The 72,089-nt window shown below is 38.7% G+C and overlaps 1 protein-coding gene across 3 annotated transcripts; it reads right to left on the minus strand.

Annotated features, from left to right (window-relative positions):
• Positions 1-39,644: 39,644 nt before the first annotated feature.
• On the minus strand, positions 39,645-54,805 carry tmtc4 (transmembrane O-mannosyltransferase targeting cadherins 4). 3 transcript variants are annotated; one of them, XM_063006437.1, is made up of 19 exons: positions 54,732-54,805; positions 52,722-52,922; positions 52,005-52,120; positions 50,794-51,010; positions 49,763-49,847; positions 49,547-49,641; positions 48,853-48,945; positions 48,598-48,759; positions 48,114-48,316; positions 46,967-47,141; positions 46,687-46,818; positions 45,672-45,751; positions 45,203-45,310; positions 44,960-45,101; positions 44,748-44,862; positions 42,267-42,379; positions 42,064-42,133; positions 41,694-41,862; positions 39,645-40,141 (listed from the first exon to the last, which is right to left on the minus strand). In XM_063006437.1, the coding sequence occupies exons 2-18, from the start codon at positions 52,881-52,883 to the stop codon at positions 41,714-41,716; spliced, it is 2,217 nt and encodes a 738-aa protein (XP_062862507.1). In that variant the 5' UTR covers positions 52,884-52,922; positions 54,732-54,805; the 3' UTR covers positions 39,645-40,141; positions 41,694-41,713. The 3 variants fall into 3 exon arrangements, with proteins under 3 accessions (XP_062862507.1, XP_062862506.1, XP_062862505.1); XM_063006436.1 differs by having other exon boundaries at positions 39,645-40,167; XM_063006435.1 differs by lacking the exon at positions 39,645-40,141 and having other exon boundaries at positions 41,675-41,862.
• Positions 54,806-72,089: the final 17,284 nt, after the last annotated feature.

Here is a 72,089-nt window from a genome sequence, read left to right on the forward strand (position 1 = left end):
TTTACACAAAGAATATAAAGCTTTATATTCTTTGTGTAAATATCATGCCAAATTGATTTCTAAAAGCAAAACGTTGCTGTAGAAACAGGGTACAAACATGCATTCTTTATGAAGAATATGAATCTTTTAAGTGGAGTTTGTATGCTGGAGGTGGGAGGTTGTCCCTTTTGACCCTTGTATCAACTTTTATCCATTTTCATATGTACAGGTAAGTGAATTTTAAATGTCAAACCAACCCATCATTTAATGTCCGAATTTTTATTTTTATTTTATTTTTGGATCATTCCCAGCACTGCAGTGACACTGGCATGGTGGTGGTGTGTTAGTGTGTGTTGTGCTGGTATGAGTTGATCAGACATAGCAGCGCTGCTGGAGTTTTTGAAATACCGTGTCCACTCACTGTCCACTCTATTAGAAACTCCTACCTAGTTGGTCCACCTTGAAGATGTAAAGTCAGAGACGAGACAATCGCGCATCTACTGCTGCTGTTTGAGTTGGTCATCTTCTAGATCTTCATCAGTGGTCACAGAACGCTGCCCACAGGGCGCTGTTGGCTGAATATTTTTGGTTGGTTTACTATTCTCAGTCCAGCACTGACAGTGAGGTGTTTAAAAACTCCAGCAGCATTGCTGTGTCTTATCCACTCATACCAGCACAACACACACTAACACACTACCTAAATACTACCTACTCTGTGGTGGTCCTGGAAGAGTCCTGACCATTAAAGAACAGCATGAAAAGGGGCTAACAAAGCATGCAGACTAACAGATGGACTACAGTCAGTAATTGTCGAACTACAAAGTGTCTCTCCATTGTAAGTGGAGCTGATTAAATGGACAGTGAGTGTAGGAGGTGGTTTGAATGTTATGGCTGATCAGTGTGTATATTTTAAAAAATCAGTTTTCATGGCCAAATTAATACAGCCCAGTACCTGTGCCCCTTTATCCAGTTCCTTAATTGAAATGTTGCTAGCATATCTCAAAGTGCAGCTCAATAATACTTAACATTAAACTATCCTGTTGCTCTGTGGTCCTCTGGCAGAGTTTCCTTTAAAGACGTTACAAAGAGCATCATCTCTCATTTGGGATATGTCCATGTGCCAGGGTCGTTCTTTGTGTCACTGTTCAATCTCATGTAAGCATACAGCCTGCCTTCTCTCTACGTTCAACCCACCTTCTGAAGGGTGCACGTAGGCCATTGTTGAGCCTTGTGTGTAATTGCACACAGTTGCACCAACGGGGTGGTAAAAGTAGCACTTAGTTCAGTAAATTACCCTAGTGGGGTAATTACCTGCTTGTTAGGTGGCTTTGTGGTCACCTGTACAGAGGACCGCACTCCACCTGGACTATTGTCAGGAGCCCACGAGAGAACCTCGAACAGCCCATTTCCCCTCCCCTTCCCTCCCCTGCTTCTACCCATAATTACTTTTAACTTTGTCTTCTTATCCATGTCCATCTGAACTTGGGGGTTTTCTTTCCAATAATTGCCCCCAGCTTTCTAATTACAGGGCAAAGTCAGAGTGAATAAGGTAAATTTGTGTTTGTGGCGGCACAGTGCCCGCCACTCTCGAATCTGTTTCAAACAAACAGCTTTGTGTCAGATTGATCAATGATTCACCACTGTGGCTAGCTGCAAGCCAACGAGAAAGCCGTCGCCCATTATTCACGCCCAGCCAAACCGAAACCGACTGTGGACAGTGGGAGGAGAGGATGAGGAAGGGGAGCATTTGCATTATGAAATATGTTATATGAGCGTAATCTACTGGGTTTTGTGTGTGCTGTGGCGTGTGCCAAGCTCCTAGGTGGGCAATCTCAAAGACAGTAGGGAGGCCCAGTGTTATTTCTGGGCATATTTAGCATGGCCTACATGGGTGTTAGCCTCTCAAACTGGAACTGAAGCCATAAAAGATTCGAATTTGCTTTCAAGTTTGTGAAGCTGAATACATGTACGAACTGGTTTATATTTTACTGATGCTTAAATGCTTTTTCCCTTTAATTTATGTATTAATTTTACTTGTTCTTAGCAAATTACTTCAATTTACCATAGAAATTATTTTTATTAGAGGAGCAGAGCAGGTATTTTAAAAATCACACATTTGAACTGGAACAGGACTGGATACGAATCAGTTTTGAAGGCTGCATTACTCATTCACTGAGAAATTCAATAGCTGTGTCAAATCCTATTATATTGTTTTATGATTTTCATTTAGAAAGAGGAGAAGAAATCAGTTTGCTGTGGAACATTAACTGGGTGTCGTGCTCATTACTGTCGCCACACCGTGGTTCCAGAAGCTAGGCATGGTCTGTTCTCTGGCGGTTTTTTCCTTTTGCTTTTATCTACCATATATTTAAAAAAATCGTCTTTCATGGCCAAATTGAAACAGCCCAGTACCTTTATCCAGTTCCTCGTCTGTGTTGCAACATGTCTACTTCCAGTTAGATTTTCGGAAATGTCAGTTACAACACAATATCCCTGTGGTACTGATGGGAGTGGCAGGGGTTTGGTCTGAACTGTAGATGTGAGAATCAAGGTTGAGGGTGTTAAATTGGCCTCTAGTCAATGTGACCAGTGAACATGACCTCTGAGATACTCTGCTACAGGCCTACAGAATTAAACCTAAATGATTCTTAAGGTTTCCTCTGCTCTCTTGAGTGCAATCAGCTTTACAGGCTGATTCCTGGAAAAGTAAGGATGGCATCCAGGTAGAAATGTGGTCATAGAAACTGTTTAATATGCTTTACATGGATATAATCAAGCTATTGCTAATTTGATGCTGTGCACAAAAGCCCTAATCATGCTTAAATACTTAAATATGATAAAACTAGTCAGCCAAATAACTACTTGAATAAAATAAGATTAGGAAAGTGTGTTAAACAATCAACAAAATTTTAACATTATAATATGTATATTAGCATACATATTAGGATAATTAAGGTAACTTTTATTTGTTGAAGCATTGTTGGCTTTTACCCAGGGCATGTACAGTAGGTATGGCTAGCAAAAACGTTAAAAAAAACAACAACATTAATATCATTTTAAATATTAATAAAATGTGATATTAAATGTAAAAAAATAACATTAATATCATTTTAAATATTAATAAAATGTGATATTAAATGTAAAAAAATAACATTAATATCATTTTAAATATTAATAAAATGTGATATTAAATGTACAAAATAACATTAATATCATTTTAAATATTAATAAAATGTGATATTAAATGTAAAAAAAATAACATTAATATCATTTTAAATATTAATAAAATGTGATATTAAATGTACAAAATAACATTAATATCATTTTAAATATTAATAAAATGTGATATTAAATGTACAAAATAACATTAATATAATTTTAAATATTAATAAAATGTGATATTAAATGTAAAAATAACATTAATATCATTTTAAATATTAATAAAATGTGATATTAAATGTAAAAAAATAACATTAATATCATTTTAAATATTAATAAAATGTATATTAAATGTACAAAATAACATTAATATCATTTTAAATATTAATAAAATGTGATATTAAATTTACAAAAAATTACATTAATATCATTTAATATTAATAAAATGTGATATTAAATGTACAAAATAACATTAATATCATTTTAAATATTAATAAAATGTGATATTAAATGTACAAAATAACATTAATAACATTTTAAATATTAATAAAATGTGATATTAAATGTAAAAATAACATTAATATCATTTTAAATATTAATAAAATGTGATATTAAATGTAAAAAAATAAATGTAAAATATGAATTATAATTAATATCTGTGGGTATCCTCCGGGAGCTCCAGTTTCCTCCCACAGTCCAAAAACATGCAGTCAGGTTAATTGGAGACACTGAATTACCCTATAAGTGAATGAGTGTGTGTGTGTGTGTGTGTGTGTGTGTGTCTGCCCTGTGATGTACTGGCGCCTTGTCCAGGGTGCTACTGTGTCCCTTTGCGCCCAACCCAACCCCCACCCCCCTGCGACCCTGATTGGATAAGCGGAGTGAGATAAAGAAAGTGAGTGAGTCAAGTCAAGTCAAGTCAACTTTATTTATATAGCGCTTTTTACAATATACATTGTCTCAAAGCAACTTTACAAAATCCAGGACCAACAGATACAAAAACCCCTGTTGAGCAAGCCGAGGGCGACTGTGGCAAGGAAAAACTCCCTGAAAATTACAGGAAGAAACCTTGAGAGGAACCAGACTCAACAGGGCCCATCCTTCTTGGGTGGTCTGGAGGATACTTTAAATAAATACACGATTTACACAAATCATACAAACACAGAATTGAATGATCTAAAAGTCATACAGTGGTAATAAATAGATAAATAAACAATTAAATAATAATAGAGTTGTTATCCGCTCTAGTCTTCAATAAAGTCTGTAGTGATTTCTTGTCGTTGCAATTACTCCAGACCCGTCACATCTGACAGGAGCAGCATCGTTGTCCCGGCAGTCTCGACTTTAATCCTTAACCTCGGCGGGTAAACAGGTTTCCATCAGAATGCCCTCGGGGTAAAACAACAGAGAATGTAGTTAATAATGTACAATGCTAGTTGACAAACAGTTTTACAGAGAGTTTTAGACTCCGGCAGCCCTAATTATTACAGCATAACTAAAAGGGAGAGCGAGCAGGTAACAAGGTCATGAAGGCTTTCACAGGACATCAGCGCCCACCTCTCCTACCCAAACCAGAGTGATTGGACAAGAGAGGCAGAACGACAGCGACCCAACATCCCTGATCACCACAAGTTTCTATGACCAAGAACCCCCAAGCTCTGCGCCTTTGTCTATACTAATCAAAAGCCTGAGAAAATAAATATGTTTTCAGTTTAGACTTAAACATTGAGACTGTGTCCGAATACCGAACAGAGGCAGGAAGATTATTCCAGAGTTGTGGAGCTTTGTAAGAAAATGCTCTTCCACCAGCTTTGGTCTTTTTAATTTTAGGAACTATAAGTAACCCTGCATCTTGTGAACGAAGTGGACGTGCTGGGTTGTAGTAATTAATAAGCTCACTCAGATACTGTGGAGCCAGACCATGTAGCGCTTTATAGGTTAGTAAAAGTATTTTGTAATCAATGCGAAATTTAACTGGCAGCCAGTGTAGAGATGATAGAACAGGAGTGATATGATCAAATTTTTTAGTTCTAGTTAGCACTCGAGCTGCTGCATTTTGAACTAACTGGAGTTTGTTTAAGGATCTACCAGAGCATCCAGTTAGAAGAGCATTACAATAATCTAACCGAGAAGTTATAAACGCATGGATCAGTTTTTCGGCGTCATTAACAGATAGTATATTTCTTATTTTAGAGATATTACGCAAATGATAGAAAGCAACTCTAGTAATATTATTAATGTGTGTATCAAAGGAGAGATCTGAATCTATTGTGACACCTAAGTTTTTTACATCTGGGCTGGGAGTAACAGAGAACGTGTTTAAGTTTAGCACCAGGTTAGACAACTTGTCTCTTGCAGCTTTAGAGCCAACAAGTAAAACCTCAGTTTTATCTGAATTAAGTAAAAGAAAATTACACGACATCCAGTTTTTTATGTCGTTTACACAATCTTCTATCTTACTGATTGTGTCAGTATCATTTGGTTTGGCTGATATATACAGCTGTGTGTCATCTGCATAGCAGTGAAAGTTTATGCCATGTTTATGAATAATTTCACCTAGTGGAAGCATATAGAGTGTAAATAATAGCGGTCCAAGTACCGACCCCTGTGGAACACCACACTTTACTTTTGTAGTTTCTGAGCATTTATTATTTACATAAACGAATTGAGAGCGGTCAGTCAAATATGATTGAAACCAAGAGAGTGCGAGTCCTTTAACACCTACTGTATTTTCTAGCCTCTCCAGTAAAATGTTATGATCGACCGTATCAAACGCTGCACTAAGATCTAATAGAACAAGAAAAGAGACACATCCATTATCAGAAGACATTAACAACTCGTTAACTACTCTAATTAATGCGGTTTCGGTACTATGGTTGGGTCTAAATCCTGATTGAAATTTTTCATGAATACAATTTTCATTCAAATAAGAACATAGCTGTTTGGAAACGACTTTTTCTAATATCTTTGAGACAAAAGGAAGGTTTGAAATTGGCCTATAATTAGATAAAACATGTGGATCAAGATTAGGTTTTTTAATCAGGGGTTTAATAACAGCACTTTTAAACAATTTAGGTACATACCCAAGGCTAAGGGATGCATTGATTAATGTAAGCAGGGGCTCTACAATAGCTGGGAGTAAATCTTTAAGTAAACGAGTTGGAACAGGATCGAGTATACACGATGATGACTTCGATGATTTAATCAACACAGTTAGTTCATTTTGGGAGATTGGATTAAAGGAATTTAGTTGGATTAACTCGTTACTATTATCACCAATGCTGCTCGGAGTGAGTCCATACTTAACATTGGCAAGTGACACACTCTGACTCTGAAGTCGTATTTTTTCTATCTTGTCATTAAAGAATTTTAAAAAATCATCACTGGTACAGTCGGGCGGTATATTAGATTCAGTTTCATTGACGTTTTTAGTTAATTTGGACACTGTCTCAAAAAGGAATCTAGGATTGTTTTTATTTTTCTCTATTAGGGATGAATAATATAAAGATTTAGCTTTTATAAGTGCATGTTTATACTCAGTTAGAGCATCTTTCCAAGCAATCTTATACACCTCCAGTGTAGTGTGACGCCACTTACGTTCTAATTTCCGTGCTGCTTGTTTAAGTGCGCATGTGTGGTCATTGTACCAAGGAGCAAGTTTTTTCTCCCTAATCAGTTTAGTTTTGAGTGGGGCTACGTTATCTAAGGTTGTGCGCAGTACGGTCTCTAGGTTTTGAGTTGCCTGATCTAGTTCTTTAGGTTCTGATGCTGATATATTTGGTAATTCTGGTAGGCAGTTTATGAACGCTGCTGCAGTTGCAGATGTAATAGTGCGCTTACATTTAAAACGATTTGGTTGCTGTATATTATTGGACAGGGACACTTCATATATTAGTAGGGAGTGATCAGAGATTAAGTCATTCTGTGGTATAATTTCCAGGTTGTCTATGTTTATACCATAAGTAAGTATTAAATCTAAGGTATGTTTACAGCGGTGAGTGGGTCCTGTTACATTTTGGGTGATGCCTAAGGATTCTAAAATAGAATCAAACGCAATTTTGAGTGGATTACACTTATCCTCATAATGAATATTAAAGTCACCAACAATTAAAGCTTTCTTAGTTGATAAGACTAATTTAGAAAGAAAATCGGCAAATTCGTTAAGAAATTCTGAGTAAGGACCAGGGGGTCGATAAACAGTAACCAGTTTAAACATACTATTTTTATCAGATGAACATTTATTGGTTATGTCAGAGATAAGAACTTCAAACGAGTTTGTTATGGGAGATGATTTTACAGTAAGACCTATGTCTTTATCATAAATTGCGGCTATTCCTCCACCACGACCGCTAAGACGTGGCTTATGTTCATAACTGTAACCCGGAGGAGATGCTTCATTTAAACCTAGATACTCATCAGGTCTAGCCCAGGTCTCGGTTAAACACAGGGCACTAAGACAATTATCTGTAATTATTTCATTTACAATTACTGTTTTGCATGCAAGTGACCTGATGTTTAGAAGTCCTAACTTTAGTTTAACTTTACTAGGGTTTTCATGATGCTCATTTAGATTAATTTTAATTAAGTTATTATGACATACTTTTTGATTTTGTTTTGGCTTACACCTGCCACGGTAAACAGACACAGTCTCAATGGTTTGTGACCTAAGGATTCCGGGTGACGTCCGATGGCGACTCGCAGACAGTCGGTTAGGCCTGTTAGTCTGCTGCCTGGTCTTGGCTCTGGATAGTCATTTAACACTATCTGCCGCTACACTAACGCGGTGGTAAAGCCTGTCACCTATGCTGCAAGAAATGCGAGCAGCACCCTCCCACGTGGGGTGGACACCATCCCGCTTCAAAAGACCAGGCCTTCCCTCAAAGGTGGACCAGTTATCTACAAAATCGATGCAGTTTTCTGAGCACCATTTAGACATCCAGCGGTTCAGCGACAACAACCTGCTGTAGGTTTCGCCACTGGGTCGAATCGGTAAGGGGCCAGAGCACACTACTGCCTCAGACATCGACCTAGCTAACTCACACACCTCTTTAACATTACTCTTAGTAACCTCAGACTGCCGTAAACGAACATCATTAGTGCCGACGTGGATAACAATCTTCGAAAATCTACGATTAGCATTAGCCAGCACTTTCAGGTTTGCTCTGATGTCAGGCGCCCTGGCCCCCGGAATACAGGTGACTATGGTTGCTGGTGTCTCTATGGGGGTTGCAATACGCACGTGTCGGAGCTGAGAATCTCCTATAACCAGAGCACTTACATTAACAGGCTTCTCAGCGGGTGGCTCACTGAGTGGGGAAAACCTGTTGGACACGTGCAACTGAGATGGTCGGTGCTTTTCCCTACGACTATGTCGCCGAGACGTCACCCAGTCGCCCCGCTGTGAGGGCTCTAATGCCGGAGTCTGGGGTTCTGTACCTGAACTGCTGGCATTCGGGACTGCTACAGCTGAATCTAAGCCCTCACTAGTAGTAGTCTGTTCTAACGCCCGAATGCGCCCTTCTAACACTGAGATCTTCTCCGTTAGACTAACCACTAATCTACACTTATCACATGTAAAGTTATCACTAAACACGGAGAAGGAATAACTGAACATATTACACTCGGAACATGGATACAGCGCTCCTGCTGGGGCCATAACAACAAAGAAATATACTTAGCTTTACAAGATGAGTTGGAGATGATGTTTATGTTGGATTCACCGGCGCTTCTGCTGGTAGTCACAGAAGAACGGCTTTAATTCCGGATGAAACAGGCGATGATGAGCTGGAATACAAAAACCACCAACCAAACCAACACAAACGTGCTTCGTTCGGACAAAAGCGGCTGTAATTCTAAAGGAAAACGGTGTTATGCGCTGGTGTACAAAACAAATAAACGCGCTTCCTACGAACAGAAACGGTTATAACTCCTCACAAAACAGAGGTGTTTTAAGAGCTGAAATACAGAACACAACCAAACACAAACGCGCTTCGTGCGGACCGAAAACGGTTTTAATTCTGGATAATTATGATGTTTATGCGCTGAAGTACAAAAACAAACAAAACCGGGCTTCGTTCGGATGCCGGTAGCAGAAGTTTCCTAGTTTCCAACACAGCACGAATTTACGTTAGTAAACACAAGCGCTTTTTTACGATAAACAAAATAAAACTAAATCAACAACACACGGAAGATTAACGTATAAATTATATGTTTAAAACATACGTATATAAAAAGTTATTTAGCTAAAGGCTACAAACAAACTACTAGGCTAGCGTCTCAGCGTGCGTACCACCGGAAGTGAGTGATATATGTGTTCTTTTAAGCTATTACAACAGGCTTCTCACAAGACTGAAGTATGTCTGTCCAAATAGCATTTGTATGTCTGGGCACTGATGCTGGTCAAGAAAGCTTCAATTGATGTTCCAGTTTATTCCAAAACTGTTCAGTGGGACTGAGGTCAACAAGTTTCTTTAAACCAAACCCATTTTTCCATGTCTTCATAGACTTTGCTTTGTACACATGGGTACATTCATACTGGAACTGGACAAGTCCTTCCCAAAATTTTTCAAGTAAATTTGTATGCGTGTAATTTTTTATAAGTGATTTATTACACATTAGCAACTGCAATTAGAAGGGGTGTCCCAATACTTTTGTCCATGTACTGTGTCATTATCACATATAACACTTCCAGTGTGTCAAGATATTTAAAAAGAGAATGAGTATTGTTAGACCACATATATGTTTATGCAGCTGCTTCACTGTTCCGACTGGTAGTTATAAATCAATACAGTCATTTTCCTAGTCCTAAAAGTAACTTTCTGGGAGGTATGTTTTTTGGTGTTGCCCCTCAGGGTTGCTATAGTTTCAGGTGCACAATGGCTCTTCAAGGTCGTGACCATATATGACCTAGGTTCAAGAGGAGGGAGTTGAGCTTCCCAAAAAAAATACAAGGGAAATGTGCACTTCCCAGACCTTCCAGAGCCCCCCCACCAAATTCAGTGATTTATGGTCCCCAGTGTGGTGTTTCTCTAATTGGCTTTATGACTGCATTTCCACCTTCTCTTCTTCTAATTGTTATGGAATGTTCTGGACCCTAAATATAACCTATGGTGAGTGAAAAGGATGATGTAATATTTGCAAATGATGAAGTCAGTGAATGTTCAGCACGCAAAGGTCATGAGGTCCATCTAATTAAGGGCTAGGAAGTGTCTCCTTTCTTGCATGAGCAGACAGTGAGTTATGGACAGGGATCATAAGTCAATGACTTTCAAACACACACACACATACACACACACACATACAGAAATATACACAGACTCAAATGGAGCTATCCATGGGTCACTTACCACCGCCTGCCCCCCGCTGACTGCCCCCATCTGAGCTGCACCGTATGAGTAAGCATGTGTGTGTGTTGATGTTTGTGAGTGTGTGTGTGAGTAAGTGCGTATTTGTCACACCTTTAGAAAGCCATGCAAGTGCCCAGCTGCAGCAGCAGAGTGTGATTAGCATCTCCGCTGGCCTTCTGTGCTCAGGTAGCAGTCACCTCTGTGCGCTGCTGTGTGGAGCCACCGGTGTGCTGGCGCTGGTACAGAATCACTCTGAACCACTACCAGCTTGATTTCTCCTGAAAAAAATACCTGATAGATTTCCCACAATGCAGCAACATGGATTCATTTAGCCTACCCTTATGGGCCTTTCCCAATTCACAGAACCATGCTAAAAATGACCACCAAAATAACATCTGGTCAGCGGTGGTTGGGGTTACTTTTTGTTGATGGATAGGGTAGGAAGGGATGACAAAATGTAAAAAGCAACATATGGGATACAGTCAGTAATTGTATATCCACAAATTTAATATGTTTCTTGTGTGAAGCTCATAAGGGTTAATGAATGTCCATACAACATAAGTGAACCTGGAAATGTGGCCCAATATGACCAAAAGTATGTAAACACTTAACATCCTATTCCAGTTGCTAATAAACTGCCACCTTCTTGCTGCAATAACAGTCTCCATTCTATTGGAAAGTTTTTGTATGAGTTAGAGTAGCATTTGTTAGGTCAGGGGCTAAAGCTGGATGACAAGGTCTGACTTGCAGCTTGCATTCCAATTCATCCATGTTCAAACATGTTTACTGAGGTTGACATACTCGGACAGGAAAATGACCTTCCCTAAACTGTTTCCACAAAGCTTGAGGCATGTAATTTGTTTAATATTAACAAAATAGGGACTGGAAATAAAATCATTTTGGTCAGACTGGTAGTGGGCCCAGGGGTACCTTGAAACTCCCCCCACTCCCCACCTTTGCCAGGTTGCCACTGTTGGGCCCTTGAGCAAGGCCCTTAACCCTCAATTGCTTAGACAATATACTGCCACAGTGCTGTAAGTCGCTTTAGATAAAAGTGTCAGTTAAATGCAGAAAATGTAAATGTAATGTAAAATTTGATGGATGGGGTGACAGGAGGAGGCTCAGGACAGGGAAAGATGAAGACGAATGAGCTATGGTGACCCCAACCACTCACTCACTCACTTTCTTAACCGCTTATCCAATTAGGGTCGCGGGGGGGAGGGGGGGGCGGTGCTCGAACCCAGGACCTTCTTGCTGTGAGGCGACAGTGCTACCCACCAAGCCACTGTGCCGCCCACCTACTTGCTGTGAGGCGACAGTGCTACTGACCCCAAACAGGAACAGCCAAAACAAGAAGACCTTATATCAATTTAGAACAGCCAATCCTTCACATTTATGTTTTGGGGAGGTAGGATGAAATCAGAGAACCTGGAGGAAACCTAGGCGGACAAGGGGATAACATCAAACCTTCCAGGAGAAACCCCAGGACCCATGACGTTGTGCAGCACTCTACTATTAGTTGAAGCATGATGTTGCCAAGGTTTGGTATAGCAGTCATTAAAATTAAAACAACTGGATAAAATGTTATCCTAGGTGTACTGCACCATGCTAGTGATGCTCTTGCTTATACTATAATTGCGGTGGTTGCTACAGTTAATAAAAAAGTTCTGTAGGTTTCTGATTTCAAAAGTGCAGTAAAAAATCCATATAATTACAAAGAGACTGCCAGCAAGAAGCTAAACCTACAGCACAGATTTCATGACTTTTCGAATCTAGGTGTGAATCTGATATAGTAGCTTTAATAACAGACTAATTCTATTTTAACACATAGAAAGTCACATCGCACATCAGGACAGCTAGCAGCAGCTCTGGCACATCTCTGGCGGTAATTCACAGGGTCAAGAAATAAAAAAGGTTCTATTCCGAGAGCAGAGATGCTGTGAAGAAAAGCGCTAGGCGGACATGGTGAATGACTTTCCAATTTGAGGAGGAGGAGGTGCGGGGTCGGTGTTTAACAAAGCCTTAAATGATTATTAAGTCGCCTCCAAGTCCTCCAATCTGCTAATAGTTGGGCAAAGGTGGGCCAGGAACAGGCATGAAATATGTGCAGCCACCATGACAGAGGGAATAATGTGGGCCGTCCTGCGCCGCGGAGTTCACTGCCGGCCACGCCGGGGACACATGGCAGTCTGGGAGAGCTGTGTCACGGGAAGAATGATAGCGCATCATGTGTGATATGAACAAGGAACAAAAGAGTGTGTCATTTTCCTTCAGTTTGATTGAAAGCAAGCAGCAGTGCTTTCATAATTAGGCTCCCGTGGATTATGAGGAAAATGACTCGGGTACTCTCTGGATGGGGGGATTCTGACCATGCTTTTTCTGCTTTTTCAATGGGAGATTCAAATTTTGTCATGATGGTTTTTAATGGTCCTTTTGTGCTATATTCTGAACATTGAAGTCAATCACTGGCATGCTGCTTACAATGAGCAGTGTTAACATTTTAAATGTCAATTCTTGACGATGTTTAGAATTGTAGATATATTTAGCTATATTAGCTATTTTTAGATAGCAACAATAAACAAGACTCAACAAGACAGGCCTTCATAGATAGGTGTGTTTATAGAAATTGAATTGATGGTTATCATTATTATTCTTATTATTACTACTTTTGTGTATTTAATTAATGTTAAAAATTGTAATAAAATTGTATTAAAATAATGTTTTATTATTTATTCATTTATTCATTAATAGTATATTATTATTATTATTATTATTATTATTATTATTAATTTTGTGTATTTAATTATAAATGTTAACAATTGTAATAGAAGTTGCTAATCAATCCCCACCACTTTGCTGCAATAACAGTCTCTATTCTATTGGAAAGACTATGTACGATTGTGTGGAAATTAGTGCTCATTCAGTTAGAGTAGCATTTGTAAGATCAGGCACTGAAACTGGAGACTTTTAGTTTGCATTCCATTATTATTATTATTATTATTATTATTATTATTATTATTATTATTATTATTATTATTATTATTATTATTATTATTATTATTATTATTATTATTATTATTATTATTATTATTATTATTATTATTATTATTATTATTATTATTAATATTGTGTTTGGAGATTAAAGCTAGTATCTAAATTAAAAACTGTAAACAATTGTAATAAAATTGTAATAAAAAAAACAGGACTTAGGTCAGGACTTAATTAAAAGAAGCGGGCAAGAGTCTTCTGGTGTGAATGCTCAGTGAGGGGCCACAGCGATTCACTAAACACCCAATGTTATTATGATCATTTACGTGAGGGGAACAGCAAGTAGAGGGAAACAAAATAACCAATTAACACCAACGTGTTATAACATTTGGCCTAGATGCACAAAAACAATTTTTGGGTTAAAAAAATCTTTTTATTTAATTTTTACCAACAATTTATCCTGGTCAGGGTTGCGGTGGGTAAGACTTTTCTGGAATCACTGGCAAAATGCTGTGTTTGTAGTTCAATTTCCCAGCTGTGGTACTGGCCAGTAGGTGGGAAACGAGACTCACTGCATCCCTGATCAGAATGAAGCGGTTAATGAAAATCAAAAAAGGACAGCTTGAACAAGTAATCATTTAATTAACAACTCTCTTGCTCTTATTAATTTATATCAATATGCATGAACCTTCGTACAATGACATAGCCGGTAGCACAGAGGCCAGTAGATGGTAAAATATTATTTTTACTGGACCCACTGCAACCCTGACCAGCATAAAGTGGTGGTAAAACATAACATAAAATGAAAATGTATCCACTCAATTAGAATAGCCATTTGCTACAGTTTTTATTTTGTTGCTTTGACATCCTGTTGACTTAAATAATAGTGGACCTAGTACTATACCTAATACCTTGTAGTTTATTATGATAGCCAAACATCGCTGAGATCCGCGACTACACACACGTGATTGGCTATGTTTAAGGGGGGATGGGAATGGCCAAAGCCAGAGTTTTCTGGTTCAACCAGACCCACCACAATCCTGATCAGGATATATTTATGAATATCCATTTTATATTAATACTCTTGCTAAGGATCTCTTTATATTACTAAGCTATAATTTACTTTATAAATTGACTTTTAATAAAAATACAAATATGGCTCAGGTGGCACAGCGGTAAAATACGCTAGCACACCAGAGCTGGGATTTTGAATACATCATATGGAATTTCAGCTCTGCCATTCGGCTGGGCTGGGCGACTACATGAACAAAGATTGGCTGTTTTTCACAGTGTGGGATGAGCCGGACCAGGGTTCCTCATAACTTGTGCAATTACGACCTCTGCTGGCTGATTGATGGAGCCTGCGCAGAGGCTGCCTGCAAAGGCTGATCCGCATATGAACCCACCTTGTGAAGGTCAAAAGATGCAGTCGGTACTGCACACGTGTCAGAGGGGGCGTGTGTCAGTTGCAAAGCTCCTCAGTCAGCAGTGCAGGGTTGTATCGGTGCAGGTGAAGCTTAACGCAATCAGGGTAATTGGATACAACTAAATTAAAGGAGAAAATTGGGGGGGAATCAGAGAAAAAGAGAAAAAAATACAAATACAAATACAACTCTGAGATGACAGAAAAAGCAAACAAGCATTTCTTCTCATAAGAGGGCCTGGATTCAACTTCCTTTGTAGCAGGTGGCCAGTGGTGCCCCCTGGAGATGGCATAGACTTGAAACTGCATTTTACTGAGCCTGCTAATGCTTAGCCTTTAAAATGTATCTCCACTGCTCATGCTGAGTTGTCTGTCTTGTAGATCTGACTGCAATTTTTTCCTTCTCTCGCTGCCACTCTTCTTTCATGTTTGCATTGTTCTTCGGTATCCGTATTAGTGACATATTCCACCCGTAGTAGATAAGACGTGTACTGCATGGGGGGTTGCAGGTGCCACTACAGCTAGATTGTAAAAAAAAATCTGTCAGCATATCTGTCTATAAAAAGTCTTGAGTGCCCACATGCTGCAGCTGGATGGTACTTTTACACTACCTTTTTCAAAGGTGTTTCTGTGAAAATGGATTTTTTTTATTAAAATAAACTGTACTGGTGGCACAGAACATATCGGTGAAATGGTGCCAGGCATGCAAAATAGTTCAAAGTCGTGCCATCTCCATATGCTCTACCAGATAAGGCTTTATCTGCCATCTTTCCCTGCTCGCTTTTCTTCTGCCTTGCCCATGGCTACGTTTCAAACTCTGCATCAATTAGCACATGATTAATAGAACAAGCAAGCAGTTTAGAGGTAATGGCACACAATTAACATCTCATTCCACCATAAAGGGCTCCGTTAAATACCCTAGCCATAGCCGTTCTCTGCCTGGAATTAAAATAAGTGTTTGTCCTAATTCGTATGCGATCTAATGTGAAGTGGGCTCACTTTGTATGCAACGACACCATTAATCTAATTAGAGCAAGCTGCAAATGAAGCGGCGCCTCTCTCCGAAGAGGATAAACGCAGCAGCACTGCCACGTAACCGCCGGCGCACGCTCACGCTTCAAATGCCAGTCTTGAAAATGTACTGCCTTAAGCATAGGCTGGCATACTTGTTGCTGGCTTTTGTTCTCGCCCCTGTCTGTCTGTTTCTCTCTCTAATTACAAGCATGTTGCAAGCACAACTGTGCGCGGCGGTAAATAAAGCCGTAGCGCCGCTGTCATGGGCTTTGCCGAAGCAAAACCAAGCTCGGCTTAGATTAACTGAGGTGTTCTGATTGACAGCTACCTCGAGAGTGGGCTGATGGAGTTGTCAAGCCAGAATGCTAACAGGCTGCCACCGCTCTGGTGCAGATGCACTGTGCACTGGTGCATTACGTACGTACCTGCTCCCCTGTCTCGAGCACATGTTAGGAGACATGCACACATTTGAATCGAACTGCAGTGCACATGTCTACGTTAAGGGTTGAAGAAGCACCTGATCTAAGAGCAGCTTAAAGTTTTCTGAAACTTCAAAACACAAATTGTAAATTGTCATAACATATTAGGTGCTACTTTTAAATTCTACATAGTCTCAGGTCTCCTGACTGGATCCAGGCCAGCACAAGCAGCATCTTTATTTTTTCTGTGTAGTTAGATGGATCGAAGATATTGTATTACGCTCACACACACACACACACACACACTGAGAATTTTGAAACCAGTGTGAATATGGGCTTAACTTAAAGAGTGAAAGCAGCCTGTCTTTCGTTTCCCAGCTCCTGAATTGAGAAAAACACAGGGTCAAGTCCCAAGAAAAACCAGAGATTCTTCTAGAAAGCTCACTTTTTAGCTGCATGCTAAGGTCACGTACATTATAAACTCATTATATTATAAACATTATAAAAGTTATTGTGGTACATATGGCAAGAAATTGCTGAGAAATAATGTATATATATATATATATATATATATATATATATATATATATATTGTGACCAATACTGGAAGTTCCTCTGGTTTCTAGTGTGGAATAATACCAGCTAGGCTAATAAGCCATTAAATATGAGCATTTATGCAGTGCTAATACTAGCTATATTAATATTAATATTATTATTATTCACTTACTTTCTAAGCCGCTTTCAGCTTGCAATGGGCTCAAGGCACACAGAAACACCCAGTACACGGCACCAGTCTATCGCAGGGCATTATTATTATTATTATTATTATTATTATTATTATTATTATTATTATTATTATTATTATTATTATTATTATTATTATTATTATTATTATTATTATTATTATTATTATTATTATTATTATTATTATTATTATCGATTCAAATCCCAATGACAATAAGGATAGTGTTTCTCCAGAATATCCTGTCTTGTTTGGGTCTTGAGGCTTCTTAATGGCTTGTTTATTATCCCTCTAATTGTATTCATCCATCTTGTTGGTCATCCTCTTCCTTTTTTACCTTCAATTGTCTATTCCAATGCATTAGTTTTACTCATAATGTGTCCAAAATAAGAAAGCTTAACTGGTTAGGTAGAGGTTAGGGTTAGGTAGGTTTGATTTGATAGAGGATCCATTGGTTTGTCCTCTTTGCCAAGGTATTTTCAACACTTTGTCTGTTTCAAGTCTTTGTCAACACCAACATTCAAAGGTATTGATGTTCTTCCTGGCCTGCTTTCTTCTGTGAGAATCTTTACCAGTTTCTTTATTCTTTTTTGCCAAGTGCCTGTGTTGTATTTCCTGACTGCTGGATCCTTGCTGTTAATATTTGTTCCAAGTAACTATACCTTGTTTAGCTACTTTATGTTTAGCTACTGTCCAGTATATTGCTAATCTGAATAACAAAGTGAATGAAATTTGCTATAGTAAAAACTGATAGCAAAATCACACTTATATATAATTTAAGAGAGGAGAATAGAATGTCTTTATTTGTCATTAATACATATACACATGTACAGTACAATGAAATGCTTTCTCCACATATCCCAGCTTGTTTGGAGTGCAGAGTCAGCCATTATATGGCATTCCTGGAGCAGACAGTGTTAAGGGCTTTGCTCAAGGGCCCAACAGTAGCTGCATAGCAGAGCCTGGATTTGATTGACAGCCCAAAGCTCCACCTACTAGGCTACCAATGTCCCAAATTGTCATGCTAAGTGAGCTAGCTGCTATTTTAGATCCATCTTAAATAACATCCTTTGTACTATTATACCACATTAACAACATCATGAGCATTATATTAATTAGAGTTGTATGTGGTTTGGAACAGTCAAAATGTGGCTGTTGTGATTTAGCTTCAAGCATTTGCTATTATAGGATGAGGTGAGGACATGGACATTTTTTACTAATCTGCATATTCATAAGAATTTAAATAACCTGGGAATTTAATAATGATAAATAAAAACAGATGTTCCCAAAGTATTTGTATTATTTTCAAAGGTTTTAAAATTCCCAGGCCAGATTTAGAAAAAAATTAGTATAGCGACTCTATGACCTGAGCAACTTGAATCTCTGTGGGAATGTAGAGCGCTGATTCTGATATGCTGTAAGCGTGTGGTGCTTGGGGAGGATGATATTACTACAGAATGGATTTCAAACAAATTCCTCTAGATATTAATGTCCGGGTCCAAATCAATGTGAGGGATTTATTGCCATGTACAGTATATGAGAAAGACAGGAATGTGGAGCATGTATTTAATGTAATCGAAGTATTAAATAAATTGGGATTTTGATGTCACTGACTGGAGGTCACCTTCTATTCTCTCTTATAATAACTCTCATGAAGGATTTTGATACAGTGTGAATTCATGCTTATTTTACTGGAGTATGCAAAGGAGACTGGCTGGAAATGCAGAAGATACCTAAGGGCTACTGACTCAGTAGTGAAAATCTCTCACTTTCATGCCTCTAGTTTTTCACTCAGCTACATACAAATGAGAGAGAACAAGTAAAGCATTAAAGATTAAAGCATTAAAGTGGCAAAATACAAATACAATCTTATAAAAGTAGTTAGCTGTAGTAATTCATATGCAATCCCTACATGATGCTGAGAAATGTATAAGTACTTTATTAGCAAAGCTAGTAAGAAATGCATTTTAATTGTTCAATCTATAAAATGTAAGTAGTTTTGAAGGCAAATTCTCAGCTCACATACTTTCCTGGACAAGAAAGTGTCAGATTATATTATGTTGGTCTTGTTTTGTTTAAAACAGCTTTATTTCAGTTTGAGCTAAATGAACAATCTTGAAAGCAGGCTAAAAAAAGTATGCAGAGAAATATATGGACTACAGTCAGTAATTGTAGAACTACAAAGTGCTTCCATATGGTAAGTGGAGCTGATCAATTGGACAGTGAGTGTAGAAACAAGGAGGTGGTTTTAATGCAATATTAATTTAATTATAATTTTATTATGTAGCATCTTCCAACATTTATAAGCTAATCTCATTATTAAAAAAACATTGACTACATGACCTAAGTAACAACTACCTTAATATTAAAAAATGCAGTTTATTTAATAGCTTTACTTCTTGTATTGACAATAATGCCCAACACTCCATTTACAATCTTCTTTATGTGCTCCATTCCTAGCTCTGGTTCTGTCACATGTATGTAGTGTTTCACTGAAGGTCTCAGTGGTCTTTTTCCCTTGATCATGAGCACTAGTGTCAAAGGTCACAAAAGGCTAAGACTGACCACCCTCATGCCAATTTTAGTTGCCGGATTTCTCCCCCGAACCCTTCTCTTTCATTTTCTTTTCCCTCCTCTCGACGAGCACTGGTTTTCATCTCCTAAAACAAAAGCTAACTGTTTTGCTCTAAGCCAGATCAAGGGCCTCTCTTTTCCTCCAGGAGAGGTGGAAAAACAAACACGGTGCATGGCGATACCTTCTGTCGCTTCCAGGCTCACATCTGTAGCACCGCCACTCAGCTGCTGGAAAGGCTGCGCTGTCTCTTCCCTCTGTACCCCCCACCTCCCCAGCATCCAGCTTTCCAAGCACCGTTCTCCCCTGGGAAAGGCCTGTTTATCAGCTAGCCTTCCAACCACATGATGGAACCCCCAAGGAGCATCAAACAGTACATGCCCATGTGGTGGCGGTGCAGGTCAGGCCCGGCTCAGAAGTGCATACTCTCAGCTGTGGACACACACACGTGCATGCACATGCCTAGAAGATCATAGGTTTGTTCGTGCTGTTACCTCGAGGTGTTTCGATTTTGTTGAACATGCAGCATGTTAGAGAGGGAGGAAGCTCTCATCAGAATGACTTCTCAACTGGGAGTTCAGCTGATTTTTGACATGATATTTAACAGCTGGAATGACTAATATTGATATCTGTTAGGAACCACAAGGGATGTTTTTTGTGTGTTGGAGATCTGATTATGAAATGTGATTAAAATTAATGAGAGATTAAACACAGGTCTGTTACTTATGGATTTAGTTCTATTATTTTATGCACAAGAAATTTTAATTAACAGTATTGACTTGACTCTGTATCAACAGTGACTCTGCCATGCAGCAACTGTTGGGTCCTTGAGCAAGGCCCTTAACCCATTTCGGCTCCAGGGGCGCAGTACAATGGCTGACCCTCCTTTCTGACCCCAGCATTCCAAACGTGTCTCTGTATTAGTGCTGGCACCGATCCAGTACTCTGTATCGGTCCGATATTGGCCCAGATCATTAACATGTGCCACTGATCTACAACTTATCCGCAAAAGCCATTCAGAAATTAAAACAAACTGATCTACTTAAACTTTCAGCATTTAAAAAAAATCATCTTCTACTGCCACATCTAAAAACATGACAGAACTTTAACGAAAAAAAATCAACTCTGGGTCAGTTCTAATTGGTCCATCACGTTTGATTGACATTCACATCTTCCAATTGTAGACACTTCGAACGACACACCGTAAAGCGAGATGTATTTTATGTTTGTATGGTGCTGTTAAACAAGCCAAAAATGCTGCTAAATGTTCTGTGCGTAAAAGTTAAAATAAAAACAGCAGTTTTGTATAAGTGTGATGTTGTAGGTTCTGTATTTATTCCTTAAGAATATTTGTTTCACAGTCTGAGCATTGTTATTTAGATAGCTAGTTTTACCACGGTGCATTGAGACATGTATTATTACTGCTTAGTTGTTTGAGAGGAGAAATTACGGTATCGGATTGGTATCGGTATCGGCAGATACTCAATTTGCAGTATCGGTATCAAATATAAAAAAGTGGTATCGAGCCAGCCCTAATATATATATATATGAATGTACTGTATATATAAAGGCATTCTTCCTATAATTATTATTTTCTTCTAAATGAGACAGTTTTAAGTGTTCAGTTTTTTGTTTTATTCTTTATTACATAATAAAAATAAGGAGGATTTTAAACTGTTGCTGATAATTACTTTATGTAATCCAAAAATAAAAAAGAAAGGAAATTCTAATTGTGCTCTAATGAGTAATATTAAATTCAGTTTGCTGTATTTTGCAATTAAGTGGTACTGTTTATTGGGTTTTTGTTTGACCCTAAATTCTCTTTATTTTGCTGTACTTTTTATCTTATTTTATTGACTGCTGTTACATTTATTACTTTATTTTTACAAAACACTTCTTCATTCTCCTAAGGCTTATGGTGGATCTGACATCATCCAGAAACTGTAAACACTAGGCAGAAATACAGCCTGGGCATTACTTACCCAAACCCAGGTTGCCGGGACCCATGTTGCTGTACGCCACTAGGTTTACCAGTTGTGCCCCTGATTGGTGGTTGCTTTTTAGACACAATAGGTCTCTGCTCTGCAAAGCAAAGAAACAAGCGCTGAAACTGTTGAAAGATAAAAACGCCACACCTGATCATTCATTATTTTTATGTAATGGGCCTAGTTATGGGTAGAATACAAATTGTGTATAAATAAATAACACGGGTACACTTTAAACCACACAGTACATTAGTGCTATTTTCCCTTTGAAGCTATTTAAAATATATAATACTAATAAAAAATGTTCCCAAGAGCAGAACAATAAGTTCTTACTAACTTTTTTCTTTAACATTTGTAACATAATGAGACATACAGCCACTTTGGCAACAGTAAGTTAGTCCCAGTATAAATATAGTACAATATTTTGTTCTGTAAAACTTGCCTCTCTACTGACAATGTAACATAAGGTTTTATTTATTTATTTTACGTTATTCAATTATTGCATCACGTCAGCTAAACCAGGGGTCTCAAACTTTAGATAAGAGTATTAGCTGCATTTTAGGTTTTGATTTTTTTTTTTTTGTAGTAAAACAATTCAAAATGAAAGCCAGTATTTATTAATTAATTTATTTATTTAAACTTATTGTATTAAAAGTGGAAATGTATTGTTGCAATAATCCGTACACAATGTTTGGGTTGTTTTATTCACTTGAACATAATTTATATATCACATTAAAAAACATCTTGAAACTCAGTTCTCATTTTACACTTTACTGCCCATGGAGGGTAAAATTTCTCTCTGAAGTTTTATTCACTCTGTAAGCTTCACTATAGGAATGAACAGTCGGCTCCTGCTCCCTGGATTACTCTTCTAGAGAAACCCAATCTGTGCCACGCGTCTAGCTCACCGAGTAGCTGGTACCATCCCCAGCCTCTACCTCAATCACTTCCACCTCTCGCGTGTTTTAATGAGAGATGCCATCCCGCTAGCATGCTTTCCCTCATGGCCTGCATGGCAGACTAATCCAGCAAGGCATTCTAGTAGCCACATCCAACAGGGCCTCCTAAATCCACGCTGTATTTACATTTGGCATCATGTCCTGCTGCGCTGCATTTCACTTGGTCTGCGATAACAAGTCACTGTTCTAATTGCTGCTGTCCCAACAGTGTGATTTAGCCTGGTGCTCTGCTCTGGTTAGGCATCGGTCCAGCATCGCTTGCCTCCGAGAGATAGCAGCAGTGCACGCTGAGTTTTCATGCTCTCTCTCTACACACACACATAAAAATACACAACCAGAGCCCAAAGGGAGGAAGCACAAAAGCATGAGTAACACAAGTGAGTGAAATTCAAGTGCAAGTGAACAGTAATTGTATCTGTACCAGCAGTACCCAAGTTGCTGTAATAAACAATTTTGGAATGCTTGAGTAGCCAGACATTGCAAGGTAAAACCTCAGCGATAACATAACTTCTGTGGTCAGTCCAAGAGATCATAATTGTTCCTGCACTCTGGGCAGAACGATGACATTCCTGCTTCCGCTATCAACCAAAGCATCACTAGTTGTGATGTTCAAAAAGAGCAAGTAGAACAATTTTTTTGATTAGTCAAATAATTTACCTTGGTTACAGTATATTAATCATTCAGTTATTAAAAACTAGTAAAGTTTAGTCATTGAAAAAATCCAGCTGCTAAGATAATTTCAGTTAAGATAAGTTTCATAAGTACACGTTGTGTTTAAGTGGTTGTTAATTGAGTAAGAAATAATGCCCAATAAACTGCCCTGTTCCAGGATAATTATGAACAATGCACAACACGGATTTCTATTTAATTTGTTGTCATTTTTAATAAAATAACAGTTTAGAAGGATATGTCTTGCTTAATTAATTGCATGTTTAATATTTGAAAACTGAGGTCTAAAACTTGTTTACGCATTATTAAATGATACAGGAAAAACTGAAGCTCATTGTTCATTCTTTCATCCATCCATCCATCCATTACTTCATTATTTTATTCCATCTAACTCTTTATCCTGGTCACGGTCACAGTGAGTCTGGTAGGAATACAACTTGGACTGTCTTTCATTGCATTGCAGAGCATCACAAACCCAACACATTTACTCATTCCCATTTGGAGCAAATTAAAGTGACCAATCCACCTTCTGGGTGTTTTATGGAGGTGAAACAAAGGAGTACCATGAATAAACCCATGGGGACTCAAAAAGAACAAGCTCACCAGACCACAACCAGAAGCGAGGAGAGCTACTTCACCAGCTGTGCAATATGCTGTCCTGCCACACCATATGGCCAAAAGTATGGAGTCCATTGGGAGAGCTTTTCACAAAATGAAGTGTGTCTGTGGGAATTTGTCCCCACTGATGTTGGATAAGAAGGGCTGTCTTGCAATTCCATTTCATACCAATGGTGTTCATGCGGGTTCATGGAGATCATGGAGTTCCTTCACACCATATAGACTACAGTCATGCTGGAAGAAGAAAGAGTCTTCCCCAAACTGTTTCCACAAAGGTGGAATGGTATGGTATGTATTTTATGTAATTGATAGCTGTGGGTAAAACCTAAATTTAAAAATTAGGATGGGTGCCCCCATGGCTTTGACAATGTATAGTGTACCTGTCATTTATTCCATACAGCAGTTGTGCTAATTAAATAGATTCAGATGACAAAATAAGTAATTTATAATCGTTATTTAGCATCACAGTGGTTAATATTAAACTAAATGTAAATATTCATGCATTGCTCAGGTCTATTTTAGTTAAAACAAGTACAGCTGCTGACCAATCAGAAACAAGTGTATTTTTGACAATGGCTACAATAGAAATGCATTTATTGTGTAGAACCCAGCAAAATGATTCTGTCTGACCTGGCAACACTTTTAAACATTAATTAGACAGACTACCCTCTGATATTAGAAATCAATATGCTAGTTTTCTTTGGTAAAAACAGGTCTCATTATTCCAGCTGTAAAGGTGTGGAAGGGACTCAGTTGTCAGGCGAGGTGACGATTTGACGAGGTGACGTTTGGTGCTCATGACTCACTCTCCATGACATTTAGTGGGCTGGTTATCTTCCCCTGAGAAGTGCTTTTTCCATTTTTAATTGCCAAAGTGTGTCATCAAATGGTGGCACTACTACAACAAATGAGCAGGTCCAAATCTGACATCATTAAATATTAAGTTGTTTACCGTGGCAAAAATGGAAAGTCTCAGCACCGGCTTTTGAAGTGATACTCATGCCAGTAGTGGGGTGCACAGCAAAAGAGGTGGATTAACCATTCACCAGCGAGGACCTACAGAAACTGCTTTGGTATTCTCTTTATTCTATCTTTTCATCTGAATGCTAATGCATAGAAATGTGTGTGTGAAGTGTATATGAATATAGGACATATGCGCTTAATAATGTTGACATTGCTATAAACATTAGTGATTCACTGAATGTTGGTTTTATGTTATATTTTTAATTCTCTTTAGAACCTTCAAACCAAATATTCTGGCAAGCTTCAATCTCTCAGTTCCTGGTAGTCAAAGCTGGTGCCATCTGCATTATTTACCACATTTACCTGAGCCTCTCCCCACCATCCACCCACTTACCATGTGTGCAGCCTGCATTCGGTATCCAGAAACAGATTGACAGCTTTAATAAATAAATAAACAAATGCTTGAATCAGAGATAGGTTGCCATCTTCTGGACTGTTGGAAAAACTTCACCAAGCCCCAAGAGATCCTCCTCACGTCTCCTCACCTGAACTGACCTATCCTAGAGCTATTAATAAATGTTTTGACAAGCTAAAGGGGTATTTGTGTCAAAATGCTGACATTAATAGCAGGATCCCGATTAAAACGAGCTCCAGGGATGAGATAATATTTTGCGTCTACTTTTGCTGGCTTTCCTCCGTTCATTACTTCACTGTTACACACTAGGTGCTGGAGGAGGGCTTTAATTAGCACAGCCCGTGCTGGAAAAGCCCGGGAGTGCAGCCATCAGTCAGTTGACAAGAGGAACAGGCCAGGGTCTCGGGGTGTGGTTGATGGGTGAGGAGGGAGGATAGGTGTTCAATTGACTGAGCCACTCTTAGTCGGCACAGATCCCAGAATGTGCCAGAAGACTGGGACGCTGTACCTTATTACCCAGCATGCAGTGGCCAGGTGTGGTCAGTCCAGCCAAGGGGCATGAAGAGGACACAGCCTGTCTGGCCCCAGTAGACACACTTTGTCTCAGCACTGTAGTGACCACTAAAATAGTCCAAATTGGGACAGATGTTTCTTAAGCAATGATACATCTAGTCTTAGCACAATACCAAATATACACTGACTAGGCATAAAATTATGACCACTGACGGGTGAAGTGAATAACACATTATCTCAAATTATCTCTTCATCACGGCATCTGTTAGTGGGTGGGATATATTAGGCAGCAAGTAAACATTTTATCCTCAAAGTTGATGTGTTAGAAGCAGGAAAAATGGACAAGCGTGAGGATTTGAGCAAGTTTGGCAAGGGCAAAATTGTGATGGCTAGACGATTGGGTCAGAGCATCTCCAAAACTGCAGCTCTTGTGGGGTGTTCCCGGTCTGCAGTGGTCAGTATCTATCAACAGTGGTCCAAGGAGGGAACAGGGTCAATGCCAGCCAAGGCTCATTAATGCACGTGGGGAGCGAAGGCTGGCCCGTGTGGTCCGATCCAACAGACGAGCTACTGTAGCTCAAATTGCTGAAGAAGTTAATGCTGGTTCTGATAGAAAGGTGTCAGAATACACAGTGCATCACAGTTTGTTGCGTATGGGGCAGCAAAAGGGGGACCAACAAGGGTCATAATGTTATGCCTGATTGGTGTATTTCATCTTTTTATCTATTTAGATCATATCATGTTCCTAGTTCTTTTAATTTTAATAGACATGTCGATTTTAAATTGTAATGATGTGAATTGCGCAATTTTCAAAATTTCAGATAGTTCCTACATTCAGACAGCACAGACGTGGTCTTTTTAGATTCAGAACTCAGTGGGCTTCAGTTTGTTTTTCAGCAGCGCTAAGTGATAGAAACACCTGCAGGACAAACTAGCCTCTTTATTTTACCCTACAATAATACCCTTCAGGGTCTCTAATCCAATTGGAATTTTCAGTCTAATTTTCACTTAGAAAGAGATCCATTATAATTTCATGGCTGAGTAGTTTAGAAAAAAACAATGGTCTCTTTTCAAGGCTTTGACAAGTTTGTTCAAATTTACCTGCATTCATCGTTTTAGCCCCAACAACATATGCTCAAATGAACTTTTAAAGACCATCTCAGCCTTTCACACTTCACTATAGTGGCCTCTGAATGTGTCTCTGCCTTGTTACACTTCAGCTAAAGAAAACAGTCGCTTGCTTTCAGCCAAACAATACAGCACGTCCTTTTCTTTCATGCTTTAAAAATGCAAAGATGTTGGTTAAAGAAATTATGCACCCGAAACCAAGAACTTTTCTTTTCGTATGTTCTTATATATTTTATTTATTATTAAAAAAGGAAAAAAGAATCATGTATTTTTTAATAAATCTTTTTTTCTGACATTTATATTTATAATAAAAGCTGCAGTTAAAAAGAAATTATTTAACTAAAAATATGCAGAAATAATGAAGCTTATTTAACTAATAAATAACAATATTTTGCATTAAATATTCACTGATTTTTAGGAGTGGCACAGAGGGTAGCACTCTCACCTCACAGCAAGAATGGCCTGGGTTCAGTTCCCCAGCCAGGCAGCCAGGGTGTTTTTTGGTGTGGACTTTGCTTGTTCTGCTTATGGGTTACCTCTATGTGCTTTGGTTTCTTCCCACAAGTCCAAAGATATGCGGTCAGACCAAATGGACCTACTTATTGTGAGTGTGTGTGTGTGTGTGTGTGTGTGTGTGTACATGCCTTTTGCTGATCTACCGACCTGTCCAGGGTGTTTCCTGTCTTTTGTTCAACGAATCAGGCCCACCATGACCCTGACCTGGATAAAGTGAAACAGACTGAATTAATGAATGAATTAATTCATTAATTTTTAGATCACTGGCCAAATTACCTATTTTGTTGATGTTTACAGTAAATAGAGGCAAACAAAACTTCTACAGCAAACTCTCTCTTTTCCTCTCTCTCACTATACAGAACGTTGGAAAGTCATGAAGTAAGTTGTTAAAGGGGCTCTGGGGTTGCAGGGATTGGCAGTGATCATTAGCTATTTGTAATGACAAATATGACTAAAGAAACCATTAAATATAAATATTTAATATTTATATTTCTTTAAATATGTACTGTAGTTCAACTTATTTAGCATTTTACCTTAATATTTTACAACCTAAAATTAATACATTAAGCATTTTTTAAGATGCAGGTTTCATTAAATAAATCTTATTTTAAAGTCATTTTAACTGCATATAATAATAAAAAATAATAATAATAATGTGACATTAAAAAAGATGATGAACTGGGTTAAACAGAGGGTTATCTGTTAAACAGATGTCTAAGGAAAACACTTTTCATCTAGAAATTATTTCCTATTCTATGTTTTATGTAATGCTTTAGAGAAAAAGACAAACTCCACTCTGGCACATGATTCTGTATTTGATGAACATGACAGTGTTGTGGTTGTAAGTGTGTTAATAAGATACACTATGAACACTCAGAATCTTTGTCTATAAGAGGTTCTTAACAAGTGAATTCAGCTGTAAAGCTCAAGTGCCGTCCAGCCCCTCCAAGCCTCTCCACTTCTCTTTTTATTACATTTGACCGGCGTGTCTGGTCTTTTCGTCTCTAAAGACCTTTGTGTTTTCCTTTTCTTGTTAATAATTTAATGGAGTGTGAAACCAATGCAGCAATAAAAAGTGACACTGAGCTCTTATTTCCTTTATTCATGTGGAAGAAAGACTCGGATCTGAAGAGCCATTCTGCATGATTACGTGCAAAGAGCAACTTTTTTGTACTTGTACATCATTAATATAATAAGTTTCAGTTATTTTATTATTTTCTTTATTATTAAACATTGTACTAGCTAATGACAGTTACACATTTACTATATGTTGGGGCCAATATGGCTACATAATCTGAAAAAACAATGAAATATTTATTAAAGGAGCTTGGCTACACTTAGCCTGGACTCTGCTGCAAAATAAAACATTTATAAAGTCGTGTTCAATCTGGATTTTCAGTCTTAGATTTCAAGTCCTTTGATTCATTATATATATATATATATATATATATATATATATATATATATATATACAGTATATATATATATATATATATATATATATATATACATATATATATATATATATATATATGCTCTAATATATAAATAAAAAAGTAGTATTTAAAACATTAGTATTATTATATTATTATAAATAATAACAATGATAATAATAATAAATAAATAAATAATTTATTTTATTTTCATCTACCACCACTTCATCCTGGTCAGGGATGGTGAGTCTGGATTCCAGAAACCCATACCCCAGACAGGGGCTCAGCTCCTTAGACATAGCCAATTATGTTTTCATATAGAGGTCCTATGGGCCAGTAGTACCACTGGGTATTCGAACCCTGGATCCCAACAGGAGTGGGCTAGCATAATACCAATGTGTCACCAATTAATACCACTGTGTCACCCATTAATAATAATAATAATTACAATTACATCCAAATCTTTTTTTTTCTAAATGTCATTAATAGTGATCTACTATTCAACAGTCTCACCCATAAATGTATCAATTTATTTTCAACTATTTTAATCTTTCTACATTTAACTCATCTGTTTTTTGTATCTATTTATATTTAATTTGCAGCTTGCACAAGGTTTTGCGTTAGCCCCCTACTTCACCCGGTACCTGTACACAACTACTGACAGAGTGACTGTGTATAGATGGGTAAACACAAAGGCCGTAAATACACTGTGTAAAACTGGATGGAGTCCATAAACACTTGAAATGTGTAAATATATGGAGTGTATAATTAAAATGCTGTAGTGTTGTGTGGGCTGCTGGGATCTGATGAGGTTGGCATAAGCTGTTTAGCAATTTGAGATACTGTTTTGATACATGATGTCAAAGCAGGAGAGCAAACCTGGAGGTTACTGAATAAGGGTGGGCCGCTTTGTTGGACTGTAAGGAAACTGCAGTGACTGAGTGACTGGAGCTCGGTTTAATCACAAGGCCTCTCTGATGATTGACAGGCTGTTGACAGGAGTATTGTGGCAGTATTTAGCGAGGTCCCAGGACCCCTGCAGCTAAAGTGAATTTTATGGAGTCGTCGGTCAGTCAAACACATAAAGCGAAGCCAAGCAGCCTCTACACTCATGCAAATGAACAGGTTTGCTGTGCTGACATGTGCGATATGCTGCTTGATCACTTGGCTGAGAGCAATAAAAGCCGGTCAGATATTCAGAAAGTGCTTGTATACAGTGATTAGGACTGAGTAGCTCCATGAGGACTGAGGGTAGATGTAGATGCAGCTATGAAGCTGGGTTCCAGCCGGAGTGTAGTGCATTGACAGAGCTCATTTACACTGTCTGCACTCGGCCTGGTGGAACAGGGCCAGATATGTAGTGCTTAAGCGCTTGATTAACAAAGCTTAGCACTGAACTGAATGAGAAGCTGTTGTGCTTCACTAATGTACCTCTAATTAGTGAACTGAGTAAGCAAATAAACACCCATCATTAGCCAGGGTTAAGAACTGCTCATGAATTTACATTTTTAAGAATAAGAAGAATAGATATAAAAATTCTGTAATGATTAAAACATTAAACCATTTTTATGATTCTTAATTGGTTTCATGATATAAAAGTGGTGATTCAATGACATGTTTTAATCTGTAAAATGTAATTTAATACATTTACATTTGGTTTATTGCTTTTAAATTAATAAATGCAATCAATCAGAAAATTTGCCTGAAGCAACCAAAACATTTACAATTATTTAACATTTTTTAAAATGTCTAAATCATTTTAAGAGCTACTTTAACCTGGTCAGGGTTGTAGGTCCGCACCCTGTAATATTTGCCCCATGTGACAATTTGCAGTAGCCAATCCACCTTCTGCATGTTTTTTAACAAAAAATGTTAGTCACCAGAATATTTTTCTTTTTAATAAAATCACACAAACTTCTTTTCATTAAATTAACTAATTAACTGTAATATTTATTTCAAACTTTCATAAATATTACAGTAAATTAGTTCATTAATGTAAAATGCATTTTCATTATACACTTTACTCAAACATCAAAATCATAAAAAAAACACTTATCTGCCGAAGTAAAAAAATACTGAGAATAAATTATAGATTTCATTATTGGCATGACAGTATAAAACATGATACAAAAACAAGAACAGCAGCATAATTCCTGCATGGAATCAAATATCTATGATTGGGAATTGACATACAATGACTAATCAGAATCCATATCTGCAAACTAAACCTACATGCTTTATACTAGTCAGGGCTGCAGTATATGAAAACTTTAAGCACATGGTAGGAATAACCCTGGACATGGTGCCGATCTATTACAAGGCAATGTAAAGGACATGTAAACGTACACGTTACGTGATGGCTTATAGGATTTTACACAGTTTCACCTGTTTTATTACTTTTTATAATTTAATTTGTGTTTGTATGTAATAAAGAACAACTGATAAGAAAATGTTTGCAACTTGTTATTTCTAAGTTTGTTATGTATTTCCATGTCAAAAAAAATATTAAATTAATAAATTATTTATCTGCAGTTTTTGGTCTATATTCTTTCTGGGTTTCATATAAAAAATAAGTTTTTTTAAGTATGTTATTGTCATTTATTGCAGTTGCATTCACATTAACAAATAAAAAAGGTTTTTGTATAACATTGTAATGTAGCATGTATTTATCGAGTAATGTTTAAAGGAAAAAAGTACATTAAAATGTGTTTTATTGGTTTGTGGAAGTGTTGAGAGAAGCCAGAAAGTCAAATTAATGTAAATATTTAATTTTGTAAATAACCCTTTACAGTGTATAGATTTTAATAGTAATCAAAGATGTGGGGGAGTCCTTTTATAAGTTTATACATATTCGAAAATTTAGTGCACCATGATTAGTATTTATTATGATGGGTTTTTCCATTCCAAATTTATTCATTTCTTCTCATTTTTATTGTTAAGCCTTTAAACACACCTTAACTTTAACCTAGTGCTCTTAAATCCTGGAGCAGCATGACATTTATCTGCATCTGACGTATTTACAGACTTACATTTCCTTCATTTCCTTCGTTTCTTTCTTTCTTTATTATTTTAAATAACAATCCCACCCCAGACACAATGTCTCCATTCATTAATAATTGTAATATGAAAGATAAATATATGGATGTGTCTGACAACCAATGTAATCAGCAGCATGAAGATGTTTTGTATAAGTTGAGTGTGGAACATAAAAGCCCACAACAAATATTAAATTCTCCTTAGACAAATTGATGTCTAGACGTGTCTATTAAATGTTTATAGTTCTAATATCTAAAAACTCTGTAAAGTTTTTTTGTTTGTTTTGAACTGTCACATTTTCTTGCAACGCTGAAAAAATGGTAGGACTTGTCATATTTTTGATGGGCAACACCACCCCCACAGGTCACTGGGGAAACTGCAGTCCCAGAGCTCCGCGTTATCAAACGTACTGTATTTAATATTATATTGCCAAGTCTTACTCAAAAGTAATAGCTCAATTCGGTTTTATATACATTCTTCACCCTATCTAACAGCTGTTATGTTTAAATACACGTTTTACAGTTTTATAAGTAGTTATGTTTTCATGAATTATTTATTTTATTTGTGATTTGCACAATACACAATAAATCACATTTCCAAAAGTGAATGTGGGCAGAAAATCATCGTGCCTTCAGCGCACTATTAAGACAAATTAAATCTTTTAATAGACAGAACAAATATGTGCATATGATGTGACATTTATCGTTTAGAAGAATACATGGGGTTGAAACGAATCTCGAAGCTTAAAGGTCTAATTGCTTTTTTATGACCCAGCAATCCTGGAGGAAAATGTGGCATAAAACCCGAGGCCTAATTAAAGGATTTTCACTCGGAGGAGCAGGCAGCATGGTTCACACTGTTTATCTGTCGTGGCTGGTTGCTCAACGGCAGAAGGTGAGAGTGGGGTGAAGCCCCGTTAGCCTCCGAGCCTTCTGTTAAATTTGGCAGAAAAAACACACCGAGCCTTGAGAAAGAACAAAGACACAGGACCAGGAAAAGATCTGATCCAAGAAAAGCCCAAAATTATCCCAATCTATTGGCAAATTTTGATCCAGTCCTAGTGAGGTAAAACTTCACATTAAATGCCAGAACTTAGACAGAAAATAATAAATAGATTTATTAAATATATATGACATGAAACCTGACCAGTTTCATCACTGTGTCTGTAATATACTGGACAGAAAACAATCTATGTGATAGCAATTGGGAAAGCCCTGATTTAATCCTGTAAATGCAGTATAAAGACTTTAAGTACTGATTAAAAACTTTGCATCGATGCAATTGTTCCAGCTGCCTTTTTATTAATAGTTAAAATTTAAGATTCTAAGTTTTATTGTCATAGGTACAGTAAACTCTGTACAATGAATTTCTTACATGGCTAATTTTTTACTCCCACAAAACTATTTACGACTATTTAAAAATAGTTCAGACTATACAATGAATTTTAAAGCTTTAATATTACACAGTCCATTCTTATAAAAGTAAAACTTCAGTATTCTCTTTAGATTGCAGAAACAGTTGCATGTAATTGTAAATGTGTATGTAATTAATCTGTCAAATGCAATTAAAATGTAGTAACGGTTTTTTCCCTGATCTGGGTTGTGATGGATCCAGAATTTACCTAATCGGGCACAAGATGGGAGTACACCCTGGACGTTGACATAATCAATCGCAAAGCATCACATACTTACGTTTTCACCCCCTTTAATTACTGACAAGTTTGGGGAGGTGAAATGAAACTTAAGAACTAGTAGGAGACGCTCACGAGAAACCAAGGCGCAGTATTTTGGAGATGTGCGGCACTCATGTGCAGTCAGTACTCAGTCATATAAAAGTCGAGCAGAGCCAAAGGTTGAGGCTTCAAGTCGTGACGAGACACACTGATAAAGGTGTAAGATATAAATAAATACATAAACAAGGTATATTACATCAACACAGCTGTGTCTGGTGACATGTGCGGTTGCGCAGCTGGTAACTTGGGTACCACCAAGCAACATGAGTTGGTTAATCCTCGTATTCCTGTTCCTTATATTTCTTCCCACTACGCGCAAAAGATGTACACATTTAAATGAAGTAAATTCGTCGCAGTTAAAATGTACATTATTATTATTATTATTATTATTATTATTATTATTATTATTATTATGTATATTATTATTATTGTGTAAATTATTATTATTATTATTATTATTATTATTATTATTATTATTATTATTATTGACACTGTCCCGAAAGTTGTAAATCTTGGCATATCAGTGCATATTTTACTCTTTCACCAAATGACTTATGCACTGCAGCTTTAAATAAGTGCGCCGCTTTGGCCACGTTTGCGCTGAACATCCCATGCGGTGCATTAATTGGCCTGTGCGCACCAGACCTGGGCTCCCTAACCAACAGCTTTAAATGCTTGGTTGTTTTTACTTTTTTTAGGCTAGCACGTTGAGGGCTTACAGGTGCTACTCTGGTGCCAGTGATGCTGGGGACTTTGGGAGGAAGTAGGTGAGAAGAGGTGGTGTGATGGAGCATGAGGGGTTTAATGCGCACTGCTCACACTCCGCTGCAGTGACTGATGCACCTGTCTGAACTGGGGATGTTTAGCTCAGGGAAAGCCATATGCTACTGGCACTGTTTCCTCCTTACTGCCCCCTTCACACCCCAAAACGGCTCTGTTCTTGAGAGATTTCAGATACATAAGAAAAGCAGAGTTCGATGCAATGACCGCACACCGAACACCACGGTGTTTAGTATCCAGCTGTATTGTTTACTGTGACTAGGATGCGCATCGGGACGTCCTACCGCACTGAGGCGAGCATTAAAAGGCCAAAAGAGACTGTATTTAATATTATATTGCCAAGCCTTACTCAAAAGTATAGTAATGGTTAGTAAAAAAAAAGTAATATTTTTAAATAAGAGGCAAGGTGAGCTACGATGGACTTTTTATCGATTAAAATAGAAGCAGCCCCTTATAAAGGTGGTGATGGAGGGCTGGACACTAACCCCCTTCAGAAAAGATTTATTTATTTATTTATTTATTTATTTATTAGGATTTTAACGTCGTCATGTTTTACACACTTTGGTTACATTCATGACAGAAACTGTAGTTACTTGTTACACAAGATTCATCATTTTGTATCTCTAATTCACCTCACTTGCACGTCTTTGGACTGTGGGAGGAAACCGGAGTTCCAGGAGGAGAATATGCAAACTCCACACAGAAAGGACCCGGACAGCTTAACCTGGGAATCGAACCAAGGACCTTCTTGCTGTGAGGCGACAGTGCTACCCACTGTGAATATGAATATATAAATAAATAACATTTGAAATCTTTTATTCAGCCAAATTATTTATTCTCACAATGTGCGCATGTTTCGTTAAAACAATGTGCGGGAGGTGTAACCGAGAACTTGAGAAATGAAATGTTTACTATGGAAGCACTTCTGTAAATCGCTCTGGATAAGAGTGTCTGCTAAATGCAGAAATTGTCAATGTAAATGTGTAACCGGAGATGGAACAGCTGGAGAGCAGGGGCCGCACAGCATCATGGGTCCCAAGAACCTAGGTTCAAACCCTGTCACAGGGCACAGTAAAAAGCTTTGCATTTCCTCTGGATACTCAGGTGTCCAGCTTAATTGGTTATTGGTCGAAATTAGCCGCTGTGTGTGGTTCAATTGGTGAATAAGAGTGTAATGGGCGCCCAGACTATAACACAATTATTAACTTATTAGTAATAATATTTTCTAACAATATGCAAAAATAAGCTTAAAGAAATTTTATTTGACATTTTCCTGTCCTTACTGCATTTTCAAAATGTTTTTAGGACCAAATACAGATCATTTTTGCCTTAATTTTTGTATTTTATTTCGTTACTGCCCGAACACCAACTATGCCAATTTCTAAAAGAAAATTGCAAATTTTATGTTAACAACAACAGTAAAAATAATAATAATAATAATAATAATAACAATAATAACAATAATAACAACAACAATAGTTATAATTATAATAAAAAATAGAACAATGTCACAATCACATATAATTACAACAAAGTAGTACTATCAAGAAAATAATATTAAGATTATTATAACTTTGTTATTGTTATTAAGAAAAGCTCAGAGTAGTAATTAGTGCATTTGTTAGCACACTTAACAATGTGTGTTAGTCTACAAAATAAAAAATGCCCAGAATAACTATTCCTGAGGGCGCTCAAGTGGCGCAGCGGTCAATACGCTGTTCGAACGTCGGCTGTGCTACTGGCCGGCTGCTTGTCTACACAGACATAATTGTCCGTGTTGTCCTGGAGAATCGGTGGCTGAAGCACTTCGATGTATTAGCATCCTGTCCAAGGTATTCCTGCCTTGCACCTAGTGGGTACCTGTGGATCCGGATGCGCCGCAACCCTGACCAGGACAAACCAGTTAATGAAAATTAATGTATTGGATACAGGGTGGAAGTGTGTGCCACAAAGCAAACAATCTTCGCCCAAGCAGTTTGGCATGTTATGCCCGTATTCTACCCGTTTCCATTTATGTTTTGACAACATCCTGGGTGAATGAATTACCTTAAATGAGCAGCAGATGTGAGAGAGTAAGTGAATGTGTGTTGCCCTGTCCGGAGAGGTTTTTTTTTACAAAACCATTCATTCTGACCAGGGTCTCGGTGGGTCTGGCCCCACGGAGACCCTGGTCAGAATGAATGGGTTTGTAAAAAAAAATATAATAGAATTGTTTAAAGTACCATTTTTCATGTGTCATTAATAACAAACAAAGAGTTTAATATATTAATAAATGTAATATTGTTTTACTAACCAGTTCATCTCAATCAGGTGCGCGGTGGGTCCGGCGCCACCAGTAAACATCAGGGGACAGAAGTCCAAACTGGACAAGTCAATTGATGAAGGGCAAAAGGGAAAGACGAGAAGTGTAAGGTTGGAGTAAATGAGTATTCAGGACTGGCTCCGTGTTACTGGCGTACAGACACCCGGATGAACAGCTGCTTAATGCTTCAAGTTCATCAGGGATATTATATCAGTAACAACCCAGAACACCGAGCAAGCACATACACTGTGTGAGAACCAGTCACATTTTACATTTAAATATTCAGCTCCATTTAGGCAGCAACATTATTAGCCAGAAACAAATACATGATGCAAAATGGGCTGTTTTCTAGTTCTCTGTAAGATCTGCATACTGTTCTTTAAGTAAATGAGTTGATCAATAAAAAAAAGGAAAAGAAGCACTTCCAGCATTTTTTTTCTTACAAATTTACAAAAATGGGACAGTATGCACATAATAACAATAAGTGGTTTTTACAAATATTTTATTTAAACAGTACAAAGAACAGATATTTTGTGTTTTACCTCATCAACTTTATTGATGCTCTTGTAAACCGAATTTTCTTTTAATTTAATGACCAAAACTTATTCCAAAAAATTATGGATGGGGCAATTATGGATCCACCTCTTTTGGAACTTGCATTTAATCATAATGCAAATTAGTGTTTTTTACAGGTGCTACACTGAACACACCATGGACAGAGCAACAGTGCATCACACAGCAACTCATTTACTTAATTACTTCAAATTATTAGAGCAATTCAAAGCAGCCAATCAGCCTACTGGCATCTAAGATGCATGTCTTAGATATTTGATATTAGAGTCAGATAATTTGTAATATCTTGTTGATTCATGAATTTGTTTCTTAAGCTGACAGTAAAAAACAATGACCAGTTAAGTGATTATAAAGAAAACTATTTAGGCTGCTCTTTGAGACGTTTGCAAAATATACCATCAATTACCGAAGAAACTTAGACTATCAGGACCTATTAGTATTGTTTAAGGGGCTGGATGCTAAATCAGAGCCACAGAACATGGTAAGGGAGAAAGACTGACAGCATCCTGTCAGACTAATTAGCAGCTTTGTCACAAGAGCTCTCAGCTGGAAAATGAGATTCAGCATGGAGTTCTTTAAAACATTGACAGTAAAACAGACTATCAATCTACAATCTCAGATCAGACTACAAAAAAGTGGGGTTTTTTTATTCTGAGAAATCAGTTTTGATCTAGACAAAATGCTTAATTTATAGTTTGGTGGGGAGCTTAAAATGTAAAAATTGGAATGATTGGATTGTGAGATACTCAATAAGCATTAGGTGCTTATTAATAATTTTACAAGCTACAACCCTAACCCTTCCATACAGATGAACATTGTGGGAATACAATTACCTCCTCAGCATAGTAACTGAGATGTTAAAAAAATCCATCCCAAAAACACTGATGTACTTCATATACTCAGTGCAGTTGGAGTCATTGCAACTAATCAATAAATATACGTACCAGGCAGGTGTACCTAATAAAGTGCTCAGTGAATGGACTTATTTTACCTGAATGTAGCTTGATTTATTTCTGCTTTGTAAACATTATAGACATCTAGTGTACTGCATAGTGACAGGGATTGGTGAGTGACTCTCTGTGCATGTAACGGATGTGTACTCACCTTGTGCAGGTGAACAAGAAGCGGTCGGCTACTGCACTCGGCTAAAGAACATTTACAGCATTTAGCAAACGGTTTTATAAATTACAATTGAAACTGACAACAATGCAAGTAGTTAAAGGTTAAGGACCTTGCTCAGGGGCCCAACAGTGAGGACCACATTAATTTTGCTACTTCAATGTTTACATTGCACTCACTAACACTGAATGTTGTTTTAAAGAACAATTTCCCTTTTGAAATGTTAGGTTAGCTCAAGCATGCATAAGAGGTGTATTATACTTGAACAAAAGGTCTTTTACACGGTTCTAAAGCTCTTTATTCATGCTTAAATTTTCAATCCTGTCTTTTTAACCAATTCATTTACAACCAAATAGTTAAATTGACTTAATTTTACATTTCATATTAAATAGGGCTACTTAAACATATGCGATTCATTTTTAATACCTAACAGCTCTATTTTGTGCAGAACCTGTGCAGTGCAGACACAATTCAACCTGCTGACAACTGTACAGCAAAGCCATAATTTTGTATGACTGTCTAAACAGTTTTACAGTCTAGGCTGAAAAAAAAAATCCTTGTTTTTTAAAAAAAGTGTACAACCTCTGACATGTCCAGCACTGAGGACACTGTACACCAATAGGGCACTTTTTGCATGAACAGCCCTCTTGAGATAAGTCCACAGATTCACACCCAGGTTAACATCCATTCTCTGACTTGGCTATATCCAAAACACCACACAACTGTTCCCTCTGTTACTAAAAGCTGTCCAGGCTCTAAGGTGGCAAGCCCAAATGATGCCACCACAATCAAGCTTCCCAGCTGGGATTAAGCTTTAACACTGATGCTGGAGGTAAAATTGTGTCTCATAACAGAATGTTTCAGAACAAACACATCAATCTGGTCTGTGGTGCCATCATGTTAACATGTTTAAGCACATAATGTTTAACGTTTCTAGTTTTTGCTGTTACTATTGGTGTCTTTTTAATCACATTTGTTTCAGAAACATCTTTTCTTCTGCAGCCCACGCCTCCAGTTTCAAGCGATTCAAACTTGCCGATCTGAACTTTAACAGTTTGTTCAGATGTCACTTTTCATCCTGGTGATGTATTAACATGTTCAATTAAGTTACATTGTTGTGTTATTAGTTTAGGCAGAACGTCTAATACACCTTATACTGTGACTAGGATAAAGATCAGACCAGGGTTTATGTGGAATAAAGAAATGAGGTGTGAATAAAAACCAAAGAACTTTTATTGCAACTGCACAACACTGGCATAAATAAATTAAAGTCGTCATTTTATTAACATCTGTACCAAGAGTCTTTAGGAACCTGTATTCCTCTGAGGCACAAGTTCCATCTATGTGTAAATACATTTTCTAGTGAGGTATATTGTCTCACACATTGAGCTACAACTTCCTTTAGCATTCTTATTTATTGTTAAAAAAATTCTGGGGTTACGCTGATAAAACACACTAGCCTCTTCATCTGCGCGGTCCTCACAGAACCAGCTCTTCAAATGCTCTCTGGTGGTGGTAGGATGCAGGTGAAAAAATATAAGTGTGCTGAACTTTCGACCGAGGTGTAGACTTGTTGACTGAGGGCTGACCCCACCACACAACTTCACTCAGCGCTAACTTTCAAGAGGGGCCAGCATGTGCGAGATGCCCCTCGAGGATAGCGTCCAACCTTCTTTGAAGCTCTCGTTCACGCTGTGCTGTTTTCTGCCGTTGCCGCTGGCTTCCTGCTTGGGGTGACCCTAGACATCACGCTGCACACTTGCAAAACACCTTGCTCACATTAACTACAGAAGCAAAGAAAGCAGGGTTTTACACTTACTAACGCGTTACTTTGATGCCCTGGAATGCTCGGACTAACAGAAGCCGAGGTAACATCATATCCGTGTCATACCGGGGTAACCCGTGTGAAAATGCAATTTGTTAATCTGACTAGCAGATTCTTGAATGATGGCCAGTGGTAACATACTTAGCAATTGCAAACTCAAGTAGATAAATAAACAGAAGGCCAGCTGACATAACAGAGTCCAAGATGAAAGAACAAAGAAATAAAAGATGGTGAAGAAGTTCCACATTCCTTACAACTAGCACATGTAACAAAAGATCTTTATTCTGCTACAAAGCCAAAGTTTTGACCACACAAATCTGCTCTGTTACCCAGGAGGATCAGTTCTGTAACTAGGCCAATACTGAGAACATACACACAGACACACACTCAGTAGCGGCAAACAGCATTTCATTTTCATCAACCACTTTATCCAGGTCAGGGTTGCAGTGGGTCCAGCTCAATTGGAAAACACTGGGCACAAGGCAGGAATAAACTGGACAGGGCTTCGGTCACACCCTGTCTCAGACATAGCCAAAAATGCCTGCATACACGGCAAGCTGGAGATTCAAACTCTGTGCGCCCTATCAAATGATTACAATCCAAGCAATTGAGGATTAGAGTCCTAGCTCAAGGGACCACTAATAGCAACCTGGCTGTAGTGAGGCTTGAAACAGGAACCTTCTGATTACTAGTCCAATGATCTACCACTGCTCTATAAATAAGTTATTTATAATACAGTCTAATTTTAGCACATTTCATAATGTTATCAATCTGTACATATGTAGCTTGTTTTTAAAGTAAATTAGAATAAATACAAAAATCTATGTAAACATCTTCTGTACCGGTTAAAAAAAGTGTTGAGGATAAAATAAATGCTACACTAAATACTCCAACTGCTGTTGTTTATGCTAAATTCTCTTTCAGTTTCAGTACTAAAAAAGCTTATACTAGCACCAGACAGAAGAGGCACTGAGAGCGCAAACTCAACAGCAGGGAAAATTATTTGGACCACACATAAAAAAAAATGATTGACAAAAAGGAAAAGGACAAAGCAGTGAATTAATTTGAATTTTATGAATTTTAGCATTGAAAGAACCTAGTGTATGTATAGTTGAAGGTAGAGTGTGAATCATTTTTACTCAAACCAATCCTCAAACACACACACACTGGTTAACAAAAAGAAAACAATAGCTACAAAATCAGTGAATAGCCAAATTTGTGTATTTGAAACTGCTAATGTGCATAAACTGCAGAGTTTGGTCCTAAAAATCTTAGCCTCTTATGCCCTACAGATTAAAAGCCCTGATATAGGGCATGTAGCATTCAGCCACAAAACTGTGACACTTTGCTACTTTATGTTAATAGTTATATAGTAAATAAAAAAGTTTTTTTACGTCTTGTTGCTGAAAGACAACCTGCACTAAATCTGTTACCTACTGTTACACCCTACAAACTGACACTGTAAATGATTTTCATCGTATGCACCTTTATTATCCGATGGCAAGTTAACCGACTGTTCTCTGCTGCTGATCTAATTTGCGTTTCAGCATGTTGTAGTTTTCTCTGGTCCCTGATGCACTGGGGTCCAGTTTTAAAGAGAACTCATAATGCTTCTTAGCCAAGACCAGCTTTCCCCAGCGATGGTACAGAACGGCTGCAAGAGCACAAAACAGACAGTTCAACATTAGTCTTCTTCAAGTCTAAATAACTGATCAGAACTCTTCATCCTGCTTCAGTGATTTATGTCAATAGCAAACAGAACAAACACAGAATAATAGGAGCTCTGAAGACAATGTCTTGCAGAGATGAACCCTGATCCGTTTCATCAAAGCAACATGCTTTATGAAAAACCTACCAAGATTGCCATGGCAACTGGCAGCATTGGGGTTGATCTTCAGCGCATTAAGAAAGAAACCTTCTGACTCCTAGAGAGAAAATGAACATCACTTGCAGTAATGGTATATTTTTCACTGTTCATTTAAACTGGTGTATGACATTCATTTGTCTTTATTATGAAATGGTTTGAAGGCTTACTGTATTTAATGCAAGACAACATACCTTGTACTTCTCCTGCTTTCCAAGGACATTGGCTAAAGAGAACATGATTGTGTGGTCTTTAGGTAATATCTTTAGTGCCTCCCTTCCTATCAGCTCTGCTTGAGCCAGGTTGCCTAGAATTGAATAAAAGAAAATTATTTTTGTAGAAATACCACATTTACATTTTCGGCATTTAGCAGACGCTCTTATCCAGAGCGACTTACAGAAGTGCTTCCAAAGTTAAAATGTTCCCTTCTCTGTTAAAAGCGTTTAGATCAGCATTAAAACTGAACCCCAAGTGATGCTGACAATAGGGTTTTAATTTTTTTGTAATCACTGTAACCTCATAATAAACAATTCTGGTATTTATCAAATATATCAGCACACAGACATGATTGGCAAAGTCTTGGGGGCTTAGGCTCCACTATGCACTGGAGTCCACTTCGAAGTGTGTTAGTGTACAGTGCTTAGTGATTCAAAACACATTTAACTTCAAACAGTAGTCTAAAATTTTTTTATATTTTTTGCTGCAAATCTAGTCATCTCCAATTCCCTCTTGTGGAAATCATGCCGCTAGCACCACCACCAACGCTGGCTGAGGAGGGCTACAACCATCACGTGCCTCCTTCTAAACATGCATGAAGGAACACAGAATGTAACATTTCTCTGCACAGCTCCACTACAGGATTGGTCTAACCAAAAGTTTACCTACTCATTTGTGGATTTAAAGAGTAGTGGCGCTACCACCTCATTACTAAGACATGAAGTTAAAGCAGCCGCTTTATGACTTCTGACACATTGCTGGCCACGCCTAAGAAAACCAATCCATAGTAATTAATAAAAATAAAATAAAATGATTGCATTCATGCTTGTTCACATTTGTCAGTACTGTCTAGACAAATTTTTCCTTTTAGAACACGGCTGACTGCTTTAGTTAGCTAATTAGTGTGCAACACAAGGGCTACTGAGTTATTGATCTGGGCGTCAAAACTGACTTTGATCGCAGAGTCAAGCGTCACAGGTCCCATCATACCGGCTGCTCCTTAACTAATTCATGAGGAGCAGAGATTCTCCTCCGCCACGGGAGCCGGCACATGATTCGTGCATTGTGCTCAGCCGCCCTGTCCCACCCTACTGCCTCACCTCAGGCTCGTAAAAAAAGAATTTAATTTTAATTTTTTTTGGTAGTTTTCGTTACTGGAACACAGCTGAATGAAGTGCAGGAAATGCTTGGTGCCAGAATTTTGGAAGGAAAACAGAGCATGCCAAGGCACTTTAGGGTAACCAACCTGGCTAGGAAAGGTTGTGTTTAAAGAAGTATTGTTTGGGAACTGTGGCATTTTCATTTCAAGCACACAAACATTTAATACATTAATTTTAAGCACTGCTGATTTCTGCATTTCTAGTCTAATAATGTAAAGTACTTGGTTATTATTCCACACTACTTATAAATGATCCCAACATTAACAGTATTCTACATTTCTGGTAGACATGGTGTCTAAGACTCTGATTTGTAACATGTAATTCATGCACTTATAGCTTGTGTGTTTCAATAAGACTTGAAAAAATAGTTTTTCTAAAGATGATTTCTCTTAGAAGAGCATTAAATGTGCAATTATACACTTTGCACTCATACGAATTAAGAAAAGTGAAATGTGACATGTTAAGAAAATGCTAATGATATTACAGGGCAGTAAAACACCGGAGTAGCTACTAGAGTCACCCTCCTGTGCTGTGATGAGCTGATGAGGGGAAAAAATGAAGGAAAACTAATTGGTTTAAAGAGTGGACTAATTTATGCGAAAACGCCCCGTGTGCACCTGAAGCTCAGCATCTGTAGAGTGGAGGTTCACACCTTACACATACACACACACACATACACACAGAATGAGAGATGCATCCTGTAGCTATGCTTGGGTGTAAGGGGAGAATAAAACGCGTGAGCAAGTTGATTTGGGAGGTGGCAGAGATCATTTCCTTTCTCCATGTGGGGTCAGTCGAAGACTCAGCTAATGAGAACACTCCAGTTATATTCATATGACACTCTGTGATCCAGACTGACTGAAGACTGAACAGCTAACTTATTTTAAGCTATAAGACAATACCTTTTAAGTTGCATGCTAATTTGAGTATAAAGAGATGATATTTAAATGCAGTAATACTCTAATAATGTAGTTTCCGTGTCTATCAGGATGATGGATGTAATATTTCAGTTAATATAATAATACTTTAGAAACTGATACTCCACATGTGCCACTTTAATTGCTGATATACAGGTTGTAAGCCAGCATTAAACATGTGCGACAGTAATTATGTCTTATTCATGAAAACAGTGACTGTGAGTAGCACACAGCTACCCTTTGCTGTTTAGAGATTTTCACCTGTGTCCAAGGTAAAAGCTAATCAATTCCTTATGTTAATGAACCAGGCAAAAAGGAAGGTACAGTTGGAGAACTGGATATGACCAGATTGGGAGAAGAGAATGAATGCAGCCCTACTCACCAGTGTTATCCAGTAATATAACCATGTTATTCCATGCCAGGCTGTGGTCAGGTTTCAACATTGTGGCATTCTTCCAAGCATTCAGCGCATCCACATGTCGATTCTGGTCAGCATACTGCATCCAAAATGAAAATAAATATCAATCATTTTAATATTAATGGATTATAGTTGCTTTACACAAACACAAAACAGTGTAAAAGCGCTACACTTACCAGTCGCCCCAAATTGTAATAACAATCTGGATACTTCCTTCTGAATTTAATAGCATTCCAATAACTCCTCTCTGCCTCCTCAAACCTTTTCAGGCTGTTTTGCACAATCCCCAGGTTCATCCATGCAGCAGCAAAATCAGGTCTAAATTCAATCACAGTAAATAGTTTGTATGCAATATGATAATGTAGACTTTCTAATCCTGTAGCTGTGTTATATCACATCAAAGCATTACTTTCACCTACTGGATCTGAACAGCTGTAGAGAGAATGTCTTCAGCTTCCTGCAGCTCGTTTCTCTCCTTTAGTATGTTTCCCAAATTGTTCATTGCATGGACGTATTTCGGGTGCAACCTATAAGAAACAATTCAAAATAGGACAAAATGTCATATAATTAAAGTTTTCCAAATGGTAAAATTACTTTACATTCTCAAATAAATATACTAAAATGAATGGAGTTCAGTACAAATATTTTTAAACTGGACTGCCTGTACCATGCTATTCTGAGAAAACTATCGTATATAAAAATATAGGCAGTTGCTGCATGTTCATTTTGTGGACCAGATAGATTCTGAAATATTCCCACTAGAAGTCAGAACAATTTGACAGTTTTTCTGACTGCAGAATACCTGTTAATTCTGTCTTTCATTTATTATTAGAAACATCTGCACAGATTTGCTGTGTACACTAATAAGATACGTTTCTCAGCATGTACCTCACAGCTTCCCTGTAGTACTTGATTGCAGCACTCTGGTTGCCCCGGTCAGCGAGGTTTTTGCCAACATTATAATGGACCTGCAAACAATAAAAAAAAAAAGGTTACAGGCTGTATGACTACACTATTGCATTTCAGATCATTTGAATTAAATCTTAAAATAATACTTCGTTCTTTTTCACTGAAGCTATAAGTCTAATGTAATAGAATATTATAATTTATAATATTTAATATTATGTAATATTATAAACAACTACTGGTGACAGTCAGTATGGATAGTGTTTCTTCAAAATTGTTTGGGCCTTTAGTAAAGATGTTAACAATTGAATTATTTGTCAGTTATCTGTTATCCAGTTATTGTTTAATTAATGCTGAAGTTTAAATTAATTTCCCAAAGTGGAGTTGCAGTCCCAGTTGGAATCAGACTAAGAACACCAATTTGAAACACACTCTTACAAACCTGACTAATGATGCTTGGTAATAAGGTTAACAGAAATTGGCAACATTTGCATCCCTAGTCTTCAGGCTTTTTAATGTCTTCACTGTTCCTCGAACTGTATCTAATAGTGTTAATGGCCATCCTCTTCCTCTTTGACCTTCAACTTATCCATGCATATTTGTTTTTTCTCATAATATGTCCAAAATAAGAAAGCTTAAGTATTATCTAGGCTTCGAGTAAGAGATTAGGTTTTATTTTTTTCAATGATGCATTTATTTGTCTTCTTTGGTATTGGCGAAGACTTTTGAGAGTAACTTGAAGATGTTCAAAAGCATCAAAAAGCATCATTCTTTACTGTCCAGCTTTTACATTCATCAAAAACCAAATAGACTACATTAACCAAAGTTCTGCAATGCTAGGTTAACTAACTTTGCCAAATGCAAAATGTGGCAAACCTGGTACTTAATGTTTAGTTCAAATAAATAAAATCGCAAAGATAGCATTATTAATACTCACGCTGTCCATATTTGTTTTAGAGTACATTACAAGATCCAAACACATTGGACATGGGCTCACCTTGGCGTTGAGTGGGCAGACGGACAAGGCACTGGAGAAGAGGCTCTGCTCAGACCTCCACTGCCCACTGCGCAGGGCACAGCGTGCCACGTTCACACCCAGCAGGGCCAACATGGCCGTGCACAGCAGCTTCTGGAGACAGGTGTTAGGGATGTATGAACGGTTTTGTTCAATGGAACGAGAGCTCAGACTAAAAGCAGCATTAGTTAAAATGAGGTATGGACTGAGGGTGGGGATTAGGAAGGATCAGACAGAGAAATAGTCCAAGCAGGACGTTTACCTTTGGCCTCCTCCAGCGACAACAGCAGTAGGCCACCGCGTAGGCCAGGATGAGGCAGTACCCTGCCGTGGAGAGGTACAGCACTCGCTCGGCTATCACAAATCCCACTCGGAAAAACAGATTACTGGCCGGCAGGAAAGGGATGACCAGCAGCACCAAGCCAAATGTCAAAGTCCTGACAACAAACACAGACATAGATGTCATCTTATGACCAGAATGTGCATGTATTTCACATATAACGTTTCTGTTTTTTAAACAAGATTTTCTTAGCCATATCTGTTTATAAACCACATGAAGTACACTTTTAGATGTCTAGTTGTAGCACATTCTGTAGGCCGGGTATTATCTCCATGTTCCACAACAATCCTGGGGGCTTTTTGAGTTGTTTTCATAATAACAATAATACAGGAAAGCCCTATGCTAGTGCAGCTCTAAAGTACTTTAGCAATGCTATCAGTCAACGGGTAGCTGCATGGATATAAATGGCTAATGTCTGAGGCAAGGAGAGGGGATTTAAGGACAACCAGCCTAGCCATTTAAAGATGTTCTTGTCAGTACCGATATCAAGCTGGAATTAAAAAAAATAGAGGTTTGCATTTGGACAAGCATCTGACATAAAAAATGTTCAAGTCAAGAATGCAGACCAGATCAACTGTGGCGACCCCTTTATACAGAAGCACCTGAAAGAAAAAAATCCTGACACTAAAATGTTTTTGATCACCAGAAAGTAAAGTATCCTGATTAATTAAATTTAATTTTCAAGTTTTACCACTGCTATATACTGGTCAGGGTAAAATCTGGTCCGCTGAAATCACTGGAAGCAACGCATTCTGGACTGGATTCTAATCCAAGGGCCTCGGTCACTGTTGGGACCTTGAGCAAGGTCAAACTCTCAATGCATTCAGCTGTATATAGAAAGATTGTAAACTGCTGAATGTTGTAAATGGAAACTGTGTTGCTACAATATAGCATGGTATGCACTTCATCTATGAACCACATCAACACTGATTGCATTTATTTGGCAAAATCGGTTTTCTCATCATATTATTTAAAACATTTCTACAAACTATATGTAGTACATTTCCAAAAAAAAAAAAAACATAAAGCATTGGGAGAAAATGCTGTGTAAAAAGAATTTGATTCTCACCTCCTTTCACTGCTGTCTGGGGAGCACAGAGCTTGCCTTATCAAGCCAATCAAGCAGGCCCACAGCAGCACCAGCCAGACGATTCTCCAGTCACCGGCTGATTTAATAAGAGGTACACAGCCCATTGACCAATCAAAACACAGCCACCAGGGACACAGCAGCAGCCATGCATTCAAGGAGTAGTAGTAATTATAGTTCACAATCTGCCAATCAAAGAAAACAGGAGGTGTTCAACATCAAAGAGTCAGCAAACGAAAGAAACACAACATGATTCAGGGAGTTGGGGGGGATCTGTCCCCCCATCGGAGTGTGGTGAAGAGATGAAAAACAACGAGTTCAAATGGAGAAAGTTACAGCAACAGATACAATACCAACACAAATAATACACATGAAATGATACATTAGTGTGGTTTCAATTATGTGAACATGACAATAGAAATTAACTAACAATAAAACAATAAGATAAAAAGGAGAATCTTCTTACCCTAAGCAGAACATTTTCCGCAAAAGAAGCTGGGTTGTCGACCTCAGTGAAGGCTGGAGGGCCTGTACCCATAATTCTCCACCTTGCATACAAAAGCAAGGTTCCACCAAAAAGCAGGAGAGCCAACCTGACGAGGAGTCCATTTCTGACATTGGCGATAATCTGAACAGGAGTTTAAAATACAGCATCAAAGAATCAGCAATAAAGTCATTACCACCTCATCTGATTAAACAAAGAAGTGTGAGACACTCTTACATCTGCAGTCTTCCTCCTCATCAGCAGCCTGCAAGTCAGCTCGTAGACGTTCACATTGCAGATCACGAGAATGTCAAATATAGCATTTACTCCCTAGGAAGAGAGCACAGATTCTTGGGTCTACTATAGCTTTAAAAATAATAATAATTTAGATCTATTAAAAAAGCCACCACCATTCCATGTATTTCTCCCAATTTAGTCATTGCCAATTCCCCTCTTTCTTTCTCTTGATGCTTGTACACTATAACCTTGGCAAATACCAAACTACTAATCCAAGTGCCTTGACCTGACATCATGGCTCGCAATTGTACAGCACCAAAGAAACCCAGTCGACCTCGCTCCCGCTCCCACTCCCTCAGACCCAGCCAATTGTGACACACCCGATCAGTATTAAAGCACTACTTGGGATTCGAACTTGACAGCTTGAAAGCCTGAAATTCTGGCAGTGACCAGCTGAGCACCTGCTCCATCGTGCATATGAGCTAACAGATGGTTATGACTTGCTGGTTTGCTTGGATTTTCTTCCAGTCCGAAAGTCAAGTTAGTTTCCTTAGACTGCTAACTACAGATAGGCAGAGTCATGGTTGGAAGGCTTTGCAATACAACACAAGTAACTGCTCACTGTTATGTACTACATAATTACTATTGATGCTTTACATTGTCTTTCAATGTAAACAAACATTGACGGACATACCAAAACAGTAATTCCTTGCTCCTTGCACAGCATGGCCACAGCACAGAGCAAAAGGCTGACTGCTATCCATAACACTGAGAATGTCTTGTCACCACCTCCAAAGAGAATGCAATAAAAGGGTAATTTGTAGATAACATTTATAGCTTTGCTATGAAACAATATACATTTCAGTCAAGTTAAGCATGGGGCATTAATATAGTTAATGACTTTATGTACCTTGAAATGCTTTACAGTATGCGAGAAAGGAGAGTTGAAAAAACAGGGCACATAAGAGATCTGCCCTGCCCACAATGCCAGCCACCTACAACACACAAAGAAAATCCAACACACTAACATTTTAAAGTATTTAAGAGGATGATATCTGATGTATAAACAGATCACAAAACAATCTGGGGCTTATTACAAAACATTTAACTTAAATATAATAATAACATGAATCCCAAAAAGAGGAGTTCAATTTCACTAAAAATGTTAAAACCAAAAAAAAAATGGATTATGTTTCTTTTTAATTTTTTTGTACAGTTAGTTGGTTTAAACTTCTGGTTTAAACATTTCTGGAGGTGGCAAGATAATGGTGCAGGCAGGAGGCTCCCTCGTTAAAGAGTTGTGGTTAGCCCTGGTAGGATTCCTGGTGCAATGGCTATGCATCCTCTGATAAATCTCGTAGGCCAAAGTCAGTGGACTTCCTGCAGCACCCCTCCAGGTTTTGTGATATTCACTTTAAGCCTGATTAAAAAACATTTCTCAAGCCTCATGGTCCAGTGGTCCATGGACAATTATGGACACCACAAACCAGACAGAACTTTTTATCTAGTTGTCATAGTATTGTACGTTTCATGCACATCAAAGCAACAGCGCAGTAAAGAGCATTGCTGTATGAGATGTGTTACAATTCTAATGCATTTATATGACTGTAAGGGACATGTATGCTATGACCTTGGGATTTTAATGATCTTGCAACAGATTTTTTTTCTGTGACAGGGATAGGAAGACAATTCTTTGTCACACAACAAAAGAGGGTGAAAATTTACTTATTTTATATAATATTCAAAAGAAATGTGACATGCTCAAAGTTTTATGGATGCAGAGCTTTAACAGGTAGATGTAAACTCTACCTCAACTGTATGAGATGTTTGATTTAATGACATAGTTCATGAAGCTTTATCTGCAGTACGATCAGAGAAGGATAAACAATCTGCTGTTTACTGACAGACAACATGCTGTGTTATAGTATCTCCGCTACTTACACTTTCTGTATGAACTGGGTGTGCAGCAAAGAACATCGCAGCCAGGACAGAAGCCTTTGGAACATGGGTATGTCTTTTAGAGGTTCCATCACAGCTCAGGTCAGCAATTAATATTGCAAAGACATCGATCATTAACGCTGAGATAACACAGTGAAGGCCGATATTGAGAACGTGGAAGCCCACCGGGTGCAACCCACCAGCCAAGATGTAGTTTAGCCTGAAGACAACACAGCCAAGTCAATAGAGCAGAAGTGTACATCACAGTAGAGAACAGAAGGTGGACCCTGATCAATGTTTTGCATTTTCATAACTGACCATGACATCTCCAGTTCTCACTGAAAGTGCAGATATGCTGAAATCACATGTTAGGTTCAATGGGGGTTACGCTTGTTTTTGTTCAAATCGATATTTGTACATTTATTATAGCGCAGTAGAACTATAAACATTACAATAAAACCTGCCTTACATGTAACAGAAAGAATGTAAATTCAGCACGATACATTTTCAGCAAAGGTTTCTCTTTAGAACCAGAATGGTTCTGATATCCTATAACTTTAATCAACAAAGATGTTTCACTTCATTTCCATGTTTCACACTTGCTTAATTTTAGTCAGGGTCAAATTGGTGGGGCCAATTTATGACACATATAGTGGCAGTCAATGTGTACTTTCTAAAATGCATATTAGTGCTAAGCAATGTTCCTGGTTCAAGCCTCGCCATCACCGAATTGCCACTGTTGGACCCCTGAGCAAGACCTTTAACCCTTGATTGCTTATATTGTACTAATTGTAGGTCACTTTGGAGAAAAGCGACGGCTAAATGTTGTAAATGTAAATGAATGACATGCATGAGATGTGACCTAGGCTACACAGCCCTGATATAGAAAGTATTTATAACAGAGTTCAAATGCCAAAGACCAGACAGAAATTAGCCAAAGGGGAAAAAAATGCATTAGAAAAGATAATACATGCAGCATCCCAATTTAATGCCAATTATTGTTCCTTCTACTAGTAAAATACTTCAGGCCACCTCTTCTGATTTCCAACTGAGAAGTAAATTGCACTACCAAACACTCTCCTTTAATTTATGCAAGGCCATCTCAAAACTATTCTGTACAAACAGGCTGGACTGTAATATTATGTTAATGCACGGAGCAGAAAGAACTACAACACTTCACTTCACGGGCAGGAAGGGAGTGCAGGCAAGCTTACCTGAAGGTGAGAACAGTCAGGGGGCGGTAGGATTTGTGGCTGGAGTTGCTGCTCAAGTTGCTTCCCCAGAAGTCATTTTTCCAGATGTTGCTCAGTGGAGTGGTGGGGTTTAGGTCCTGGAATTGAAGGCAAATGAGACAGCAGATAAATATGACAGTCAGACTGTGTATGAAAAACTTGATTGATTTAGCTAATAGCCCACAAATCTATGATAAGATAAATGATATATAATTTTAACCCTTCATTGCATCGTGTAGCAAATTTGCAACAAATTAAAAAAAAAATCTATTGGTGAGATATATATTTGTTGCATATATGCTACAAATTAAAAATATTGGCATCTCTTAAAAAAAAAAAAAGCTGAATTACAAAATAATTTTTTTTTTTTTACAATTTTTCTGTGTATTTAGTGGCTTTAACAAACAACTTTTTTTTTTTCCACAGAGAAAAAAAAATCATGCAATGAACTTTGAAGGATTAAATAAATATGTTTTTTGAATAAAGCGCTCTGGTGGCACAGCAGTAAAGTACAGTAGCCCACTTCATCTAAGATCCGTGGTTCTCAGTGGTGCTATCGACCAGCTGGGCATCTACATACACACGGGATTGGCTAACAGCCAAGCCGAACAAAAAACCCTTTATGAAAATGCCCAACATGCTGAATACTTCAGCTTGAGACATAATCTGAACATGAAAACCAGTTCAATAGTACAATACCTTATTATTAATAATTGCCTCTGAATCATCAAAGACAAAGTCTCCATCATAGCTGTTGATGAAGCAGATCAGGGCCACAAAAGCCACTAGCAGGCGAGACTGCAGTCCTCCAAGCTTTGGCCAGGGGATGTGCTGATCCCAGTACAGCTCACACAGCGCCATTGTGCCTGCCACTGCCTCGCCATGTACTTCCTGCACACGCTGAAAATAAGCAACACAAAAGTTGAAATAATGAAATAAAGAAACATCACTGACTTTCACATCAGCTAATCTTGTTGTTGATTAAAAGCAGTGTAAAATAGCAAACATAGCAATGACGTAGAACACGAAGATGAACAAACAACATTAGCATAATGTTCAGCAAGTCAATAGCAAACAGTTCACTACAATTAAGGGTCATTCTGCACGTGTCCCTCCTCCATTGTACGGTACCATACAGTACCAAATCCAACACTATCTGAGCCATACCTAATGTGATACTTTCAGTTTCCAACTGCACAAAGATTTTCCTGAAATAAGATGATTTTGCTGAAGGTGAGGCTGTAACTGCATTCTCCACCAAATGCAGAGCACAAATGACACAGTAACAATCAACAAGAGTCGTTACAACAACAGGACAATTTTTTGTTTGTCTCGCTGTGGGTTTTTATGATTTTTTTTAGACACTGCTTCAATTAAATCTATTGCGGTTGGGTTTTACATATGGCGCTTGGATTGTATCACTTCAGTGACTTTACCAAATCACAAGATGCACCTGTTTCTTGTCCCACTCACAGGGCCCAATTCAGTATGCTTGGTCCCTGGTCAAAAAGGGTAACCAAAATTGGCACAAGCACTTAGGTACAGTTCGGGTCACTTGGCAATGGAAATGACCACTAAAGCTGGGGTCACTGATTTAAAAAGTACCATACCATAGGGCAAGGACGGATTAAGGATAGTCTGGGCACCTGGGCAAAGAGTTGCCCAGGGCCCCCCCTCCCCCTCCAAAAACATAAATAAATTAATACATTAAACAACCTGTCAATAACTAATCCTAACACAAGAATCTATTTTATATAAGTTTCTTTCTACTCATCTTTCTTGCAAAGTCATCCACAAATTCATCAAAATTAAGCTGTCTGACCAAATCTGATTCAATGGCCAGAAGTGACAGTGAGTTCAGGCGGTTTTGGCGCATCCTAATCCTGAATGAAATATGAAATATGGTAGCTTGCCTGGCAATTTGTAGGTCCCTAGAAAGTCAATGAGCCATGGTAAACGACTTCTATGGAAGTCAAGGGCCCCATAGCAGGGGCCCTCGTGATCAAGGGCCCTCTAATGGTATGCCCTGCTCTTCTCTAGGGCCCCCTGGTAGGGGCTCTCATAACCAGGGCCCTCTAAAAATATGCCCCCCTCTTTCCTAGGACCCCTAATAGCCAGAAGTCGAAGTCAGAGCAGTGCCACAACGCCTCATCCATTTTCATAAGGGGCCCAAAAGCATGGCTAGGGCCCCCAAAAGCATGGCTAGGGGCCCCAAAAGCATGGCTAGGGGCCCCAAGAGGCCCTGGGGTCAAAGTCCCTAATAGTCAGAGGATCCTTAAAATGGAGGGCCCTCGGAAATAAAAATATATTGTCTCATAAATGTTGATAGGCATCGCAAAATGTTTTGGGCCAGGGCCCCCTGACCTCAAGGGCCCCTGGGCGCTGGCCCCACTGGCCCGGTCAGTAATCCAGCCATGCCATAGGGTACTGTGCAGTGGAAAATGGGCATTGGTGGCCAGTCAGGGCGTGACGTCGCATGTCCAAGCTCTAAAACATTGACTACTTTGAATATCCCACCTACCCACCACAACTATTCACAATGTTTATAGAAAATAGAAAAGTGTTACACATCATGTAAGCAGTGATCTTGGTCTATTTGAAAAACAGCTCCATGGTTGTGAGATTGGAACTGAATTCGTATATACAGGTTAGGTTAGGGTATTGACAGTACAAGATATGAGTATTGACTTGTGTGGCACGCCTACCTACCTCTACATTGGCAGACACTGGCAGTGTTAGTGTTGAGAAGCTAAACTGAAGCTAAATAAACAAACAAAAGTGGTCCGTAAACAGTACATAAATATTACAGACGAACTCGCTTCCATTCCGCGTCATGACTGTAAACGCATTACTACCCGTACTGTAAAGCAGCACACCGGCTAGTAACAAACCAGTGTACACATACACAACACAGTGATAACCTGCTAACCAGCGTTAACTAAACTTAGCTAACTGTTAAACCTGGCTGCATACACACTGCGTCTAATTTACCAGTTTTCTGCAGAAAACGCAAAAACAGAACCAAGTCTGTAAACCTGAGAACGTGGCTAACCGTTAGCCACCTCGTCCGTGTCCGCCCCTCAATCCAACCCTATTACAAATATAATAAACTACATAGGGTGTATAATTCAGCCATGGCACGAATTACAAACTCGCTGGATAGTGCCCCTACATAGGGAGCAAGGATCTGTTTAGGATTCAGCCTTCTCCGTACATGCGCATGCGCTCTTTTCTCGAATAGTAACAATAGGTTCTCCCAGAGCGGTAGAGAGAACAGAGTGGCGACACTCCCATAGGGAACCGTTGGAAAGGGGGCGGGACATTTTTTCTGCGCAGCTTCCGGGTTGTGGAGCTCTGTATAGTTCCAAACATCCCATAGAGCCCCATTCATTTCCACTACTTATCAAACATTTTTAGCTGTTTGTTGCTTTGTTTTAAAAAAATTATGAATTTAATGTCATTAATATACTTAATACTGTTATTGTTTAGCATTTGCTCAGCACTAAATGTTACATGTTTATCTTAATTAATAGGTATAACCCAATTTAGCTTAGTCAGTTAAGCTTAATTAATGACACACGAGTCTTTTCACCTAAAATGAGTTGATTAATCAAGAGTCTTGTTACAGAAATGATCATAAAACATTAGAACCACAATAAATCATTATACTTTTACTTTCATACTTAAGTACATTTGAAGGTAAATTTAGTTTAGTACTTTAGTGGAGGTAAAGAGTATTTTTACTTTTACTACTACTTTTACTGGAGTAATATGTTACCTTGGATATCTCTACTTTAACTCAACTACATGGTTTGTGTACCTTGTCCACCACTTACATTAGACAAAATGAACTAGTGCATATATTCATAATGAATTCATTAATGTATTACATGTAGGAATCAATTATTAATCACTCATGAAATAAGAGATGAATGAATGCTATTTCATGTACCTGCACTATAATGTTTTTGGTACGGTAATGTGTTTATCAATCTGTTCATTCAGTGCAGGTAAACCTTATGAATCCAGCACATGACTTAGTGTTTAGCCAAAATGATTATTATTATGAATCCTCAGGAAAGTGAAGGGAGATTAGTTTATGCAAAAAACAAAACATAAAAAACTTTAATGTCTATACTGTATATTGTCTCTACTACTTAATGATATCGCATTATGTAATGTATGCTAATATAATGTACTGTGTGTTAACAAGAACGACCTATTAACAAATCATTATAAACATCAATCTTCCACTTTATGGTTGCAGTAAGATGCAGTAAATGTAAACGCAGTTGAAAATACCCAGAAATTGTACAAATGTTTATTATTTGCCGTTTAATATTTCATTTACTGCTGCCTGTCCCATTTGAGAACATGACAGCGCCGAGTTTGTTTGGAACTATTGAGGGTTACATGAACCACGTGACCGCGTAGCGGCGAGATCAAGGAGTGTCGCAACTCTCTCTATCTACGGCTCTGGGTTCTCCTATCCAGAGGCGAGAACAACTTTTCACTGGAAGCATGAAGAAATGAAAAATAGCTTCCTGGGATACATTCTGGACAGAGTGGCAATCCAAACATTAAATACATTTTAAATAAATACATTTATTTAAATGTGAAAATTACTGACAATATCAAAATAAAACCTGCTGTTTTGTAATTATCTGTCCATCCATAACACATCATACATACATCTATCTTAATAACAATTTATATATTAAAAATGCAGATCAGTAAGGTTTACAGTACAACTTACAAAACTACAACTAGGGAGAAAATGTACTTAAAAATAAGTTCAAGCAATAAAAAAAGACTGTTAAGCCCTCAGATGTCATACTACTGTGATAAATACAGCCACACTGTCTTGGGTGTACTTGGAAACTCATTTTTACTTAACACAGTCTGCTGCTGCATCAATAAAATGCTAACTGAAACTCGCGGAAGCCAGACATCAATATTGATTGACCAAAAGACAGTGGAAATGTGCTTTGGTCAGAGGACTTTATGTTTCGGCTTGTTTTCAGGAAAAGCAGATGCCAAGTTCTCAGTGATAAAAATGAAAAGGACCATCCAGACTGTTACCAGTGAAAGGAGCAAAAGCCAACATCTGTCATAGAATGGGGTTGCATTAGTGCCCACAGCATGGAAGCTGTCATGTGTGAGGTAGGAATTATGATATGGTTGTTTTGTCCCCATTACAGATGTGTTATTACCGAGATCACCAGTGACCTTTACTAAATGCCTAAATGTAAATGTCAGCAAAAACTAAGCCAAGAGTAGACACTTTGGATTGTACAAGGTGTCCCCATAGTCTGGACACATAGGAAATATCACTAACTATAACTAACTATATGTTTACTAAAATACACACACATACATATTGCATCACAAATAGTGGAAAACACATGGAAGATGTTATTGGTTAATAATCTAATAAAATTTTGTTTGCATATTTTCAGTACATTTCAATAAATGTATTTTGCCTATGTGTCCAGACTTTATGGACAACCTGTATATAGTCATAATTGAAATCCACTTTTATTCAGTCAGTTGAGGTTTAGGAGCCTTGCTTAAGGCATTAACAACTTGATGATGGTGGGTTTAGATTAGTGACTACAAGTCCAGTACCACAGCCCATAAAGGTACAGTGTGTACATTTTTAGCTCTACTGGTTACACAAAAAATATAGCAGCAGATTCTGGTTTGTCAGCAGTAAAGTGAGCAGTAAAGATGATGCTGGAAATAAGGACTCATTGGGGCAATCCAATGGGGGCATGGTGGCACAGTGGGTAGTGCTGTCGCCTCACAAGAACAAGACGTGGCTTTGATTTTCCAGCCAGGCGACCAGGGTTCCTTCTGTGTGAAGTTCATGGGTTTTTCTTCTGGGTGCTCCATTTTCCTCCCTTAAGTCCAAAGACATGCAGTCAGGCCAACTGGAGCTACTAGAAATTGCCGTGTGTATGTGTGTATGGACTGACGACTTGTGCGGGGTGTTTCCTGCCTTTCGCCCAGTGAATCAGAACCACCGCAATTCTGACCAGGATAAAGCAGTGGTAAAACAGACTATGAATGAATGAATATATGAAGGAATAAATGAGGCACCCTATACCATGATTAGTCAGACATTGTGTTTATTTTTTAATAAGCTGTTTTCTAAGTCTTATGACAAGTCTGCCTTGATTGTATTGTTTTACCAATTTAGTGAAAATGTGTTCCTCTGATATCCCCATGTTATTTGCATTCGTAAAAATGATATATTGATTAGTGCATCTGTAAGGAGCTCACATTAGGAACGTGATTTTGTGTTCTTTTAAACAATGTTATTAAATATTGTTAAGAAAAAATGTTTTATTGTCAGCTGGTCAACTCACCAAGTCCAAACTTGATTCAATTTATGATGTAAATCAGTACATATTTCTTGATAAAAATCTAATTGTACCGAGTCTACACAGCGTCATGTCTTGGTAGAACATATATCCAAAGACAGATTACTATTTATTTGACGTTATTTTTATATTAAGCTAAGCTTTGGAAAAAAAATTTCAAACTATAATTGATTATGTATATAAAAATGAAGTGTATGCACATCAAATAAAAAACAGCAGCAAACATTAATGAGCAGGTTGTGACATTATGTTCTTGATAGAGATGTTTTCTCCCTGGACACGTTAACAATGTAGCCTGTGAATATAAAACACTGAAGCACTAAGAAATGTAATTCCATGCCCTTTAATTCAAGAACATACATTTTGTCTCTGCAGCATTACATAGAACCAACCAGTGTTTCAGGCCAAACTCATTTGCACCTAATGAACTCATTTTCATGTTGCTTGGGGATATTAAACTCAGCACATCTTAATTGTTTGGGCAATTTTTATCTAGTTAATGTGCTCTATGGGGGCACCTAATTTTATGCTAAACAAGGGTCTGTGATCAGCAAACATTATGTGTTGCATGCAATTTAGTTGAGCCCAGTGAGTGCATTGTTAATAAAAACAATGCCATTCGGTTAATTTGGCTAGGTAAATACAGCATGGAAAAGCACTTTGTACTGCATGTCTGCTGAGCTGTTGCCGGCGCCTAAGTTTGGGGAATTTTGTTGGTTAATATGGCTTGTTTCTGGTTTTGCTGAGCCATCTTGGCTGCGTACTGGCTCATTCTAACTGGAATTTGAAATCGCTGACCAAATGTAAGACCTACTTATGGGATGATAGAATGATTTGGTTTGATTCTCTGCCGTCAGCATCGTAACCCTTGTCTTAGCTATTAGGAAGATTCTCTGTCGTAGTGAAGCAATGACAGGTGAAATAGAGCACAAAATCTGAAAACGTGAAAGGAGCCCCCCTTCTTACAGTGGGGTAAGGTTATTATAACAAATATTCCACCACGTTTGTTTCAATATTACTCAAACATATATACTATATATACACCAATCAGCCATAACATTAAAACCACCTCCTTTTACACACTGTCCATTTTATCAGCTCCACTTACCATATAGAAGCACTTTGATATGTAGAGAAACGGATGGACTACAGTCAGTAATTGTAGAACTACAAAGTGCTTCTATATGGTAAGTGGAGCTGATCAAATGGACAGTGCGTGTAGAAACAAGGAGGTGGTTTTAATGTTATGCCTGATCGGTGTATACTCCACACTTAATGCACACATTTTAAACCTGGTCTCCAGTGCTGTGTGACTGACTATTCACAATGTGCAAATTAATTCATACATGTTTTTATTTCTGCTTTGTTAACCTGTTATTTGTGATTAAAATTCTAAATAAAAGTAAATGTAATGTCAAGTAGCTGTAATGTCAACTGTCATCCTAGACATATACACCTATACAGTGGGACAAAAACTGTTCCTCCAGCACCATGGTGCAAAATGAAACACTATAGTGAACTAAAAAGCACAGCATAATGACAGATGATAAACAAGATTACTTAAAGTGCAAATTAAAGCAAAATAAAATTAATATACAAATTCCATTAGATGACTGGTAAAGAGACTATAGGGTTTAGTTTTAACGAAGCAAGACTTCAATAGGCAGTACACAGTGTAATGTGTAACAAAGTCATTTGCTTCATTCAGTAAGAAGACTCCGCTCCACTCTGATTTATCAATATAAATGTTGGCACAGTGGCACTTTCTTCACACCAAATGTCTCCATAGAAGTGTCTATAAAAATGTTAAATACATTTTTCTCAAATAAAGTCTGAAAACATTTATCTTTTTGAGTACAAAACACCATAAAAATATTATTTTTGTGTCATGCTTCTGGTTCTCCCATTTCTATAATTAGCTTAATTTTAGCATAGCTTATAGACCACTAAAATATTGCGTGATATCTCCTCATGCCATATCTGTCATGCCATTTGTCTTGTCTTTCCTTTGTGATTACATGTACCGTCAAATCATGCAAAATCAATGCCTATCACTCCGAGCGGGGTCAGAAAACATTACATCCCCACATCTTCTGATGACCAGTCTGTCACTTTGCATTTGGACACTAGCATTGGGCACTGGTGTGAAGAGAGGTGCCCCTCATTAACAATTCTCTCCCCCGCCGTAACACAGAGCTGAACGCTACCGCTGGCAGATATGAAATCCATACTTCATGCATTTTTTATGAAGGGACAATGATCAGTGGTTGCAATCCAAGTTTTTTTTCCAGCACTGGATATTTACTTAAGAAATGATTGGGAAATTGATCTAATTGTATAAAAGAACACCAAGACTGACTGAAATATTAAAATGTAACTTATTTTACATTAGATTCTTATTTCCTAGATCATTTTAAGAAAAAGAAAAAAATAGTATATACTTAGGAAATAAATTCATTAAATATCAGCATTTCATAAGTATTTTTTTATGCTTGGCTAGGTCACTATTGTCAGCTACTACAGTAAGAAGGCTTTTGGGGGTAAATCTCATTTTTTGCTCAGCAATTACAAAATGTTATCATCTTACTTAGGAAGCTTTGGTGTTTAAGGTCAGGCCATTCAATGACACACATTTTTATTTACCAATAATTCTCATTATTTCTGATCCCTTATACTAGAACATCTCTTAAATTTTATACCTAGTTAGGTTTACACCACACTGCTTGTTTACTAGAGGCGCTGTCTATGAGTTGAAGGGTTGTGTCCTAAACTGCACACTACTTAAACAGTATGCTAAAAAAAACCTCAACATTTACAGTATGGTTAACTAATTAACTAATTAAGCATACTATATTTTTGATATTGTAATATTTGGGACACAAATGCTTTCCTCTGTATGGATGTTTACGCTACATCAAGTTTAGGATATAATACCCATATAGTCAGTGGGCTTTCAACTAGTCATTGAGTGAACACTACACACTTTATGAATAGGGTCAGACACATTACCAGTATAAGTTGACAACTAGAAATGTTTCTCATTCTTTTCTCAGTACAGGTAAATGTGGTAAAATGATTGCATGTTGTTATCACATATGCTTCAGACCCAGTAGATTGTGAGTGGGTTGAAAAAAATGTTTGTAACAATAATGATACAGAAAAATCATCAGGACGCTTTGTTATCTATGGCTGTAGCATATAAGCATTTGTAGCAGCAGCTTACAGACAGTCTTGGCAAATTTTATATTATCTGGTACAGCAGACCAGAGCGCCCCTCGGGAAATCCCCAGGTGCCAATATAGTGTAGTCGTCCAGCTGGACGCTTGAATTGCCACCCTGCTGGTCCTCAATTGTTGCCCCTCCAACCCATTATTGTGTACTTCAAAGGTTACATACCTAATCTAATCACTTCCACAACTACTAGATTGCTAGTTTGCGACGCTGCTATCAGTAAGCTTGAAATTACAGGTCCAAAATCAAACCAGTGGATTCTTACTGTGCTTGTGTTTGTTTGTGTGTGTGTGTATCTGGTTTTCAGTAAGTGGAAATGTATATATGTACAATGGAAATAATACAACGTTCTTCAAGCCATAAATATATATCCTCAAGTCATTGGATGTCAAGGTGTCAAAAGGATAAATCTAATGTACTTACACCTTTAGCAACTCCAATTTTGCAATATTTTACTTGTGGCTAGTTATTTCTAAACAACAAATCAAAGACTGGATTTTGAATTATAATTCTGATGATCAAAGGAAGCATTATTAAGGTCAATGTTGGACAATGATGCCTGGTTTACATTTAGTCAGGTTGTTCTTTGGGCACAGGGGTACCATCATGCTAAAACAGAAAAAGCCCTTTTCAGAAATGATTTCCCATCATTGGAACTTAGGAGCTTAGTCTAAACCATCAAAATAGTCCCAAGCCATTATTCCTTACAATTGAGGTTTATGGTCTTGCTCAATGGTTCCTTAGTGGCTACCTGAAAGGTGTTTGGCTTGAACTAGCAATTTTCTGCTTAGTATTTCAGTACCACTAAGCTAGCACTGTCCTAATTATAATAATATATTAGTATAGGTCCTATAATGTGTCCGAGATCTGAGAACAAAAACAAGCTTAAGCTAAAAAATAAGCTTAAGCCAGTCCCCATTATAGAAAAGGAAAGGTAGTAGAACTTCACCTGCTGGGTCTTTCCTCATTAAAACAAGGCCTTCTTTAGATTATGCCTCCTCGAGGTGACGCCTCACTTACTGCAGTACATCACACTTAACTGGTCTCCCATAATTAACACTCTTTCAAAAGCCTAATTAAAGACTACCTGTATCTGAAAATAAGGACCTTCAACCTCTATATCTAGCACACGTTTACATCTAGCTGTAATACATGAACAGATGCGAAAAAGATCAGAAAATGAGTGCAAATCATCTTCAGCTCACCCCTGCATGTATTCTGTGGGGGATAATGGGAGTGAGAAGCATGGCAGAAGCTTGATTCTGTGTTTTCCCCCTTGTTTTCCATAACTCAGTGATTCTGGCATTTTTTAAGTTTGTCAGAGTTCCAGTTTTTGGGACTTCTTAATTATTATTCTGTAGATGTAAGCATTTTCAGACAGGTAGTTATTTGTTAAACCATTAAACATTTTGTTAGTCTGTATCAGAAGCCATAGACTTCATGTTATCTGGCATCAATGAGTCTTAGCTGCCCAACAACCTGTCAGTGGCAAGCTACAGTGTATCACAAAAGTGAGTACACCCCTCTCATTTCTGCAGATATTTAAGTATATCTTTTCATGGGACAACACTGACAAAATGACACTTTGACACAATGAAAAGTAGTCTGTGTGCAGCTTATATAACAGTGTAAATTTATTCTTCCCTCAAAATAACTCAATATACAGCCATTAATGTCTAAACCACCGGCAACAAAAGTGAGTACACCCCTAAGAGACTGCACCCCTAAATGTCCAAATTGAGCACTGCTTGTCATTTTCCCTCCAAAATGTCATGTGATTTGTTAGTGTTACTAGGTCTCAGGTGTGCATAGGGAGCAGTTGTGTTCAATTTAGTAGTACAGCTCTCACACTCTCTCATACTGGTCACTGAAAGTTCCAACATGGCACCTCATGGCAAAGAACTCTCTGAGGATCTTAAAAGACGAATTGTTGCGCTACATGAAGATGGCCAAGGCTACAAGAAGATTGCCAACACCCTGAAACTGAGCTGCAGCACAGTGGCCAAGATCATCCAGCGTTTTAAAAGAGCAGGTTCCACTCAGAACAGACCTTGCGTTGGTCGTCCAAAGAAGCTGAGTGCACGTGCTCAGCGTCACATCCAACTGCTGTCTTTGAAAGCTAGGCGCAGGAGTGCTGTCAGCATTGCTGCAGAGATTGAAAAGGTGGGGGGTCAGCCTGTCAGTGCTCAGACCATACGCCGCACACTACATCAAATCGGTCTGCATGGCTGTCACCCCAGAAGGAAGCCTCTTCTGAAGTCTCTACACAAGAAAGCCCGCAAACAGTTTGCTGAAGACATGTCAACAAAGGACATGGATTACTGGAACCATGTCCTATGGTCTGATGAGACCAAGATTAATTTGTTTGGTTCAGATGGTCTCAAGCATGTGTGGCGGCAATCAGGTGAGGAGTACAAAGATAAGTGTGTCATGCCTACAGTCAAGCATGGTGGTGGGAATGCCATGGTCTGGGACTGCATGAGTGCAGCAGGTGTTGGGGAGTTACATTTCATTGAGGGACACCAACTCCAATATGTACTGTGAAATACTGAAGCAGAGCATGATCCCCTCCCTCCGGAAACTGGGTCGCAGGGCAGTGTTCCAGCATGATAATGACCCCAAACACACCTCTAAGACGACCACTGCTTTATTGAAGAGGCTGAGGGTAAAGGTGATGGACTGGCCAAGCATGTCTCCAGACCTAAACCCAATAGAACATCTTTGGGGCATCCTCAAGCGGAAGGTGGAGGAGAGCAAAGTCTCGAATATCCGCCAGCTCCGTGATGTCGTCATGGAGGAGTGAAAAAGCATTCCAGTGGCAACCTGTGAAGCTCTGGTAAACTCCATGCCCAGGAGAGTTAAGGCAGTTCTGGGAAATAATGGTAGCCACACAAAATATTGACACTTCAGGAACTTTCACTAAGGGGTGTACTCACTTTTGTTGCCAGTGGTTTAGACATTAATGGCTGTATATTGAGTTATTTTGAGGGAAGAATAAATTTACACTGTTATATAAGCTGCACACAGACTACTTTTCATTGTGTCAAAGTGTCATTTTGTCAGTGTTGTCCCATGAAAAGATATACTTAAATATCTGCAGAAATGTGAGGGGTGTACTCACTTTTGTGATACACTGTAGTTTACTGCTAATGGATGTACAGTATTATGTATAGAATAATTTTACTTTATATTATATTAACACTGTACAGGTTTCTTTTATTTATGATATCTAAATGACTCATCCTAATATATGAGGTGCTTAAAATAAATTTATTTTGATTACATTGAACATCACATTTACATTTTCAGCAATTAGCAGACGCCTTTTATCTAAAGCGACTTACAGTAGTGTGACAATATATTGTCTAAGCAATTAAGGGTTAAGGGCCTTGTTCAAGGGATGGGGCTTGAACCGGAAACCTTTTGATTACTAGTCTAGTATCTTAACCGCTAGGCTACAACTGCCCTACATTACTATATTAAATAGTATGAGTTATGTATAGTATGCAGTCTTTAGATTAATGAGACATGATTTACAGTCATCTTTATTCTTAATTTACAAACCCAGTTCCAAGCAGACAGTATAATTTAAAATAAAAACAGACAGCAACAATTTGCAAATACCTTTTGACTTGTATTCAAATACAAAAAAAAAAAAAATCAAATAATGTTTTATTTTATTTTATTATTTTATTTTTAATGTTACAAACATTTTAGAGTGTCATTTAGTTGTTTGAATGCTATACAATGTATCCAGGAGCCTGGATTAAAGAGAATGTATTAATATATACACTTTTTGGTATTTAAAACAAAGAACTATTCTTTGTAATGTTTGGTCACATGACAGACAGTAAATTAATTTACGTTAATTTTTTTGGCAAAAGTAAAAGGTTTGATTTTGAGCAAATCTAAGGGACACACATTCCTGAACTGTTACTGTTGTGGATCCCACAGTGTGTGCTTTCGCTGGACCAAAAGTAACTCCTACTATATAATCACATTTACCTGTTTTGATCCAATCTTTCAGGTTAATTTTGACTGTAACAAAGAAAAGTGTGTTCGGGATGGAATCTTACAAAACCCTGTAAAACTGCCAGTATTTGTTTTGTTTTAAACCCCTCCCTTCAACAGAGATTGAATGATACCTCATTTCTGTTTAAACAGTACAGGCTGACAGTCATCAGCATGTGACCTGTACTCTTTATTAGTTTTAAAATGGCCGTATTGTTAAGCAGCACTGCCCCTGAAACGAGTAGGACGAAATAACACATGCTCATGTTGAACTATCTTCATGTGAAGAAAAACACTGTTTTGATTTCTCTTTTACAGGCCGCTCATGTTACACCTGCATAATTCACACAGCTCGTAAAAGCAAATAGTCAGGCTTCAGTTTCAGTTGAATTTTGCTTCTTACGTTGCGGTCCTAGCCGGGCATTTGGGTCATGGTATGTCTTTTGTTGCGGCTGTTCACTTATTTTTGCTTATTACAGCTGTTTTCTTATAATGGTGAGCAGCTCATGCCCAGGTCTCGGCTCTCATCGGGCGCCTGCTTCACATTTCAGATGGCTGGTGGTAAAAGACTCCATTGTTCTCCACATGAGGCCAAAAGATGGTCAAGTATGGACAGTGATTCTTTGTAATAAGGGCTTTCACATCAAAATTATGACCCAAGTGACAGGAATACGTCATGGAGTGACTCTGTTGGCATGCTGACTTTATAGCAAACTATGGGTTTAAAATAAAGTACTTAACATGTTGGATAGACTACTTCAATCTATTGATTTTCCCATCACACATTTTCTTGTTTTTTCTTAATTTAAGTGCACTTCCTATTAACATACAACCTACACTGCATTTGGTTCATGCAACTCTCAGAGGAGATCAAAATGATATAATTAATGATTAACTTTATGATTAACATTAAAACCATTGCTTTCACATGCAGCTTATTTACATATAGTTTGCAGGTACCATGCCCTATTTATTTTTTATTTGGATCTAATTTACATAACAAAACATCTATCTATGCTGGTGTAACAATTTCAAACAAACAAAAAGAAAAGTATAAGGCAGATTATGGTCACCCAAGATGAGTTTGTTTATTTTAGGATTTAAACGTCATGTTTTACACTTTGGTTACATTCTTGACAGAAACGGTAGTTACTCATTACACAAGATTCATCAGTTTACAAGTTTATATCGAACACAGTCTTGGAAAATTTAGTATCTCCAGTTCACCTCACTTGCATGTTTTTGGACTGTGGGAGGAAACCAGAGCTCCCAGAGGAAACCCACGCAGACATGGGGAGAACATGCAAACTCCACACAGACCGGACCCGGACCAGGAAAATTACACATCTATGGGAAGTCTGTCTGTGGAAAGGTTGTGGCAAATACAAAATGCAGCTTTTGGTTGCCTCAAAATTGGTATTAAATATGAAGAAAAAAAACATTGGACTACAATGTCACCTGGCAACAGAGTGACTAGTACTGCTAAACTTAGTGTAATTCTCCATTAAATAAGCAGATAGTATGAAAAATACTGTACTGGGCCATGTGCAAGTATAGCATATAAAACCTTTAGCACTACTTAATGTACCATGATTGTGTTCCTAATCCTAAAGAATATTAAATATCATATAATTAATAATAACTGTAATTAACTCTATTTTAAATTGCATTTTAACACTATTCAAATGGCATTACCTACAATTTCCATAAAATGTTTCCAATATGTACAGTTGTTATTACTGTTTATGATCAGCGATTTCTCAGGTTTCTCAGGTAACTTTCATTTGTTCATTTACACATACTCCAAACCAGGTGTAATGTTAAAGCTTTTATTATACATTTTAATGGGCAATAAATATTACTAAAAAATACATGTTTTGTTTTTATAAAATCATACATTTTACAGACCTTTGTTTTTTCTGTTCTCCTCTGTCTAGATTGTTCTTCTTTACCCAATAACTATCAGAAATCTCTCAAATACACCCTGGTACTGTTTTTAAATGAACTATCCCATATTTCTTTTGAAGGTTTGTGAGCGCAGCTGGGTACTTTGATGACATAGCTGATGCCCTAGAAGGTGCAAAGGAGGAAATCTTCATCACAGCCTGGTGGTAAAGATTAGACTCAGCATCAATCATTTCACTTGTTCCTGGGTTTTGACGATGCTGTGAGCACTTATTTCACACCCCTTGATGTAGTAGAGAAACATGCGGGACTCGTGCTTCATTGCAATAGCATGCATACTTGTTCCACAAAATTAAATCACATTCCACCTGGGGATATTTGTTATGAACATTTTGACAATGTGCAAATATGTCTCTTTTCTTGGAGAAAACACTAAGATATAGTTACTAAAGCTGTAGAAGGGGAGTTTTTTGTTTTAAAAGTGCATTGTTTTATCAGGTAATGATGTTTATATGTTGTGACAAGCCTCATTTAAATCAATAATAAAGGGAATCATTTAGCTAAAGCCAGTTTATTATAGAAGACGTGATTCACATCCTCGCTTAGTTTCTGAAAAACTTTGCACACAGTTTTTTGTAACATCTGTTATATTAAGGAAAACACCATAATGATCTAAAATACTAATGATGCATTCTCATCCACATGATTGTGCAAAAACATCAAAAAGGGATCAGAGCAGAGCAAACCAGCTGCCTCATTTGATAAGAATTTGTCTTTTTGCCACTGTTGTGCTGTGTCTTTTGCTGTTAAATGAAGCTAGAAATGTCACGTGGGAAGAAAGGGACACAAATGCAGAAGTAAAATTATAAAAAGATATTTTATTTAATTAATAAGGACAACAGAAAAGGTAAACAGCTAACATAAAATAAAACAAAACCCAATCGGAAACTCCGACGGAAGCTGACAAACACCGATCTGAAAAGGAGAAAAACAAAAGAGAAAGGTTACACAACGGTAAGGCGTGGATTCGAACCGGGGATGCTGGCGTGACTGCCGATTACTTTCCGGAGTTGCCACCCAGCGGTTACAGAATCCAATGTTCCGTTTAACTAAAGGCACTGATGCCGAAATTACCACCAACGCTAAAACAGCGCGGAGTGAAAGCCGCTAATGCTAATGTTAGCGTTTTAAAGAGACAGCGATAAGGAGTCTGCCCAGCAACTGCACGAGAGCTGGGCAGCTGTAGAGAGTGTGGATTCGAACCGGGGATGTTGGCGTGACTACCGAGTACTTTCCGGAGTCGCCACCCAGCGGTTGGAGAATCCAATGTTCTGTTTGACTGAAGGCACTGATGCCTAGGATATAACCAGCGCTACTAGAGCACTGAGTGAGACCGCTAAGCTAAAGCTAGCGCTGAAACAAACAGCAGTTCGAGGACTGCGCGGCGTCGCACCACACTATTTCTAAGAGGACGAAAGAAAACCCTCATACCTCAAACCTTGCGGTTTTACTTACCCTAATGGCCTAGCGCCACCAGGGCTACCACCTATAGCTAAACAACAGTGTGGACGAGCTGCCACAAGAGACCACAAAACAAACAAAGGTGCGACACCCACTGCTGTGTAGAGCTGGCTTAAATAGCCAGCCCCACAGCTGTGGGTGATCAGCACTAATTGGGAGGTCTGGTATAAGAACCCTTTGTTTGCTGAGCTCTGTAACGTCTGTTTCGCTGGGAACCCGGGGCACGTTCACCAGCTACCACAGACCTCGTTATAGAACCCCCTCCTCTAGGGACAGCTCCTGAGGTCCCAAGACCCGCAGCACGGTTCCGTCGGAACTCGCGGATCAGTTCAGGGTCCAGGATCTGACGAGCCGGTACCCATGAACGTTCCTCAGGGCCGTAACCTTCCCAATCCACCAAGTATTGGGTACTACCCTGAACCTTCCTGCTGTCAAGTAACCGGCGAACCGTGAAGGCAGGGGCACCCTGGATGATACGAGGGGCGGGAGGTTGGGGAGGGGGTAAAACTCCCCCGCACATAAATGGTCGGAGATGGGAGACATGGAAGGTTGGATGCACTTTCATGCGGGGAGGAAGCTCCAACCTATACGTCACCGGGTTAATCCGCCTTACCACCTTGAACGGGCCAATGTACTTGGGTGCCAACTTATGTGGAACACCTCGAACGGGGAGATCCCTCGTTGAAACAAGTACTCGTTGGCCTGGCCGGAAGGTAAGAGCCGGCTGCCGCCTGCGGTCAGCTTTGCGCTTCACAGAGCGCTGGGTGGCCACAAGTGCCTGCCTAGCTTTGCGCCAGGCGGCGCGGCAGCGGCGGACCTGAAGCTGTACAGACGGGACCGCTACCTGCTGCTCTTGCTCAGGAAAGAGCGGAGGAGGGTACCCGAACTGAGCTTCAAACGGTGACATGCCGATCGCCGAATGATGCAGGGTGTTGTGAGCAAACTCTGCCCACATCAGCTTATCCGACCACGTGGTCGGATTCCCTGCCGTCAGGCACCTGAGCATCTTGCTCAGATCCTGGATAAGCCTCTCCGACTGCCCATTCGACTCCGGGTGGTAACCGGAGGATAAGCTGGCCTTCGCGCCAATAATTTGGCAAAAGGCCCGCCAGCACTGGCTCACAAACTGTGGGCCCCGATCTGACACAATGTCTGAGGGGACCCCATGTGCTCTCACCACATGATTCAGAATGATCTGCGCAGTGCCCATGGCGGATGGTAGCTTGGGCAGTGGGATAAAGAGGCAAGATTTGGTAAACCGGTCGACAATTACCAATACCGCCGTGAACCCTCTGGACTTAGGCAAGCCTGTCACAAAGTCCAGGGCAATGTGGGACCACGGTCTAGCCGGTATTGGCAACGGGTGAAGAAGGCCCCTGGGGCGCTCTCTGGGACTCTTGTTAAGAGCACACACCGAGCAGGCACGGACAAAGTCACGTACCTCATTCTCCATCCCCGGCCACCAAAATCTTCGGCGCAGCAAGACCAGGGACTTAGTCACGCCTGGGTGCGCCGCAAATGGGGAAGCATGAGCCCACTCGAAGACCTGACGCCGTACGGATGAAGGTACGTACAGTCTGTCAGGAGGTCCCCCACCGGGGTCGGGTTCAGCCCGTTGGGCATCCCGAATGACCTTCGATATGCCCCATGTGATTGGGGCCGCTATCTGGGTCGAGGGGATCACGGGATCAGGTCCGGTCTCCGGCCTGGTCGGTTCCCACTGTCTAGACAGAGCGTCCGGTTTGACGTTTTCGGACCCCGGTCTATAAGACAGTGTGAAATTGAACCTTCCAAAAAATAAGGACCACCGGGCCTGACGGGAGTTCATCCTCTTGACTTGCTGGATGAATGACAGATTTTTGTGATCCGTCCAGACAAGAAAAGGATGTTTGGCCCCCTCGAGCCAGTGTCGCCACTCCTCTAACGCCAACTTAATGGCCAAGAGTTCCCTGTCTCCAACCGGGTAGTTCCGCTCGGCTGGAGTCAGGCGGTGCGAGAAGAAGGCACATGGATGTAGCTTCTTCCCCGGCCCCACTCTTTGGGACAAAACTGCCCCAGCCCCGACCTCGGAAGCATCCACTTCGACAACGAAGGGTTCCTCTGGGTCGGGCAACTGCAAGACGGGAGCAGTCGTCAAGAGTGTTTTTAGCTTGTCGAAAGCTTGCTGGGCCTGCACCGTCCATTGGAACGGACCTTTGCCTGTGAGGTCCGTTAACGGGGCGGCGACTGAGCTAAAGTTCTTAATGAAACGCCGAAAAAAGTTTGCAAAGCCCAAAAACCTTTGCAGTTGGCGTAAAGAACTTGGAGTTGGCCACTTCTCCACCGCAGATACTTTAGCCGAGTCCATGCGCAGGGTGCCCTTGGACACTACAAACCCCAGAAACGAGACCGTGGGGGAGTGAAAGACCGACTTCTCCAGCTTGACAAACAGATGGTTGTCGAGCAAGAGCTGGAGAACTCGTCGGACATGCCCTATATGCTCGTCGATGGACTGACTAAAGATAAGAATATCGTCTAAGTAAACATAGACGAATTTACCAAGAGTCTCCCGCAAGACCTCATTGATAAATCTCTGGAAGACTGCGGGGGCATTCATTAACCCAAATGGCATCACCGAGTACTCATAGTGGCCAGTGGGCGTAATGAACGCAGTCTTCCACTCATCCCCCTGCCTGATCCGGATCAAATTGTACGCGCTGCGAAGATCGAGCTTTGAAAAAACCGATGCTCGCTGAAGGGCTTCGAAAGCCGTGGCCATCAGCGGCAGCGGGTACCGATCCTTGATCGTAATGGCATTCAGACCGCGATAATCGATACAGGGGCGCAGGGTGCCGTCCTTCTTGTTCACAAAAAAGAACCCTGCCCCAGCTGGGGAGGAAGAAGGACGGATGAACCCCTGTTTAAGCGCCTCACGCACATACTCCTCCATAGCAACCTTTTCTAGGCCGGAGAGCGAAAAAAGGCGCCCCCTAGGAGGAGTAGTGCCGGGCAAAAGGTTGATGGCGCAATCGAA

The sequence above is a fragment of the Trichomycterus rosablanca genome, chromosome 12 (assembly GCF_030014385.1).
Source record: "Trichomycterus rosablanca isolate fTriRos1 chromosome 12, fTriRos1.hap1, whole genome shotgun sequence".
NCBI lineage: Eukaryota > Metazoa > Chordata > Actinopteri > Siluriformes > Trichomycteridae > Trichomycterus > Trichomycterus rosablanca.

What these genes read in the sequence shown, in the direction of transcription:
- tmtc4 (XM_063006437.1), bottom strand. Translation starts at nt 52,883, where the DNA reads ATGGCGCTGTGTGAGCTGTACTGGGATCAGCACATCCCCTGGCCAAAG. An exon ending in TCTACAGCTGTTCAGATCCA is followed by an intron (nt 45,102 to 45,202) that starts GTAGGTGAAAGT and finishes GATTGAATTTAG; the next exon opens with ACCTGATTTTGCTGCTGCAT. An exon ending in TATATTACTGGATAACACTG is followed by an intron (nt 42,380 to 44,747) that starts GTGAGTAGGGCT and finishes ATTCAATTCTAG; the next exon opens with GCAACCTGGCTCAAGCAGAG.